General features: G+C 42.2%; 3 protein-coding genes across 4 annotated transcripts in view; 1 reads left to right on the top strand and 2 right to left on the bottom strand.

Moving 5' to 3' along the window:
- Slc22a7 (solute carrier family 22 member 7) overlaps nucleotides 1-3020 on the top strand; it is a 6000-nt gene extending 2980 nt beyond the window's left edge. For both annotated transcript variants that reach the window (XM_048445298.3, XM_085679307.2), the window contains 6 exons: nucleotides 57-180; nucleotides 458-567; nucleotides 937-1151; nucleotides 1267-1375; nucleotides 1821-2027; nucleotides 2355-3020. In XM_048445298.3, coding sequence (XP_048301255.1) covers nucleotides 57-180; nucleotides 458-567; nucleotides 937-1151; nucleotides 1267-1375; nucleotides 1821-2027; nucleotides 2355-2388 — 799 coding nt within the window. In that variant the 3' untranslated portion in view covers nucleotides 2389-3020. The remainder of the gene's footprint in view (nucleotides 1-56; nucleotides 181-457; nucleotides 568-936; nucleotides 1152-1266; nucleotides 1376-1820; nucleotides 2028-2354) is intronic.
- Nucleotides 2955-5447, bottom strand: Crip3 (cysteine rich protein 3; the record flags this gene model as incomplete). Its single annotated transcript, XM_087897961.1, has 7 exons — nucleotides 2955-3325; nucleotides 3473-3530; nucleotides 3618-3712; nucleotides 3830-3901; nucleotides 4607-4738; nucleotides 4833-4890; nucleotides 5283-5447. Coding segments are annotated over 7 exons (642 nt in total), but the record flags the coding sequence as incomplete, so codon positions are not given.
- Nucleotides 5448-20388: 14941 nt separating this feature from the next.
- On the bottom strand, nucleotides 20389-53777 carry Znf318 (zinc finger protein 318). Its single transcript, XM_048445295.3, has 10 exons — nucleotides 53230-53777; nucleotides 50811-50962; nucleotides 40765-41404; nucleotides 37794-39257; nucleotides 34650-34749; nucleotides 32215-32519; nucleotides 26016-26216; nucleotides 25473-25572; nucleotides 24880-24998; nucleotides 20389-24602 (listed from the first exon to the last, which is right to left on the bottom strand). The coding sequence occupies exons 1-10, from the start codon at nucleotides 53716-53718 to the stop codon at nucleotides 21423-21425; spliced, it is 6750 nt and encodes a 2249-aa protein (XP_048301252.3). The 5' UTR covers nucleotides 53719-53777; the 3' UTR covers nucleotides 20389-21422.
- Between the last annotated feature and the right edge of the window lie 14915 nt (nucleotides 53778-68692).

The raw sequence follows: 68692 nt of genomic DNA on the forward strand, positions 1-68692 counted from the left end.
AGAGGTGGCTTGTAAGGCTGGTTTCTGACTGAAGGGCTCTCTGGCTTCTCCCCTAGGTGGGTACCTGAGTCTGCACGATGGCTTCTAACCCAGGGCCGTGTGAAGGAGGCCCAGACATACTTGTTCCGTTGTGCCAAGCTCAATGGGCAGCCTGTGGGTGAGGACAGCCTGAGCCAGGAGGTAAGGGTGACAATGGGTATGAGTGAGTGCCCAGGGGTGGGTGTCTAAGTGCCCCTTTTCCTGGACCCACCATGTATGACTACAAAAGCCTTTGTCTTCCAGAGGAGAGCACCTAGCTTCAGAATAGCCTGCCTTGCTCTGGGGGGCCATCTCCTTTACTATGGGTCCTCCATGTGTACTCCACATCCCCAATACTGCTGGGGAGAGAGAGACGCAGAGAGCACACAGGCTTCTGAGACAAGCTCTGATGGCACAGCCTTGCTCCCTCTCTCACCAGGTCCTGAACAAAGTGGTCACTGTGGAACGGGTGCTGCAAAGACCCTCATACCTAGACCTGTTCCGAACCCCGCAGCTCCTACGTATCTCACTGTGCTGCATGATGGTGTGGTAAGAGGGGCTGAGCTGGGGCTGGGTGTGAAAAAGGTGAGAGCCAACAGTAACTGGGGAGGGTAGGAAGATCATCCCTGCTCTTGGGGCAGGGAGGGGACTCTGACAGAGGCAGGTCCAGTGGAGTAGGCAGCTCTGGGACTGTGTGACCATTCTGATCCTTGACATCTATTTTTGTGAAATGAACACGTTGCTGTCAGTTCCTGTGTCACAGGGTTGCTACTAAGATTGGGGAAAAGGCATTTTGGCCACTGGTAACCTACTTGGGGATTATGGGTGTCTGGGAGTGAAGGGGGACCTCTAAACTGCCAAGAGGCAGGAGGGTCGGGGCAGGAAAGGGCTCTGGAGGAGCATTGTGATTCTGTTCAGGTTTGGAGTGAACTTTGCCTACTATGGCTTGATCCTGGACGTGTCAGAGCTGGGGCTGAACGTGTACCAGACGCAGCTGCTGTTGGGGGCTATGGAAGTGCCCTCCAAAGTCATGGTCTACTTCCTCGTGCGTCATGTGGGACGCCGCCTCACAGAGGCTGGAACGCTGCTGGGTGCCACTCTGACCTTTGGCATCAGCCTGCTGGTGTCCCCAGGTGAGCTGAGGTCTTGAGGCCTGGCAGTTCGGCCCTGCTCTGGGCAGAGAGTCTGGCTTGCACCCAGGGAGTTCCTAGAATCATTACTCCACTGCGAGAATCCCTTTCCCTCCAGGGACCAAGGAATGGGTCATAGCTCTGTTGTTGTTGGGAAAAGGGTTTTCTGAAGCTGCCTTCACTACAGCCTACCTGTTCACATCTGAGTTGTACCCTACTGTGCTCAGGTAAGTTGTGGCCCCAGGCGACTGACTTGCCTTAACAAGTCACACTGCCCTATTCGTTCTTTAGCTACAGCCAGGTACATCGTGGTTGTTTGCCCAAGTCTTGGAGAGCACAGGGAATTTTATCTTTTGTACTACATAACCTTGGGCCACGTTAACCTTATGGGGCTCCTTTGAAGAAAACAGTTCCAAGAATACCCATTCTACCCACGGTGTTGCAGAGCCCTTGGGGATTGTCTCTGGTTTCTGAGATCTGTGTAAGCTACAGATCTCCCTTCCACACTACCATCTTGTAGCTTCTCGTAGTAGTCCCTGAGCAGCACTCTGTCAGAATGGGGGTTCCATCCTCTGGTGGGTACTGGGTAGGGAGTGAGAAGACAGTATTAGGGGCTGCCAGCCGAGGAGGGGAGTCTTGTGATGCATGGTCCTCTCATCCTCTCTTGGACAGACAGACAGGATTGGGACTCACTGCACTTACTGGCCGGCTAGGGGCCTCTTTAGCCCCACTGGCGGCCTTGCTGGATGGAGTATGGCTGATGCTGCCCAAACTTGCTTATGGGGGAATTGCCCTGCTGGCTGCCTGCACTGCACTCCTGTTGCCCGAGACAAAGGTGGCACAGCTGCCAGAAACCATCCAGGATGTAGAAAGAAAGAGGTATATGTGCACATGTGTTCAAATCATGGGTTCAAATGCCTAAGCCCAACACTTGGGTGCAAAGGGGAAGACAGTTGCACAGCTACATTTGACATCTGTACATGTGTACACAGGTGTTTTGAGGTGTATGCCCTGTGTGTGTAAATTGTATACTTAAAATCATACATAAGTCCATACCTTTATGTATATACTGACATCCATGAAGAGATACACCAGAATATGTCCAGACACATATGGGAATGTGTGTGCTTGTATGCAAGGAGCCCTGAGACAGTCCTTGAAGGTTCCAGGACTAAACCCCATCATGTTCCTCCTTGTCTTGTCCAGGGTTCAGGAAGAAGATCTGCAGGTCCGGAACTGAGTAAGACTAGAGATAGCCCTGCACAGGAGCTCTGCGGGACCAGAAGCAGAAGGCAGGCTCCTGAGACTGGGACATCACAGCCCTGTGCCTAAGGACGAAGTTGCCACTGGTACCTTCTGTATTCTTTCAGTCTCCAGCAACAGGACAGCCTCCCAGAATGCACTGGGCTACTAGAGATTCTGGGCACCCCTCATACCTGGGGGATTCTGTAAATTAAGATGTCTCCTGGGTTAGGGCAGCATTGAGGTTTGAAGAGATTCCCCCATTACCTTGATCTTCAGCTCTGATTCCAGCTTTGCCACTGTTCATCTCCCAAGTGAAAACTGAAACTTCCTAGCAGACAAGACTTTATTGTCACACTCAAACTGAACAAGGTGATTCTAGGAATGTTGCTGAAGGACAGTTCTCTGCTTATCTCTAGTACATCTCTAGTACATGAGACTGATGGGTGTGCTGTCTCTGGTGCAGGGATAGGATCTGCCCAAGGACGGGACCAACAGATGGAGCTGCTTGTGCCCCTGCTCCCCCATCACAGTCTAGGCTTCATACCTACAAAGTTAAAGGTATGAGAGTCAATATTTTATTAGAGAAGCCAGAGAGCTGAGACTCAATAAATGACCTCAATGAGTATACATTGAAACTCCAGCATTGCTGGGAGAAGGAACTGGGAAGCCAGGAGATCACCATTCCAGACAGGAATTGGGAAGCAAAAAATTGGCAGAGCAAGTCCAGACTCAGGTCTACCACAGGGCCTAGGCCCAGACCCCTGGGATTTCACTGTTTTCCTCCAAAAAGGACTAGGGAATTCCAGAGCTTCCAGTGGACCGAAGAGAGGGTGGGAGGCCTGAGTTAGGATGATGAGTCCCGTGAATGGCTCATTTGGATCTTATCTCCACTGGGTCATAGATATAGCAGCCCACATTGCCAATGTTCACACCTGAAGGAGAAAGTCCTGTCACCATGGGCTTTGGTGGAATGAGTGTTGAGGGCTAAAGGGAGAGGGGAGGAGCTTGGGATGTCTGACTACAAAGGAAGTTCTTCACACATTCTCATAGGCCCCAGTGTCTGGGGTCTGGCTGCCCACCTTTGGGGCCAAACAGGTATCCATAACAGGGGATGTGGCAGTAGGGTATGCCATCATGCTGGAAGACAGAAAAAGAATCTCCTCAGCCTGTCTCTTCCTACTGGACTCCTTCCCCCAGTATAACTTCCATTTCTGCCCTGCTCACCTCCGCATGACTCCCAGCAGTCAAGGTCTTCCTACAACGTTGGCACCTCAGGCAGGGTCGGTGCCAATTTCTGCCCAAAGACATCACCTTCTCAGCTGGTGGTGGAGAGAAGTGGCAGCTCTTCCATCCTAGGGACAGGGCAAGGCCAACTCCCTGCCTCAAGTCACTACCCTACCCTCTGCTACCTAAGCAAGCTTTCTGTTGTCACTTACCAAAATAGACAGGATCTCCACATCCAGGGCACAGTGAGGTCTCCCCAGTAAATGTCTTCATGTAGGAAGGGCCTTTAATGGGAAGAGGCCCCAGAGAGGGCTGTGGTGGGGACCAGGCCCTAAGCAGAGCCCTTCAGCCCCAGCCAGTATATGGCACTGTCCACTTTCCAAACCCATTCTTCCCCACCACACCATAACCCAGGCAGCCACGAATCCGCCTTCCTTGAGCTCAGGACTCATTCCACCCTATTGGTCATCTTCATTAGGGATTACCTGTCTTGTCACCCTCCCAGGGCCCCAGGAGCCCACTAGCTCAACGTTTCAGTGCTGGCAGTAACTCAATCAGCAGGAAACCTGAGCTGATACAGGAGTTGCCCAGGGCAGTGGTGTCAGGTGTTGGGGAGCATGGTGTCACTGCCCACTGTGGGAAGTATAAGGAACAGGGATAGAGAAGAATCTGAGGAACTGGCCCATCCTAGTGAGTCCTAACTTTAGGCCTTTCCTTCTACTGCTCCGGCTGGGGAAGGGGCCCAGACTCCAGGTCACCTGTCTTCTCTGGGTGAGAGTGATCATGCTATCATGATCATGCTATCATGCCAGTTCACTTTTTAAAGTCAACTCACATGAGAGAACAGAAAAAAAAAAAAACAAAACAGGGCCACTGACAGGACTGCCAAGAGCAGTCACAGGCCTGTGGCACAGAGGGCAGGAGACGCAGAGTCTACTGCAGTCTGAAAGGTCGAGGGAACAGGACAGTTGAAGCCCACCTTCACTTACTTTTCTTGGCCTGGGGGAGGCCAGCCTTTGGCCTTGGGGGGCTAAAGTTCCTGGGGCTGAGGGAAATGCTGCTGGTAGGGGAGGGAGCGTGGGGACTGTTGGGATAGAAACCCACACCACCAATGTTGACCCCTGCAGAGAGAAGACCCAATAAGGGAAATCAGGCTCTAATTGCTAGCCACAGGGAGAGTTCTGAGGCCCCGGCCCCTTCTAGACTGGAACTTACCTCTAGGTCCAAAGAGAGCCCCATAGCAAGGCTTGTGGCAGTATGGCCTCCCGTTGTGCTGGGCACAAGCACAGGCAGAGGAAGGGGTCATTCAGGGCCAAGGGACATGCTCACCGGCCTTTTCATTACTGGCCTCAGGTGCAAATGTGCACTGTAACTACTCTGATGGGTTTGATAGCAATGGGTGAGAGCTAGTATGTCAGATTACCACTGTGGGCTAGGGATTGAGGGTATGGGTGGGAGACAAGAGCAGTCGCTTACCCCTCCCTCAAAGCCATGGACCAACAGCATCACTGAGACTCCCAAATTTTGGCTGGCATGAGGCCCATCAGGTGAATAGCCCCTGACTTTTGTCTGCTGAGGTTACCTTTGGCAGGTTTCCAAGGCTGAAATTGTGGTCTATCAGGGTGGGGGGTGTGATAGAGGGCTGTCACCCTGGTCAGGCCTCACCTCTGCATGCCCGCCAGGGGACAAGATGCTGTGGCAGCGCTCACATTTCAGGCAGAAACGGTGCCAGTTCTTGCCTAAGGAACTCACTTTCTCGGCTGTGGGGAACAAGGTGGATCCGGGCTGTAAGGAGTCCAGCTTAGCTCCAGATGCCCTTCTTTTGCCCTTTCAGCTTTCTAGGGGAACCAGCCCAGCCAGTCTCGCCTTCTGGAGACAATGAATAGTATCTCCAGGAGAAAGTTTCAGCCCACCCTGGTGCCTCTTTCCTTAGGCTCTTGGTGGCAGACAAACACACACACACACACACACACACACACACACACTCACTCACTCAAATGATATAGGGACCCTGGGAGCTCACACTTATCTTTACTCCTTGGTTCTAGCCTCACCGAAGTAAACTGGTTGCTGGCAACGCGGACAAGTCCAGCTCATGGTTCTTCATAGGACAGCCTAGTCCAAACAGCAATTCTAGGCACCGGCAGCTAAGTCCCGCCCCTCTGCCAGCCCCACCCACTGTCCAGCTTTGGTCTCATCGAGTTGGGGCCGCCCATTGGACACCAAAAACTTTGAGCTGAGGGACTGAAGCGATTTATCAATTTATTTTAAAGAACTTCAAAGAATGAGTGGAACCCAGACTTGGGAGAGAAAGAGCCCTGAGTTCAATGGCTCGTTTTCTAGGTCAAAACAAACAAGCAAGCATCAGGCAGGCATTCTAATTCCTCCTTAGTGGAGCAAGGCTGAGAGCAAGGTGATGTGAAGTCCATCAAGTAAATATCTCTCTCTCTCTCTCTCTCTCTCTCTCTATCTCTCTCTCTCTCTCTCTCACACACACACACACACACACACACACACACACACACATACACACGCACACACACCTTCATTTTTTTGTTTGTACAAAGAGTAGCATGGTAGCAGTCTCCATGGCACGGGGTTGTAAGAGATAAATTAATCTCAACAGTGCCTGGCACATGACTGCAATGAAAGCAATATGAAGAGTCCCTTAAACGAATTCATAACCCAGTCTGTAAATTCCAAAATGTGGTCCTGCTTACAATCTATGGCTTATGCATAAGATTATCAGACTTGTTAAATTTAGAAGTTTAAGTTAAACACCAGCCATATATTTCTAACTCCAAGACTTTAAAATGTTGTGTAGTGACCGATCACCATACAAAAATACAATGGTCACACAATTGGCCCTAGTTAAACTAAATGGGTCACAAATAAAACCCCAACCTGAAAACCACGAACCTGGGAAGGGACTAGTAGGAACCAGGGTGGTGAAGGTGGTGAGAGAAGAGATGATAAGGTGTGTGGGATGGCAGTAATCAGAATATATTATACATGTGTATGAAATATTAGATAACTAAATAAATCTAAAAACAAAAAACCCTTAGCAATTACTACCCCAAAAGCCTGACAGAATATATTTAACTTGTAGAACACATCTTAACTTTGTTTGTTTGTTTGTTTTTGTTTTTTTGAGGCACGGTTTCTCTGTGTAACAGCCCTAGCTGTCCTGGAACTAGTTCCTGTAGACCAGGTTGGCCTTAAACTTACAGAGAGCACCTGCCTCTGCCTCCTGAGTGCTGGGATGGATTAAAGGCATGTGCCACCACTGCTGGGCTCTACATCTTAACTTTTAAACCAGATTTTATTATAAATATTAAATTTGTTATCAGTTATACAGCTACTCAGACGAGTCTTTTTTAGATTTTTACTTTAGGTGTTTAGGTGTTTTGCCTGTGTGTACACATATGTGCATGCAGAACCCAGAGATCAGGAGAGAGTAGGACCCCTGGATCTGGAGTTACAGGTGGCTGTGCTCTGCCATGTGGACTCTGAGCAGTGAGTGTTCTTAACTGCTGAGCCATCTCTTTAGCCCCATTCAGATGGGATTTTTTAAAATGACATTTAACAAAGTAAATAGAAACACAGATATAAAAAGATTTTAAAATATGGCAAAAATAGCCCAAGGCTGGGGAGTGGTCTTGCTTAGTGAAGTGCCTACTATTCAATCCTGAGAACCTGAATGTGGATCTCCAGAACCTAGGTTCTGTGGCATATGCCTATAATCTCCACATAGAAGCAGAAACATGGGGATCTCTGAGGCTTGCTGGCTAGTCAATTGAGCATGTGAGCTCTGAGTTTAGTGAGTGATCTTTATTTCTCCCCCCACCCCCGGCCCTTATTTTGTTTTTGTTTTGTTTTTTGTTTTTTAGTTTTTTTAAAGCAGGGTTTCTCTGTGTAGCCCTAGTTTTCTGGAACTAGTTCTTTAGACCAGGCAGGTCTTGAGCTCAGAGATCTCCTGCCTCTGCCTCCTGAGTGCTGGGATTAAAGGGTGCGCCACCACCGCCCGACTATTTGCAACTTTTAAAGATTTATTTATTCATGTATTTTATGTATATGAGTGCTCTGTCTTCATTAATGCACACCAGAAGAAGGAATCTCATCGCATTACATATAGTTATGAACCACCATGTTGTTGCTGGGAATTGAACTCAGGTCCTCTGGAAGAGCAGTCAAGTGCTCTTAACCACTGAGTCATCTCTCCAACCCTATTTGCAACTTTTAAAATTAGAAAATTTAAAACATTTAAAAAGAAATATGTTCACATAAAAACTTACATTTGAATGTTCATACCACAACTGGTAGCAAAAGGGGAAGGTGGGGAAAAAAATCTAAAGTTCATCAACTGATAAGTGGATGAGCAACACTGTAGCACAATTAATAAAAACCCAGAGACTGATATTGGGGTTCAATCTGAAGGTCAGAAAAGCAAAACAGCCACTAGCTCTTACCAGAGGCTGAAGACTAGATAGTTATAGTTTTCCTTGTTAATCAGGCACAGAAAGAAAGTTATGATAGAAAATAAATTAGGTACAAGACTTTGGACTCATCAAGTTAGGATAGATACAAAGTATTTTCTCTGAATTTGTCAAATGCAAATGGACTAGACATTGTTGCTATATTTATTGCCTGTACATATTGTATATAATTATTATACTTATTGTATATAGTTTTTCCTATATTAGTCATAGCTGTCTTTTTTATTTTAGACAAAAAGGAGAAATGTAGTGATATTTCATTTGTATTTTAATAAATAAAGCATGCCTGAAGATCAGAAAGGAAACAGCCCCACTGGTCAGCCTTACAGACCAGGCAGTGGTGACACACACCTTTCATCCCAGTAGCCACACTAGTTGCCATAGAAACCAGGCAGTAGTGGTGCATGCCTTTAATCCCAGCACTACAGAGAAATATACAACAGGAGGAGAAGACTCAGTCAGTCTCATTCTGAGGATTCCTGGAGGCAGGATTGCATTTCAGACAGAGGTAGAGGTAAGAGCCACTGTCTGGCTGTTTTGTTTTTTGACCTTCGGGTTGAACTCAATATCAGTCTCTGGGTTTTTAATTAATCATGCTACATTTGAATCAGATAGTAAAATGTCATCCATGTGACGGTAAACTATAGACTCAGGAAACTGCATACATATCACAGCATGTGTATTATATGTGCTGGTTAGTTTTCTGTGTCAACTTGACACAAAACTAGGGTGACCTGGGGAAATGAAACGTCAACTGAAGAATTGCCTCCATCAGACTAGCTTGGCAGGCATGCTAGTGGGACCTTTCCTTCACTACTGACTGCGGTGGGAGGGCCTAACCCACTCTGAGTGGTGCTACCCCTGGGCAGGTGGTCCTGGTGATAAGAAATCAGGTTGAGCAAACCCTGCCTCAAGTCCCTGCCCTGACTTCCTTTCATGAAGGACTATAAGTTGTAGAATGGAATCGACCCTTTCCTCCTCGTGTTGCTTTTGGTCTTGATGTTTATCACAACGACAGAAAACAAACTAGACTAGTAGGTATATTATATAACAGTATTCAGTGGTAAAAAGGCAGGCAGTACTGATGCGTGCTACAGCAGGGGCGAACCATGAAAACATTAACAAAGGAAGTGTGATTCTATTTCTAGACCACCTTATCAATTCCTGCCCAACCGACTCCTCTCCACGTATCCAGTACCAGGCTATGGAGCACTAGTGATTCCTACAGCACCACCCTCTGCTGAAGGGTAGACAGAGCCCAACCCAGAACAGATGAACCTGATTAAAAATTAAAAAGGCAAATATAGTCTAGTAATAAAATTGGCCTGCCAACTTCCTGTTCTTACCCCTCCACACAGTCAACTATGAGCTGTCTGCTCCCTTAGTCAGTGAACGCTGTCAGGCACTGTATCTTGCTCAATCTCTCGCACACAATGTGCAATAATCCATGTCTGTTGGTAAGTGAACAGAGACTACTCACAAAAGTCCCGGTTGTGAACACTGTTGCTAATGAAAGGGATGTGGAGAAAAGGGTCCAGGAGGACTCAAGACTTGGTAACCAAGATCCAGGAAGGCCTGGATCTGGGGAAGCTCAGTTGCTTAGGTACAAGGTCTCTTTCTTTTCTTGTTTCTTTTTTCCATAGAAATTGGGATTGAATTTAGGGATTGATCAAGCTAGGCAAGTGCTCTACCACTGAGTTATATTCCTAACCATGCAGTTCATTTCTTAAAACACGTAACTATTAACATGTATGATACAAAACAATATGATTATACTAAGCCCAATTATAAATATCAGGTAACTAACCTGGGCATGGTGGCACATGCTTTTATTCCAACACTCATGAGGCAGAGACAGGCAGATCTCTGAATTCAAGGCCAGCCTAGTCTATAGAGTGAATTCCACGACAGCCAGGACTACACAGAGAAACCTCATCTCGAAAAAAACCAAAAACCAAATCAAAACAAAACAACCAAACAAAAAATATCAGGTAACAAATTAAAAAAACGTGAAAATTTGCTTTGGCAGCAAACCATCCCTACTATTTATAGTCATTCACAAGACCTACTAATTAAGCTTAATTAGCATGAAGCACAAATTATATGTATCATTGACTATGTGGCAAATGAGAGAATGTGGGAAAGTGTGATGTAAACTATACGCTCCATATGTATATCACTGTTGGTGTTTGGTTCACTTTGCAGTGAGTTTGATTACAAGTATAAACTCTACTAATTGTATGTTTCTCTAGACTGGCTCATGTATATGATCACATGCTTGTGACATGTAAGGCAATACTAAGAACTATGGGCTAGACATGTGGCAAATGCCTGCCATCCCCTCCGGCAAAAGGATGGCAGACTGAGGCCAGCTGGGCGATACCAAGAGACCTATCCCAACAGCATGTCATCCTAATGAAAAAAAAAAAAAACAACCCCACAAAAAAACCAAAACCCCTTTGTTCTAGATAACTATTTAAAACTTGAATTGACTAGAAGGCTGGAGAGGTGACTCAAGACTAAGAACACTTGGTTTTGAAGAGGACTGAGGGTCTGAGGGACATGGCAGCTCACTACCATTACTAACTTTGGTTCCAGGGTACCCAGTGCCCTCTTTTAGTCTCTGCAGGAAACAGACATGTACACAGACATATATACAAACAAAACATTCATATCCATGAATATTAAATAAATATAAAACCAACATGTATATTATCAAGGTATCTTGACTTCAAAATTTGGGTCTAAGAACATGTTGCTTGGGAAGAGTTTCTTCTTTTGTTTTCACAGAAGATGAGAACCTGTAAATTGCCTCCAGGCAAATATGGTTTCATGGACCAAGACCTCCTAAAAGGTTGCCATAAACACCCTCAAAAAATTTCTTTGCCCAACTGCTGACTAAAATGAACCTAGCACACAGGACACACCATAAAAAGACTGATTAACAGTGCCCCCAAACAGCAGGAAGCAGTATGGACAAAACTATGTCCACATTCCCAAATATTGTTTATAAATGTTCTTTTACATTAGACTGATTAACAGCGCCCCCAAACAGCAGGAAGCAGTATGGACAAAACTACGTCTACATTCCCAAATATTGTTTATAAATGTTCTTTTACATTTAAAGGTGGGGGGATATGATATAGATGTGAATAATTTACACTGGTATTGATCTTGGTTTATTGATACAAATTTAAGGTCAATCTTGTTATATGTATATGTATTTCTGATCTTGATTATGGTATTGTTTGTGTAGCTCATTTAAAAAAATGTAATGTATAATTAATAAATATAGGTTAATAGTCATCTATAATAATTAAGCTTGTATTCATGTTAGTTGGATTTTCTAGATGTATAGAGATATATTTCAGTTAGATAGGTATTCTTCAAATCTTTTAGAAACCTTCAGAATATGGTATTTAAAATGTTTTAAGAACTTAAAACTTTTCATGACAGTGAGATACACCTGTTCCTGGCAGCACCAAGTTACTTCAAAAGGATGATGGGCATTGAAGAGACTCCTTATGGAGTTGGTTAGCCATTTGGGTAAGAAACTGCTCTTGCCTGGACTGCTTCACTCGATATGCATGACCTGCAGAGAAATGACTGCTGAATTTGCCTAAAGGTAAAATGATCCTTCAGGGTTCCTGTTTCATGAAAGAGTCTAATGGTACAGAAAAATTTTGGGTGACTGTCCAGGCAGCGAGATGTCTCTGCCAATTCTAGAGTTTTCGAAATTGCTTACAATGTATCTCCTGTTTACTTAGGTAATATTGTATCCTTCTGGAGTCTTTAATGGAGTTAAAGAATTTATAGTTATAGTTTTCCTTAGTTATTATAAAAGATAAAGTAGATATAAGTATTGTAACTACAATTCTTGCTTGATAACTGTTTTGTTATATGTAATTTTACTATGTTAAAGTAAAAGCCTTCCTTTTTGTTTAAACAGAAAAGGGGAAATGGTGTAGGAGGTCCTTCTGTCCATGTGTTGCTTTTATTGGTTAATGAATAAAGAAACTGCCTTGGCCTAGTTGATAGGGCAGAACTTAGGTAGGCAGAGAAGACAGAACTGAATACTGGGAGAAAAAAAGGTAGAGTAGGAGAGAGACATTATGGAGCCGCCAGAGACAGACATGCCGAATCTTTCCCAGTAAGCCACTGCCACGTGGCAATATACAGATTAATAAAAATGGGTTAAATCAAGATGTAAAAGTTAGCCAATAAGAAGTTAGAGATAACGTGCCAAGCAGTGATTTAATTAATATAATTTCTGTGTGGTTATTTTGAGGCTAAGCTAGCCGGGAAAAACAAGTGGGCCCTCTCCCTACAACTTTAGTGGTTTTTTTTTCTTCTTCTTCTTTGAGCTAGGGTTTCCTCTGTGTAGCCCCCCTTGTTGTCCTAGAACTCACTCTCTAGGCCAGGCTGGCTTCTGGCTGCCTCTGCATCTTGAGTGCTGAGATTTAAGGCATGTACTAATACTGTTCAACTAACAGTTTATCATCTTAATATCTGTGGATTCCAGCATGATAATAATAAAAAAAATAACTTCATGGAAAAGCAGTGTTTAGAAATGTTCTCTTCCCCAGTATATCGCAGCTGCAGGCTCTGGATGCCACTGGAGAAATGGTGTGTGAGTAGCCAAGGAACTGGCAGGTAACAAGAAAATTTGAAATGAGAGCTCAGGACCTAAACCTCTGCCCGCCTCTGGGAAGAAGACTGTGACAGGCAATGAAAACTGACTTGGAGCTAGAGAAAGTAGTGACAAAAGCCTGGCACCAAGTCATTCCCTACTGGGTCCTGAGAGATTCCACGGAGCCACTGCATCTGGCTTGAATTCCCCAGTGATAGCACCTGGGCTCTGAAGTTTTGTTTAAACTAGTTGATTATTATTTGAGTTGCTTTTTTGAAGGAATTAAGAATCTTTGCATAATTTGGTCTTCAGAGTACCTGGCAAACTAAAAGGTCTCATGGCTGAGAATTGCTTAGGCAAATGGTTCCTTTGAAGGACTCCAGGTAAGAGGTTTTGGAAATTGAATTACTAAGAGGTGTAGTCTGTAACAATAAAGCCAAGATATGTCAGTTCATAAGAAACTGGAACCCCTGCTGCTGTTGCTAAGCCTGAATTATATTTTGGGGGTGGCTCTCTCTCTTTCACCCCACCTCCACCACAACACAAAACAAACAGATTTGCCTGCAGGGTCCTGCTTTAGAAACCTCTCTGTAGCAAGAGGCCCTGAGACACTTCTCATTAGCTTCAGTCATAATTGTTTTTTAGATTAGTATTTATAGTATTATGAATATTCTTGAAAGCTACCAAAGCCACAGTTTTGGACAGTAAACTACATGTCCATGACTGTAAAAGTGACTGAATTTACAAATCAGGAGAAAAATTAGGCTAACAGTTTTCTGCATAGATCTGTAACTGTGGTAGATGACATTTAAATGATCACAGGCTAAATTAAGCTAAGTTTTGTTGGGTCCTGGTTCTTCCTTCCACTATGGTACTGAGCCCACAATATCTCAGTCACAGAGGTTTGTAAGTGTACCACCTTACCAGAATTTTAGATGAGCAGAATAAGGAGTTTCCTTGGTAATTGTAAGAATGTTTGTTTGCCCCTATGTGCCAATCACATGTTTCACGGTGTAAAGAGGCAGTAAGACTGGAAAAGCTGCTTTTCCACAGGACCTGGGTTCAGTATCTAGGACCTACAGAGTGGCCCACAATTGTCTGTAACTCCAGTTGCAGGGGATCTTATACCTTCTTCTGGTCGCCATAGGCCTGTGTGCATAAGGTCTCTCTCTTTCATCTTTCTTGTTTAAGACAGGGTCTCATCGTGTATCCCTGGCTGGCCTAGAACTCTATGTAGACCAGGCTGGCACTGAACTCCAAGAGATCTGCCTGCCTCTCCTCATGCTCGCTGGGACTAAAGGCATGTGCGCCACCACACCCAACCTAGTACTTCTTAAGCGTCCTCTTTGTGACTGTCCCTCCTTCCTGATCCTTCTCTGAACATCTGTATCCTGTTCCTCTAAAACCATATCCAATTTTACCTTTATTCTTACATGAACTAGAAAATGAGGCTAAAACAAGACAGAGCCCACCTGCTGAAGATACTGGGATGCACAGCTCAGAAAGAATAGCAAAGCTTAAAGTCCAGTTTTCTCAAAACAACATTTTATTTATTTGTTTGTTTATTTATGTGTGTGCCATGCATGTGTGTGGAGGTAGGAGTTGGTTCTGTCCTTCCACTGTGAGTCCCAGGGATTAAAGTCAGGATACCAGCTTGGGAGCAAGCACTTTTACTGACTGAAACATCTTACCAGTTCCTAGTTTTAACATGAGAGGTGGAGTTTAGTAAATTATTCAATGATAGGTAAGGTGTACAGTGGTAAAAGTCTAAAATACACACCCATTATGCCTGTTCTTAGCGTGTTCTTCCTCTAGATATAAAGGCACAAATGCACATATTTACTCACCAACTGTTTCCTGGTAGCTAAAATGAAAAGGCTTTCTCCATATATCTGCAAACAGCCATACTCACCTTCTGCAAGTTAGGCCTAAGGGTGAGTGTCTACTGGCCACAAGACGCTCATTATTTCCATGACCTCTGTGTTTTCTATCCCCTGCATTCCTGGAGCAGAAATGTCCACTTCAGTCCCTCCTCTTGAAAATCTGGAAACTTCTGGGACTTCCCCTTGAAAGAAAAAGAGATAGATGGTTAAGAGTCAATAACAATGTGATCCTAATTACTGAAATACTGTAAGGTACAGAAAAGCTATATGACACCCTAGCAGAGCATCAGAGGGAAAATGCAATAATGCTTCTATATGGTTGACTCTCATGTCTTTGCTGTCTCCACATTTTTAAAAAAATCTTTTAAACATTCCTAATTATTTTGAGCTTGTGGTGGTGGTGGTGGGTGCACATTTGTGAAGGTGCTTACAGAAGAAGCCAGAAGAGAGTGCCAGCTCTCCTGAAGTTGGAATTACAGGCAGTTGTGAGCTATTCATGTGAGTTCTGGGAAGCCAACTGGAGTACAGTCCTTTGTTTGATGGTTAATCTTTTTTTTTCAGTTTTCTCCCCTAGACTTATTATTTATACAGTGTTCTGCCTGCATGCCAGATTTCATTATAGATGGTTGTGAGCCACCATGTGGTTGTTAGGGAACTGAACTTAGGACCTCCAGAAGAGCAGGCAGTGTTGTTAACCTCTGAGCCATCTCTCCAGCCCCCAACTTGATGTAAGCAGTATGTGTTCTTATCCTGAGAACTCAATCTTTTATTCTTTCATAATATAATTGTTTTTATTTTTTCCTACTTGTTCACTTATCTTAAGCATACTTATTTTCTGCAAAATTTCTTAATTTAGTTTTGTGTGTGTGTGTATGTATAGGCACAGACATGTGGAAGTCAGAGGACAACTTACAGGAGTCAGTACTTTTCTTCTACCCAGTGGGTGGGATTGAATTCAGGTCACCAGGCTTGGCAGTCAGTACCTTTACTTGCTGAGCCACCTCACCAAACAGAAACCTACATTTAGTTATTTATTGACCTGGATCATTCATGAATGGAAGTAACACAAGCCTGTAAAGCTTTGTTCTTACATCTAGAGTGTATTACCTTGCAATCTATTGTCTGTAGTAATTACTCTGACATGTGTTGTGGGCCTGCACTAAAGTTAGCTTTGTGGAGACAAATGTCTTGATAATATTTAATGTCCAAGTGTTTGTACATTAATAGAATAAAAAGTGATTGGGGATTCTTGAAGAAAATATGTTTCCTTAGTAGCAGTGGTAGTAATTTACTAAGTCTTGAGGGGAAAAAAAATCAGGACCTATTTGTACTGATGGGAAGAAAACAAACGGCAGGAGCTTTTAAGTCAAGGTGTACTGAACAGAAAGATACAGCCTGGAAAAAATTGGTTTTTTAGCATACAGATGTATACAGAAAAAAAAACCTGACCTATAGATTTTTTAGTACAACTCTAACATAAATCTTGTCTTGTGTATGTGAATACATACATGTGCATAAAATATTTATTTTATATAAAATGCATTTTCATTATCAGAAAGTTGAAGCACAACAGATAATACAAGATAATCTTGAACGTTTTTGTGTGTTTGTTTCTATTTAGAAACGAAATTTTCATTTTGATGAAATACCAAGAAAATGTTAGAACATAAAGCACTGAATTATTCCTTTAGCCAAATCATACAAATTCTGGAGTTTGACTGGCTGACATCAACATACTTGTTTGGCTGGAGGGAAAAAAGAGGTCAACTGAAAACCAGAGTTCTCAAAATGCCTCCAGCCCTTTTCTTGCTAAGCTTAGCTTAGCCGTTTGTCTCCTTTCCATCTCAGCTTCTTTTCTAGGAGCTGTAAGGGCAGTGACCCCTCCTAACAGGGTACCACTACTCCAGAATGTGGTTGAGAAGAGGGGACCACGTGCAGCCTTGATACATATTAACTGTCACAGAGCTCTGTATGCAAAGAACCAGAAGAACAAAAGGACAGTTGGCTTCTAGAATGTTAAGCACTCAGCAAACATAGGCAGCAACTGAGACCTTCAAATCCATGGACAAACTGTTAAGCACTAACAGTTAAAGAAAACGGCTATTACCACACTGATTTTTCCAACAACATTTTTATTGAGTATTCTCTATGTACTAGGCAGTTCTTCACTATGAATACAATGGGGTAAAAGCACAGTAAGCAAAAATGACTTCTCTTATATTGCAGTTAGTGGGCATATATTAGTCAAAGGGACACATAAAAATAAAATTATAACCATGTTAAATGCTTCCACATAAACACACACTTTTATGTATGTTTTCTTCCAAGTGTATATGGGTAAGAATATTTGGATACTGGTGCTTTTTTAAAATTATAAACTAAAAATTTCACTATCAGTGAAAGTATTACTTGTATACATAATTAAAATTATATAGGCAAGCCAGATATGTTGGCACACACCTGTAATCCTGGCCCTTGGGATGTTAGGATAAGAAAACTGCTCCAAATTTAGATCTATTCTACAGTTAATTCTAGGCCAGCCTGGGCTAGTGTGAGAAGCTCTCTTAAAGAAAATAACCCACAATACCAAAATGAAATTAAATAAACATAACTGCAAAACTAAACTCTACCCAGTCCTAATGGGTACATCTATACAATACTCCTGTAACTAAGACTTAGGGTACATGTGGGAGAAGGGGTAGAAAGTATTTTAAGAGCCAGAGGAGCAGGGAGCTTGCTGCAAGACTGTGTCCCCTAGCAATGTCAGAAGCCACAGCCATAAAGTCTCACCAACATGACTGCCTAACATGAGCAAACTTAGCATGCCTAACATGATGACACCAATAGACATGCCCACAAGACCTCAACCTACACCTACAGGACACAGTCTTCTCCAGAGAAGAGCACAACAGTTGATTATCCAATACAAACTGTCAGTCCTGAAAACATACATACACATAAAAACATTATACAGACTGATCAGGTTATATTTAGGCATATATATGTACATATATATGCATGTGATAACAAATAATGAAAAAAGAGGCCATGAATTGGAAAGAGAGCAAGGAGGGTTTAATGGGAGGCTTAGAGGGAGAAAAGGGAAGGAAAAACGTTGAAAAGGAAGAAATTCTGTCAAAGAACTAAAAGAGGTGTTTGTGCTGCACTGGGCTAAACAGCAATTAATTATACTGTTAATAAATACAAATGTATAAAAACTTAAACTATAAATAAAGACAAATGTGTTTATAATCCCAAACTTCACATTTCTATTGTTTTCAAATAAATTGTCAATGAATGAAGACTTAGGTAAACTTTAGTGAAGAGATACAATTATTTGAAGTACATGAAAACAAAACCACCTCAATTCTGCTACAGGCTCTCTCTTCTCTGAGGCCTCCTCCACTTACCCCCCAATGCACGCACGCGCGCGCGCGCACACACACACACACACCACTGTTCTTCTATGTCCACTCTTTTTTTCTTCAGTCCCAGAAGCTGGGGATCTGATAAGACATATATTTTTGCAAGCTTTATACCAAAACACTTTTTTCATTTTTCAGAGACGAAGCAGAATGGTTAGGTCTAAGTATTTTATTGTATTGCTCACCAGTGTTAGCAGAAAGATCTCTTGAGTATTGCATGCTCTGTGAGACCAGTTATGACTAGAAAGGTGGGGTATAAGGCAGAAAAAGGCATTCACAAAGCAAAGGGGCTTCCAAGGAGTAACGTAAACAAACTGAGTAGAAGTGGGCATTTGTCCATATTTAAACATTAGTGCTAATTTCTCACTGCTTAAGTCACCCAGTAAGAATTGAACCTGGTGGGCTGGAGATGGCTCAGCAGTTAAAACACTTGCTGCTCTTCCATAGGACCTGGGTTCAACTGCCAGTTTCAGAACTTCTGATGCCCTCACAGACATACATACAGGCAAAATACCAATGAACATAAAGTAAAAATAAATTTAAAAATTGTTCTTGACTTATAATTCTATTACAACACAAGCTCATGTCAAAGATCTGAGCCCATTTCTCATCTTCAAGATCAAACTTTTAGTGCTGTGGTAACAAGTGTTACAGAGTCTAAGTGCCAGCTACTGGGCTAGAGTTCTGCACTCACTGACTTCTTGGGATGGGCTCCAAAGCTAGATGTCACTCATCACAGGGTGAAGCCAGCAGCACTGCCTGCGAATTACAGTACTCAAAGCTCTGTTCCCTCTGCTGGCTTAGGGTGGATATAAAGAATGCCATTCCTTCCACTCTTAGAAGGGAATATTCTAGAAGAAACCCTAGGTAATAGACAACATTGGAATAGACTGTGAAGCAGTTCTGAAATTTTTTAAAGTTAAGGTTCAAAATTCTTTATGTAGTTTAAGGTAGCTTGGGCAGCCTAAACCAGGTCTGCCCTTACACATTGCCTCTTCCTTCCTAGCCCTCTTTGGCCCCTACTAGAGGGCAAGATTCTTACTCTGAAAGGGAGTGAAGTTCAATCTAGGTATGATTAATGATCTGAGGTCTCAAAGTCAGTACAAGCTGGCGTTTTAATTTATCTTTCCCTAAACTCCTGTATTACTTCCTCCAACAGGAGAGAAGATAGATCTCTTCTGAAACCCACTGAAACTTTACAAGTGTCAACTTTTCTAAAGTGCCCTTTTTGGAGTCACACTACAGTTTCGAAGCCAAGAGTACATTCAACTCAAGTTTAAAAAGACCCTGGAGGACCACTGTGTAAATGTGCTCACCACATAAACCTGATGCCCCAAGTTCCAGCCCGGCAGGCAACTCCAGAAAGCCGTCTTCTGAGGCCCACGCACATGCCTTCCCACACCACTCTCCAGAAAGCCGTCTTCTGAGGCCCACGCACGTGCCTTCTCACACCATACTCCAGAAAGCCGTCTTCTAAGGCCCACGCACATGCCTTCCCACACCACAGTCCAGAAAGCTGTCTTCTGACGCCCACGCATGTGCCTTCCCACACTATACTCCAGAAAGCCGTCTTCTGAGACACACACACACGCACACGCACACACACACACACGCACACACACACACACTCATACTTTACTCTGAAAAAGTAGGTCAATGGTTACTCAGGTAAATATCTGTTCTGAGATGAGGCAATAACACACAGATGAGGAACAAACACAACATGCCAACTCTAGAGATGTACAGTAACTTATCCAAAACCATGGTAAAGCAAATGGCTGAGCATAGTCAAGGACCTAGGTCTCTCACATCCATGCCTTTTCACAAAAGAAGCCATGACCTGTAAATTGGAATTAACTTAGGCTCTGGAAAAACTAAGTATTCTCATTAGACACAATCTAGGGAGCATATAAATAAGGAAAAAGGGAAGGAATCCTGAAGAAACTGGTAAGGCTGATTCTCTCAAGTCTCTGTTGAGCCAGGTTACAAACTGCTGACAAAGGAATGGCAGACGGAAATTGGAACAGAGTGTAGAAAACCCAAGGCCTGAGCCCCCTGATTCCCAAGGGTATCCTGGTCAAGCACCTGGATGTCCTGCTGAAGTTCCATTTCCAGAAGTACCCAAGGAAAGCCAAGGAGACCCCAATCCCAGACTAGTGCTGTCATTTTTTCATACTCAGGCAGCACAGGGTGCAACCGCACAACCTCCTATTCTGACAAGGAAGTGGCGCTGGAGGACAGTGCAGGCTGGGGTGGACAGCAGGGTAGCAGTTCACTATTCTAGCTTCTTTTGAAGCTCAAATGTGTACGGTGTCAAGACAAACATCCAGAAAGAAGCAGGAGATGAATACATTTATTCCAAAAAATTAACACATTAAAAATAGTTAAACTTGTCCAAGCCAACTTCATAAATTCTTTAACCTTTTATTAAACAAAATGTACAACCCAAAACAACACACTACGGCGGTATTAACATGGGTAAGGGAAAGGGTTACATCTATGCTTGTAAAACAGAAAACAGGTCCAATCCCAATTTCAGATTTTCTAGAGTTTACAACAGAAATGGTTGATAATTTAACATAAAATGTTACTGGACCACAGTATAATGAGCAAAGGCCATTTCAAAACTAAAAGTGACCCTAGAAACACAAACATTCCTGGTATTGAGCCAGGAATAAGCCTTACCGGTGTGTCGTCTTCCGAATCTGAGCCTCCCAGTTTTTCTTTCGTTTACTGAGGCCATTTTCAAACAAGTCTGTAAGTGACCAGGATCATTTGAAGCAAAGGCAACAAAGTACGGAAGGATGGAGCTAACATGCCAATAAGGGAAGTTAAACAGCAAGCAAAGAGGCTACTCACGTTGCACTTCTAACAATGTTAAGGCAGTCTCATCCAAATGAATGTAGACCTAGGGGAGGAACAATTCTTTCTTCAGTATTTTCCCATTTCGGCAAGCTTTTAGGTGTTTCTCCCAGAGAGTCATCAATTGCGCAGAAAAGTAGGTAGGAATACAACACAGTAACTGAATTCAGCTGTTCCCTTCCCCCCTCACATTCCAGAAATGGCGGCCTCAAAGCCAAAATCAAAGCACACTTTGCGGTGAACCAGATAGACATTTGACTTTAATGACAAAGAAATAATTTGGCCAAAAATCTTAAAAAATTAACAAAATATTTTTAACAGATAAGTAGAGAAGTTGTTAAGACCGATTTATCTAATATTTTAAAGGACAAGGAGTGGGGGAAATAAGTAAATTTTTTTTAGCTCCCATGAATGTTTACTGTGAAGGTTCCAGATGAGATTGCCAACCAGTCCTGGATCAGCTGAGGTCCAATTTTTAACACCGATATGATTCATCCATTCAGGTAGTCCTAGCTGTTGTAGTCATGGACATTGGCTCTTGTGTGATCTGGGATGACATCAACTGCTGCTTCTTGTTCAGGCATTTCCTGAGGGCCCATATTGCCTCCAACTACCTGATCCCTAGAGGGGGACCCTGAGGTTGGAGTTTTCACCAAATTCAAAGCACTGTCATTGTCTTCACTTACTTGAGAAACTACATCTGAGACAGATACATTCAGAATTTCTAGTGGTGGTGATCCCATCTCCAAGGAATTGCACTTAAAGTCATCTGGCTCAGACAGCGGAGAACACAGTTTCTCTTTTGGAACTCCAGATGTCCGTGTGACAAAATCGACAAGGTCTGGAAGGCAAGGAGATGGTCCAAAGCCTGAAGGACTGACTGTTGTGGATTCCATTCTGAGTAAATCTTTCGGCAATTGTGCAGCTTCTTTTACCTCCTCAGACAACATTCCTCCAGCCAATAGGTCAAGGGCCTGGTGTGTTCTCTCACCTCCCAAGTCATGGTCAACATTCTCTACAATGTGTCCTGTTTCTGGGCAGCTAGAGGTGATTCTTCCATTGCTGGAATTAGATGAACTATGTTCACCCTCTGTTTCAAAATTAAGCACCATAGTCTTGGGAGATTCTAATGGAAACCCAGAAAAAGATGGTATTGGTTCAAAGTCACTGGGACCAGAGGGATCACATACTACAGCTAATACAGAATTTTCTTCAGACATTCTCTGTGACAAGGCAGCTGGTGAGCTACACGCTTGCTCTGTCTGAGCACTGCAGATCTCAGCATGCACATCCCCCAGATTCCTCAGGGCAGCAAGTCCCTCTGCTTTTGCGTGCATAGCTTCAAGGTTTTCCAAGGCTTTTCTTTCTACTGTCACTATTAGTTCTGGACAGGTATCTTGTAGCTCCACAGCTTCCACCCCTAATTTCTCTGGATTCCTTTCTGGTTTTTTTGGGCTCTCCCAAGTCTCTGGTTTCTTTAAACACATATTTGATCTAGGTGGGGACAACATAAGTAATTCAGGGACACCTTTTGAATTCTGGAGCAATGATGAAAACGAGTCTATTTTTGCCCTTTTGGAAGAGAGGGACTGACTCAATTCAATTACTACTTTACTTGGACTTTCATGTCCTGTCAATTTCCTAGACTGTCCCAGCTCTTTGTCAATTGTTGATAATTTGGGTTGTCCTATGTTTTCTTCCCATGTGTTTCTATTGCCGTGGTTCAAACTGGAATCTTCTATGCTGTGGAGTCCAATGCTGGCCCCTGATTCCTTTTCTTTGTCTTCTTCTTCTTCTTTTTTTTTTTTTAAGGTTAGTTCCCCTGATTCTTTTTCAACTGTTACCTTTCCTTTTAATTCAGTATTTCTCTTCACTTCTCTTTCTCTACAATCCTCTAACTGGTTCAACTCTTGGTTCTTGTTTCGATTATCCATGAAGTTCATTTCTACCATCTCCTGAGATCCCTTGGTATGACAGTGTGTATCTGATAGATGAGAAGCCGAAGGTGAGTCTGTATCAGGTGGTTCTGGTTCTCCCAGATCAAATTTGACATTCCCCTCTGGAGGTCTATCCTTATCACTATCACACTGGAAGGAAGCAGAAGTCCACGTGGTCGAAGTGTCTGTCTTTGGGGTAACCATTTCATAAGGCCTGCTTTGGTACAACCTTGTCAGAGGCTGTAGGAAGCTATAGCTGCTGTCTCTACTTTTGGGGTCTATATGTTCTACAACTGACCATTTCTCTATGGACACCAGACCTTTTGAAATGGGATCTTCAAGTTTGCTGATTACAGGAGCAGTGACCAAACCATTATCTTGAGGCAGGTCCTCTGGGGATACACTACTGTTCAAAGCAGAAGTGGAAGAGATATCTGAAATTTCAGTTCTAGGAAGGTTGCCATTTTCCAATGAACTACTACTCAGCTTAGTCTCATGGCCCCCCTTCCCACCACTGCTGTAGAATATGTCATACAGGTCCTTAGCATTGGCTGTTGCTAAGCACAAATTTCGCTTTTCTAATTTTTTGGCCTGCTCACTGAATACACTTGAAAGGGGTGGTGGAGGTCGCACTAACATAGAGATTAGGGTCTGATCCCGGTCACTCTCACTCACCCCAGGAGCTGTCTCATCAGAAGGAATGGCAGTTGATTGTTCTGAGGCCGTGAAGGCTACAGGCAACCCTTGGTTCAAAATCTTAGGACCTTGGAAGCCAAGCCCGAGAGTCTGAGATACAACTGAATTAGATTTCACAGAAGTTAAGACAGCATCTGTTTGAGCAGGAGATGGGGCAGACAGATGAGGTATAGCCAGGGGTGGTGGTGGTGGAGGTGGAGGTGGAGGTGGAGGTGGTGGCGGCAGAGCCAACATTTGCTCAGGTACTTGGGGTGGCTCATTCTTTGCAGCCAGTTCCATTTTTTCCTCTGCAGAGCCTTTTAGAATCACCTCTTCCCCTCCAAAAGCTTTGGAGATGATATCTGGAGGCAAGAGTAGATCAGATGAAGACTCTTTAACCACTGGAAGAGGTCTGGCAGAGGTCCCAGAGGACTTGATGGACAGAAAGGTGTTAAGAGGGGCAGGCTTGCTCACTGTGGCTGAACCTGATTTGCGGAGTACCGTGGATGGGATAGGCAGGTTAGGTCGGATCTTTGTCTGTGTTGAAGTTGTAACAACAGGTGTCCAGGGGCTAGTATGTGCAACAACAGTTTTGCCAGAAAGCTTGATTTTGATGGGCTTTGCCTTCCCGGTTTCAGCTTTTCCATCGTCTTTGTCCTTACTGTTTTCCACAATGTCTTCCTTAGGGGCACTTGGGGCTATCACTGAACTTTTTTCTTCGTCTTTCTCTGGCTTCTTCCAACTGAACTTTCCAAAAGAAGATGCTACTGCTGATTCCTTTTTTACCTCTTCTCTTACTAGGAGTTTGAGGCTAGCATTCCTTTTAACTTCACCCTTTTCAGGGGAATTTCCACCCTCAGAGGGCTGGTCCTCTAATTCTACTGAGGCTTTCTCATCTTCCTTTGCTTCTTTCACAACTTTTGCCTTTTTTTCTATCTTCTCCTCCTTTGGTTTCTCACTAAGTTTGCGCTTTAGCTCACTTTGCCGTCTTCGCTCTGTTTCTAGGACCACAGCCAAGCCAGCTTGGCGGTCCAGATTTCTTCGTTCTTCATACAATGGGTTTTCTTCCACATATTGCTGAAAAGAGAAAAGATAAAGATAAAATTTGATAAATTATCAAATTGCTCTAAGAGAGAGTCATGGCCCTTGCCACTGCTACAACTCATTTAAGAATAAATCACTGGAAAAATCTTTTCAAGAACTACAGATAATTCAATTAGCTTCTCTCACTAGGACTGAGAACTTCCTAGTGAGAAGGGGTGTGAAATCAGTGACTTTCTAACTCTGATATTTGACAAAGTCAAAGGAATTAGTACAGAGAAGTGGAGAATTCCACAAGGACACAAAGACCAACCTTGTATTTTTCATTGTGCTGGTGACCCTTCACATGCTGCTCTCCAGAAATTGGATCCCCCAAAAATTCCTCACAAAGTTGGCAGTAGAATCCAGTGGTGGGAATCAGAAACTCAGAGCCTGAAAGAAATAGAAAATAAGAAGCAAGCCTTTTCCATCAAGGATGAACAGGCAAATCCCATCACTCTACTGCAGTAAGATGACTGTGCCAACTTTGGGGTCAGAAGTGGCATTTAGATGAATCTCAAGAGCATGCTCTGTCTGGCCTAAGGCTTTACTCTCTATCTAGTCTTTCTACCTCTTAGGTACATTACTAGCCAGTAGTACCCTACGCCAGATCCATTCCTTAAGCTCTAACATGTACCAAGCATCTTAGAGGAGATTTAAAAACCATTTTCCCAAATAGTTAATTCACTCATTTGCATGAGGGGCTCTCATGAAGTACTAAGTCCTCAGGGGTCATCTCTAAGCATACTGACTACTTGAAAAGGCAAGAAACAAAACTTTAAAGACATTTGATTTCTCAAACTTCTAAATAAAAACACTTCAAAATATTTTATGGATTTTAGTTGAAAAGGCAGGGAGGAAACTTACCTTTTGCAGGAACAGTTATCTTGTCAGTTCGCTTTACAGTGTCTTGCTTAGCCTCACTCTGAGTCTTTGAAGCCCAAGGTCTGTTGTAGGGATCCAGTGTCTATTTGCAAGAGGCAGAGGTGCTCATACAACAGCACTAAAATCTCAATGACCCTTTTCTTCCCCTAAGTATCAGACCAGGGAACCAGCAGTCCTTAGCTACCCACCCCCACCCACCAACTCTGCCAACTGTTTAAACGGAATCACCTGTGGAAAAGGTAAAAATATGTTAGCTCAGGTACTAGAAACAGAGAAATAAAAATTCAGGTACTGAAGGAATCAAGAGACAGAAGCCTCACTTACACTTGTGCGGTGTTTAGTTATGGTAGCCCCTGAGCTGAGCCCTGGGGATGGCATCCTTTGTTCTTATCTCTTGACTCTTCAGACTGGGGCTCCTGCCCATCTGAGAATGTTTTATCTTCCAGCTTTGTAATGCAGATGGGCGCACAGAAAATGAAGGGGAATGAGGGTGATAGTAGAAACAACTGTGGTCAGGATACCTACCTGTGTGTGCTTCTTAGTGTGCATATGGGTGAAGAAGTCAAACATGGTCCCACATATGGTGTTACAGTCTTTGCACCAGTGATTGCCAGCATCATAATACTCATAAGCAGCAACAGGCTGGTCAGATTGCTTAGAGTTTGGCTGGAGGCTTTCAGTAGAATTAGGGCTCTTGATACAGGAATTTTCATTTACTGCTGATTCCTAGAGAGAAAAACTTACACTTATAAAGAATTTAAGGCAGAGTAGATTTATATACTCTGAAAAACCAGATGGTAATCATAGGAAATATGACCATATATGTCTAGTGTCTAAAATAAAAAGCTATATAAGATGGGGAGAATCTTAATAGAACCTGTATTCAAAGTTCAAGAACCAGGCAGTGGTGGTGTACACCTTCAATCCCAGCACTCAGGAGGCAGAGGTGGATCTCTGTGAGTTCAAGGTCAGCCTGGTCTACAAGAGCTAGTTTCAGGACAGGCTCCAAAGCTACAGAGGAACCCTGTCTTGAAAAACAAAAACAAAACAACAACAACAACAACAACAAAAAAACCCAAAAGAATTAGGCCCTACAGTTCTTTCATATCAAGAACAAAAACTACTGGGGCTGGAAAGACGGTTTTTAAGAGCACTGGCTGCTCTTGCAGAGGACCAGGAATCAGTTCCAAGTACCCACACGATGGCTCACAACTGCCTGTAACTTCAGTTCCAGGGGATCTAACACTCTCTTCTGGCTTCTGAGGGCACTACACAGATGTGATACACATACATACATGCAGGCAAATTACTCACATACACAGAAATAATAGAATCTTAAAAAAACCACATATGCTTATACATCCTAAAGTTTTTTCTAAAAGAATACCAAGATCTCTGGGCAGTAGGGATGCATGCCTTTAATCCCAGCACTCAGAAAGCAGAGGCAGGCTGTGAGTTCGAGGCCAGCCTGGTCTATAGAGTGAGTTCCAGGACAGCCAGGGCTACACAGAGAAATCCTGTCTTGAAAAACCAGAACCAAAACCAAATAATAATGATGATGATGTAATAATAATAATAATAATAATAATAAAAATAAAAATACCAAGATCCAAGATCCTATGGGACAAGTGAGATGGCTCAGCAGGTAAAAACCTGATGATCTGAGTTTGATTTCCAGAATTCATGTAAAACACTAGATCTGGTGTTATACATTTGTGATACTAGCCCTCCTAGGGAGAGACAGGAGGTAGAGACAGGAGGAATGCCTGAAAGCTCATGGCCAGCTGGCTTGCAACTTGAAGCACAGCAGAGACATCAAAAACAAAGTGGAAGGAGAGAAGTAACTCCTAAAAGTTGTCTTCTCACATGCTCTCTCTCTCTCTCTCTCTCTCTCTCACACACACACCCCTAAATAAAATGTAATTATATATACATATACACACACATGTATATGTGCATATAAATAAAATATAATTTTATATGTATGTATGTGTATATATGTGTGTGTTTAAAATATATATGTTACATATATATATATTATATGTTTAAAATATATATATTTTAAAGAGACTATCCAAGATTGTGAAAAGATTTGACTGCATCTGATGAAGGGAACTAGAGAACACCAGTGGAGTCAGGTGGCGGCAGCGCATGCCTTTAATCCCAGTACTTGGGAGGCAGAAGCAGGTGGATCTCTGTGAGTTTGAAGCCAGTACACAGCAAGTTCCAAAACAGGTCCAAAGCAACAGAGAAACCCTGACTTGTAAAACATGAAACAGAGAGAGAGAGAGAGAGAGAGAGAGAGAGAGAGAGAGAGAGAGAGAGAGAGAGAATACAAGAGTGGAAAGGAGTCATTTCATTTCACTATACCCTTCAGTAGACACTGCAAGTAGTACCTATGGAAATAGATATGCTGAATTAAAATCAAAGTAACTAGAAAGGGCTGGAGAGATGGCTCAGAGGTTAAGAGCATTGCCTGCTCTTCCAAAGGTCCTGAGTTCAATTCCCAGCAACCACACGGTGGCTCACAACCATTTGTAATGAGGTCTAGTGCCCTCTTCTGGCCTGCAGGCATACATGCAGACAGAACATTGTATACATAATAAATAAATTTTTAAAAAAAGAAAAAAAAAGTAACCAGAAAGAAATAGGTGGCTAGCAAGTTAAGAATATGACGAAACTAAGTAACAAGTAAAATCACTGTTCTTATGTGTCCTGGTACATATGGAAAGCCAATGCTGCACACAAATAAAGCAGCAGTAATTTCCATGGATGACCTAAAGGAATCAGATCAAATATTCCTAAATTGCCTATAAGCCACCAAGAGAAGTTAATAACACCTTTGAGTTAACAATTAATTCTATTCACTTTGTGTGTGTACATGCAGGTTCATTATGTGACATGGCATGTGTTTGGAGATCAGAGAACAACTTTTGGAGTCAGTTCCTGCCTTCTGCCTTATTGAGGAAAGGTATCTTTCATTTATAATGCTATGATGTATTTTCTAAGCTAAGTGGCTGTAGTAGTTTGAATAAAAATGGCACCCACAGGACCACAGGGAGTGGCACTATTAGGAGATGTGGCCTTGTTGGATGAGGTATGGCTTTATTGGAGGAGGTATGTCACTAGGGGGTGGGCTCTTAGGTCTCAGAAGCTCCTAGGTAAACTGGGAGCAAAGGGAGGTGGTAAAGGGGAGGATTTTGGAGATGAGAACATGAGGGAATGGGATGGTTGGTGGGGGGGATGGAGTGGGAGAGCAATGAAAGACAGCTCTTGATACAGAGAGTCACTATGGGGTTAGGAAGAAACCTGGTACTAGGGAAGTTCCCAAGAATCTTCAAGGATCACCCCAGCTAAGATTCCTAGCAACAGTAGAGAGGGTGGTGTGAACTGGCCTTCCCCTGTAATCAGACTGGTGAATACCCCAACTATCACCATAGTCTTCATCTAGCAACAGATGGAACCAGATGCAGAGATCCGCAACAAAGTACCAGGCCAAGCTCCAGGAATCCAATCAAAGAGGGGGAGGAGGAAATATATGAGAAAGGGAGGTCAAGATCATGATGGACAGAGAAACCCTGTCTCAAAAATAAAAAAAAAATCATGATGGAGAAATCTATAGAGACAATTGAACCACGCTCATGGAAACTTATGAACTCTATTCAGACAGCTGTGGAGCCTCCATGGGACCTAACTAGGCCCTCTATCTGTGGAATACAGTGGAGAAGCTTGGACTATCTGAGAAGTCCATGGCAATAGGACCAGGATCTAACCCTGGTGCATGAGTTAGCTTGTTGGAGCCCATTTCCTATGGTGGGATGCCATGTTAAGCTTTAACGAACGGGGGAGGGGCTTGATCCTTAATGTGCTAGACTTTGTTGACTCCCCATAGGAGACCTTACCCATTGGGAGGAGTAGGGGGTGTTGAGGACGAGAGGAGGCTGGAGAAGGGGTGGCGGGGAGGAGAGAACTGTGGTTGGAATGTAAAAGAAAATTTATAAAAAAAAAGAGTTGCTGTGGTCATGATATCTCTTCACAGCAACAGAAATCCTAAGACAGAAGTTGGTACTAGGGACTGGGATATTATTATGATAAGCCAAACTATGCTTTTGTTTGGAAGAATGTGAACTTTGGGTTAGGAAAGCAGTAGAATGCTTTAAGCTAAGCTTACTGGGCCATACTAGTAGGAACATGGAAGACAGTGGTGCTGAGGGTAATTTAAACTGTATGGGCCTGCCTCAAGAGGTTTCTGAAGAGACTATTAATATGTGACCTACAGATTGTTCTTATAATATTTTGGCAAAGAATGTAGCTACTTTTTGAAGAGTTTTATATTAATGCAGAGGAAATTCCAAAACAGCCTAGTATTGACTGTTGTGTGGTTATTAGTAGTCACTCTTATGAAGATCTATAATGAAAAGGAGCAAGCCCGCATGCCTTTAATCCCAGCACTCAGGAGGCAGAGGCAGGCGGATCTCTGTGAGTTTGAGGCCAGCCTGGTCTACAAGAGCCAGTTCTAGTACAGGCTCCAAAGCTACAGAGAAACCCTGTCTCGAAAAACAAAAACAAACAAACAAAAAAAAAAAACAAAAAACAAAAAAAAAAGAAGAAAGAAAGAAAGGAAAGGAAAAAAAGAAAAAGAAAAGGAACAAGCTGAGCAGAAAATAGATTTTAAAAAGCCTGATGTTAGATAGAATAAAGGGAGTGATAACCTCAGGGCAACATTCCATCCAGCTAAGCTTCCAACTTGTATAAAGGAATTAAAGGAAAGTTTAGGGCCAAATGTGGTAGGGCATACCTTTAATGCCAGCACTCCAAAGGCAGAGGCAAGTGGACCTCTGAGTTTTAGGCCAGTCTGGCCTACAGAGCAAGTTCCAGAACAACCAAGTTTAGGCAGTAAAGGAAACCATCAAAAAACAGAAAGCTGGTGAAGATGTAATATTCTAATCCCAGCAAACAGCAGAACTTGTGACTTTGGTCACATGGTTCTGGCTTTAAAGAAGAAAAAAGAGCTATGGAAATTACCTTCATGACTAAGGAAAGCTGCTGAGGCCAGGTATATGTTAGAGATGTCCCTGCATGGAGGTCTAAAGAGGCCATTGTGTGAAGCTATGAAGGCGAAGCCTAGATTGATTGCTTTGAAGACCCCAAAATGTTAGAGATGCTAGAGCCATAGGATACTAGTCACAAAGAGCTGCTAACATGGAATGGAACCAGTCTAAAGAGAGAGAAGTGTGCAGCATCAACAAAGCTGAAAGGAGTTGGAGATCTGAAGAGAGTTTTGACATCATACATGGAACTGCAGAGTTTGGAGTTTGCCCAGCTGGGTTTTGGCCTTGCTTTGGCCCAGTATTTCCTTACTATGCACCTTTCTGTAATAGTAATGTATATCCTGTGCTATTATATGCTGAAAGTATGTGATCTGCTTTTTCATTTTGATTTGTTTTGCAGGTGATTACAGTTAAGAGATTGCATAAATCTCAGATGAGACCTCAAACTTTTAAACAAGTTTGAGACTGTTACAGATTATGAGGACTAAATGTATTTTGCATTATGATATGGCTACAAGTCTATGAGGGCCAGGGAGTAGAATGTGGTGGCTTAAAAGTGGCCCCTACAGGACCATCGGGAGTGGCACTATTAGGAGGTGTGGCCTTGTTGGAGTGATTTTGTTGGAGGAGGTGTGTCACTAGGGGTGGGTTTTGAGGTCTCAGAAGCTCAAGCTAGGTCTAGAGTGACATTCACTTCCAGCTGCCTGTTGATCAGATGTAGAACCCTCAGATATCTCTCCAGCTCAACATCTGCCCGCATGCCACCATGTTTCCTGTCATGACTATAATGGACTAAACCTTTGAAACTGTAAGTTAGCCCCAATTAAGTGTTTTCCTTTCTAAGAGTTTCTGTGGTTGGGGGCTGGAGAGATGGCTCAGTGGTTAAGAGCACTGACTGTTCTTCCGGGGGATCCTGGTTCGATTCCCAGCAACCACATGGCAGCTCACAACTGTCTCTAACTCCAAGATGCAACACCCTCACACAGAAATACATCCCAATAAAATAAAAAAATTTAAAAAAAAAGAGTTTCTGTGGTCATGGTGTCTCTTCACAGCAATAAAAACCCTAAGACAGTGGCCCTTGAGTTTCTGGCTCATTCTTCTGCTTCTACTGGCCATCATCTTAGAACAAGTGGATCTATAGACAAAAATGACACTGAATCCCACTTTTTACAGGTTCTGAGAATTGAACTCAAGTTATCCAGCTTGTCTAGTAAGTGCTTCTACCTGCTGAGCCAGCTACCCAGCCTGAATTCTCTTTTAAAATGTAACTCTCCAATCCTATCAATAAAAAATGTTTTTATGTATATGAATTAGTCACTAGGTTAGGAAAAGGCACTTAGGAAATGAGAATCTTGGCTAGATGAATAATGGTAAGGAAGAGAGACGAGAGGCATGCAGTGGAGCTGAGAGGTAGGAAGGGAGTGTCGTAACCACTAGCTCTGTGTGAGGAGACGACTGAGAATTCAGCAGCACTGACTGTGCTGGCGCAGGCCTTTAATCCCAGCATTCTAGAGCCAAGGGGGTATCTGTGAGTTCAGGGCTAGCATGGTCTACACAGTGAGTTTCAGGCCAGCCAAGACTACATAGTAAGACCCTGTTACAAAAACATATTTGCAAGCTTCTATAGGAATTCCTAGGGGAAAAAAGTAACAGCAAAGTTATATTATTACCTTGTTGTTAGAGGAAGAGTTTGAGGGTGACAACTCTTTTTCTGGGCTCTTAGATTTTTCTCCTTTTTCAGGCTTCTCTGTAGACTCTTTACTGTCATTTGAGGATTTTAGGGATTTATCAAAGATGTCAATTCCCAAGATTTGTGCCACTTTGTCCAGTTCAGATTGCTTCTTTTCTGCTTCTTCTGTCTCTTTATGTAGCTCTGTGATGTCCTTCATAATGCTATCCTGGAGTCGACTCACCTCCATCAGAAGTGGGTCTTTATGACCATCCTTCTCCCTTCGCTTCTTGCGCAGCATCTCCCCTGAATGGTCAGATGTTTATCAGAAGAAATCCATGGAAGGGAAACTATGAGAACTCATTCCCTAGGTTTCTAAGTACATATAGCTCTGTAAGCTATATGATTACAAAATCGTTTTCCACCAAAAAATAAAGCAAGAAAGATTCTGTTTCCATAGAGGGTTGAAGGGCAAGTGATCACATTCGCTTTTGGTAAGGATAAGTTAAAGTTCTAGAGATAGGGCTTCAGGAGCTCCACCAACACTCCAAATGATATATGCAGGTTTGTATTTATGTGCCTCCTAAAAAGATTATGTGACTTTATCTGATTTAAGAACACTGCCAATTTCTATAATGGTTTATGCCTAATGTCATTTCTTGTTCATAACTGTAGGTCAGTCCTTACAGGACAAAATAAGTTATTTCATCTTAAACATTACAAATTCAGACAGAAACAATTATACTTTTCTGTCCTCTTTCATACTAATATCCAGTTGCAGTATTTAGAAGCATTGTTATTTTTCCCTCATGCAAATGAATATTTAAAAGCACAGATGAAGAAATGGAAGGCAGTGCATATCTGGAATCCCATCACTTTGAAGGTAGAGACAGGAGGATCAGGAGTTCAAGTTCCTCCTGAGCTACACAGTGAATCTGAGACGTATAGGCTACAAAAAATACAAAATGCAAAACAAAAATAAGAGGAAATGAAAACAGAATAAAAAAATTACAGAATATTTTGGGCTAAAAAGAGAGATCTTAAAGTGATGAGCAGATATCAAAAGGACACTACCAACAACTCAAAGTGGTCCCCACTAACTAAATATGGAAAAAATTTAGCATGGAAATAAATAATGACAATGACAGATGATAACATAATTATCACTGAATGAATATATACTCATACAATGACTAAACAAATTGGGGTAGGGGTTAGAAGTCCCTTCTTAAAACAGAAACCACACTACATAGAAGGAATAACAAAATTAGAAAAAAATCACTATTTAACAACCATCAAAACAAGTTTCTCAGGGTAGAAACAGTAATTAAAACTGGTGGGAAGAAGCTTCAAGAATAATTTTTACTATAGTTACAAAGATTTCCCCTGAAAGACACTATCGATGTAAACTTGACATTGTTTTTGCCAGTCTTGCCAAGATGTATAATCCAAACTTAATCATAAAGAAACATCAGATAAATTAAGGATAAATTAAGAAACATTCTATAAAACACATGACCTTTTCTAAAATATCAAATTATGAATAGAAAGGCTCAGGATCTATTATTAAATGGTAAAGGACTAAAAGACTGACAACTGAATGTGATAAGTCTTTGTGATAAAACAAATGGTAAAATATAAATAACATTGGTAGATTAGCTATTACAATTAATTTCCTAATTTTAAAAATCTTTTTGCATGTGTGTGTGTATGACTCTCTGTGTGTGCACAAGTTCACACATATCCTTATGAAAGTCAAAGGGCAAGCTTGGGTATCTGTCCTCACCTTCTATCATGCTTATGAAGAATTTGATCTGCTGCTGCATACACCAGGCTTGTGGGGATTCTCTTGTTTTTGCGTGCCATCTTGCCACAGAAATGCTGAGATTGTAGATGCATGCTATTGTATCTGACCTTCTGTGGGTTCTGAGAATCTAAACTCAGGTCCTCATGCTTGTATAGCAAGCCATCAGCCTATTCCTAATTCCCTAATTTTGATTAGTGTATTGTATACTTGAATTCCTGTTAGGAAATACATACTGAAGTTCTAAAGGATATCCTATCTACAACGTATTCTAAAAGAGTTCAGGAAAAATTACACATTAAATGCCAGGCATGGTGGCACACACCTTTAACCCCAGCACTCAAAAGGCAGAGGCAGGCGAATGTCTGAGTTGAGGCCAGCCTGGTCTACAGAGTGAGTTCCAGGATAGACAGAGCTACACAGAGAAACCCTGTCTCAAAACAAACAACAAACAACAAACTGCATACTTAAATACAAAGAGAGGAAGAGAGAGTGGGTAGAAAGAGAAGGAGAACAGAAGTATATGCCCACACTGCTCTTGCTGACCGCATCTGAGCACCAGCACCTCTGCACTGGTCTCCTACAGTTACTATCTACACGACAAGGAGGTCAGGCAAGGGGTTGCCTGATACCTTGCTGTTTATGAAGCCGCTCCAGCTCAGTCCTGAGATAAAACATTTTCTTCTGTCGGGCTTCCTGGTCAGTCTTCAGTTTTTCTCTCTCTTCAATAACCTACAGAGTACAAAACAGTAAAAGAGTGTATCTGAAGTTCCCAGAAAAGATCAAGAGGGTATGTAGAGGAGGCAGAGGTGACATCTGTGTTAAGGATTCTATATGGTGATGTGACTGTGGAGAGTTAAATTGTTGAAGACCAGAGCCAAACTATTTTGACTCCCTTTAAAATCACCCACAGCACACACCTGTGGACTGTCTGACCTAACATCCTGTGACTACCAAAACCAAAACAAAACCAGACAATTTTTTTTTTTAAAACAGGATTTCTGTGTAGCTTTGGAGCCTAACCTGGAACTTTCTCTGTAGAACTCACAAAGATCTGCCTGCCTCTGGGATTAAAGGCATGCGTTACCACTGCCCAACATATTCTGTAAATACTTTTATAACTTATTTTGTTCTGTAACTAATAAAAATCTCACATAACTTAGCCAGGTGGTAGTGGCGCACACCTTTAATCTCAGCACTCAGAAGACAGAGGCAGGCAGATCTCTGTGAGTTTAGGCCAGCCTGGTCTACAAAGCTAGTTCCAAGACAGCCAGGACTAGAGAGGGAAACCTGTTTTGAAAACAAAAACCCTCCACAGTGAAACATGGTATTTGTGTTCACGGGTCATGGTCACTCACTTTTTTTTTTTTTTTGGTTTTTCAAGACACAGTTTCTCTGTGCAGCCCTGGCTATCTAGAATTCACTCTGTAAACCAGGCTGGTCTGGAACTGTCTGCCTCTAACTCCCGAGTCCTGGGATTAAAGGTGTGCGTGGGCCACCACTGCTCAGCCAGAATGAATTTATACCCTTTACAAACTGTTTTTGTATTTTTAGGAGTCCCTGTTTCCAACATCCTCCTTTTCTATTTAGCTCTTACACTGGTATCTTAAAGTCTAGTGCAGTGGCACTTACCTCTAAATCTTAGCACTTACATGCTTTTGCAAAAGGATTGCTGTAAATTCCAGGTCAGCCTGGTCTATATAGTATGCTCCAGGAAAGCCAGGGTCACAGAGCAAGACCCAGTCTCAAAATAACCAACCCTTCAGCCAGAGTTCAAATGCCTGGACATAGAAGCTTTGTTTGTAGTCAAAGTAACGTTTTATTCAGATCCAAGTTCAAAACCAGGATTTTATCCTTTTATTCAGAACTATACTACCAAGAAAGTTTTCAAGCAGGAAGTAAAGCCACTGACAACACCACTGCATAGTGACTCTGAACCCAGGGATAAAGATAAAGAAAAGGAGTGAAATGTGGTTATGATTCATTATATCAGCTGTATTATGTATTTTGTATTATTTAAGCTTCACATTTTCTCCATTTTACATTAGGAAAAGTAAGGTCATATAGGATTAAGTATCTCAGGGCTAGAATGCTCAGCAGTTAAGAGCATGTACTGATCATGTAGAGGACCTGAATTCAGTTCCCAATACCCACATCAGGTGGCTTACAACTGCCTGTAACTCTAGTTCCAGGGCATCCTATATCCTCTTCTGGACTTCCTGACTACCTACACTCACATGTGCACAAACCCGTGTGTGTGTGTCCCTGTGTGTATATCTATAAAATTAAAAGTAGATCTTGGAGCTGGAGTGGTAGCTCAGTGATTATGAACACCGATTGTTCTAGAAAACCTAGGTCCTATATATCCCCTGCACCTCCACAGTGAATCAAAACTGCCTGTAATTCTGTAGTCTCAGGAGATCTGAAGCCCTCTTCTGGTCTCTAAAACACCAGCCATATATATAGTGCACAGACATATATGTAGACATAACACATACAAAATACTCATACACATAAACTAAGTAAATTCTTAATTTTAAAATAAAAAGAATCTTAAAAAAGAAAAAGAAAGAAAAACAACTCACCAGGTGGTGGCAGCACACACCTTTTATTCTAGCACTCAGGAGGCAAAGTGGATCTCTGAGTTCAAGGTCAGTCTGGTCTACAAAGCTACTTACAAGGCAGCCTGGGCTACACTTAGAAACCGTCTATAAAAAATAGATAAATAAAATAAAAAACCAACAACGACAACAAAAAACCCCAAATCAAAACAAAACAAACAAAAAAGAAGCTCACCCAAGGTCACACAAGTCAAACTAAATTTAAAATTCAGATACAGATTGGGCATGGTGGCATATGCATTTAATCCCAACACTCTGAAGGCAGAGGCAGGTGGATCCTTTGAGTTTGAGGCTAGTCTGGTCTACAGAGTAAGTTCTAAGCCAGTCAGGGCTACATAGCAAGACCATGGTTTGAAAACAAACCAACAAACAGATATAGCTATCCTGAATTTATTATCTCTTAATCAGTTACTACCAGCTAACAGAAAAAAAGAATATGACTTGTCTTTAATAGACAAATGAGAAAAACCATTAAGTCCTTAGTGTTAGGGTATTAAAGAGAAAGAGCTCTATCTCCAAAACACTTTTTGTTTTGTTTTGTTGAGACAAGGTTTCTCTGTGTAACAGTTCTGGCTGTCCAGGAACTCACTCTGTAAACTAGGCTGGCCTTGAATTTGCAGAGATCAGCCTGCCTCTGCCTCCTGAGTGCTGGGATTACTGACGCGCACCACCACCAACTGTCTTTTTTTTTTGCCTTCCAAACATTTTCTTGAAGTTTACATTTTTTTCTTTACTGAAACTTAAGATTATCAATGAAACTTACAGCTAAAGTTCAAAGCATTTGAATACCACATAAAATTAAAATTTTATCTTCCAGAGATTAAATTCTTTAAATGAAAAAAGATAAGACTTTCTGATACTTCAAGGTTCCTAGCTTCTACCCTCAGTATCTTCAGATTATTCATTTGACAGAAAAATAAACTTAAAAAGGCTAGCCATCACAGTGGAACCTATAAAAACAAAATATTAGAAGCTCAAAGGGGCTATTATGTACATTACTTGGGTAATGATGTAAACCTCCAAGAAACTTAAAGTACCAAAGGTCTTACAAATTTTCACCCCCTCTAAAAAAACATGTACAAACTATCTGTTTTTTGCTAAACAGAAATAGAAAATAAAAAACTCAGGCATGAGATGCCCAAAGCTAATATTCACCTTCTGCTTCTGGGAGGCGCGGTTCTTTTCATCAGAGATCTTCTCTGGATTATATCTTATAAGTGATGGAATGGACACCTGAACAGGAACTTGCTTAACAGAAATTGAGCCTAGCACTGATACCTCTTGTTTGGACTTTTCAGGAGTCACAGTGGGGATCACACGGAGATTGGGACGACTACTATGAGTAGCTTGTTTGGTTGTTGGTATTAGCCTATGTGGTTCAGGTAAAGGGTGGCTAGATGGTTGAGAAGTGGGATACATGGGCCACCTTGAGGCTGTGTATGCCATATAGTGCCTATAAGCATCAAAAGAGGCAGAAGGAATGACAGATCCCTGGTAGTTTGGAGGTATCCGAGGTGCAGCAAACTGAGAGGCTCTTGGTATATAGAACTGGGATAAAGAAGCCGAGTGTGGAAGCCTAATTGGGGTAGATGGGGCTGATGGCAACAAGCACCTAACGGCAACAGGTGACTGAAACCCACTGCCAACTATCTCTGGTCCTGTAACATGACCCATCGGATGGTCAGACTTTAGGAAAGGAGAGCTATTTTTTGTGAGCAGGTAAGGATCTACTGGGGAGGCTGGGTGTGGGCGGGATACTTCTGGGGACTGAGTGTTGCTGTGATGTGCCTCCCTGCTCTCCAGTCTGTGATGATCTGATGAGCGCCGATCAGTTGTGAAACTGTGGTCAACTGAGGAACAGCGGTCAGCTGAAAAGTGCCGGTCAGCAGATGAACGTCGGTCAGCAGACAAACGTCGGTCAGCTAAGGAGCGTGATGATGGCTTCTTGCCGTGAAGTCGTTCCTGGGTTCGTGCAGCCAACTTACTAATTTCTGCTACTCCAATATCCAGTCCTATGGTCTTAAGCAAGTCATGAATCTTGGCATATTCTGGATTGTTCTCTTCTAGTGATTCTAGCTTTACGGCTGGAGTTGAGGGCAGAGAGCTTGTTTTCTTTTTCAAACTTTTACTCTCAGAGTCCCCAAGGGACTTAGGTGGAGATTCTGCTTTTATATCCTCCTCTTCATCCCCATAGAGAAATTTCTCCTCATCCTCAATATCAGGGAAACTACGTCTTCTTTTTTCCTGTGTACTGGTAGGATCAGCCAACATGCCCAGAATTCGGGAAAAGCCACTGCCATCCTGGCTAGCTCTCTCATGGGGCAGTAAGAAGTCTGTATGTCGTTCAAGTCCCTCAGCTTTCAAATTCAATTTTTCCTTATAGCACAGAACATTGTCAAATTTTTCACTGAGAGGATTGTTGTCTTTAGATATCTCATGGAGGGGACCCCACTGGAATATCTTACTCTGAGGTTCCTTCAGGTCAGCCGCCACTGCAGTCCCCTTATTTTCCATCTCTGAAGCAAAAGCAGCAATAGCACCACTTAGTGGAAGAGGTGAATGTTCAGAATAGAGAGGACGATCCTGATTGGAGCTGGCACTGCTGGAAAAGCTCTCAAGCTGCAAACACAAACACAAGCACACTGATTGAGCAGCTATGAGGAATCACAGAACACTGAGATGTTTCTTGAATAGGAGAGATTTAAGTATAAAAGGAAAGTCATCTAAGTTCAAGAAACAAGTTCCCCATCTCTTCAACTGTCTCCACCATAGCAAGGAGAAAAGGAGAAAAGGAACTGAAGTAGACAGAGTGGCTGTGACCTTTACCTGTGTGTTCTACTCTTTATCAAGGAATTTGAATTCAAAAGGATTTTAGATATTTTCTCTTGCTTGATTCCCTATTTTGTTTTCTTTTAAGAACTGTATTATTGTTGTTGGGGTAGGTGGTGTGTAACTATATGGGCACACATGAGTACAGTGTATATGTAAGGAGGTATATGACTATATGAGGACACATAAGCATAGTGTGTTGTGTGTAGTGTGAATATAAGGGCACACATGAGCATAGTGTGTGTATGCATGTGTGAGAGCAGGTAAGAGGTGTGTGAATATACAGACATGAGCACAGTGTGTTGTGGTGGGGGGAGGAGTTGTGTGAATATACAGGCACACATGAGCAGTGTGCTCTGTGAGAGAGAGGAGAAGGAGGTGTGTGAATATACAGGCACACATGAACACAGTGTGTTGTGTGAGAGAGGGGAGGAGGGGAGGTGTGTGAATATATGGGCACACATGAGCACTATATATATATGGATTTTCAGGAGTTAGAATCTGGGAATCAAACTGAGCCATCAGGCTTGTTTCCAGCCATGTCTAACTTTGTAGCTCAGGCTGGCCTTAACTAGCAATGTGCCCTAATAGACTTGAACCTGGAATCCTCTTGTACTGGTCTCTCAGCTGCTGGGATTATGGGTGTGTACCATTTCACCCAACTTATTTTCATACCTATTGATGACCAAAAGAAGGATTACTCTGGAAACAGGAAACACGAGAACTCTAACCTATCAATCTCCCCTTGCTTCTCTAAGTACTTCAGTACTGGCTCAGAAGCCTCTAGTCACATTAGAAGTCTTGCCTGACCATCTTTTCATAGAAAGAAAAAGCAATGTTAAGGCCAGAAAAGTTGTGATTCATCTAAAATTTACACAGGAAGTTGATAGTTCCTAAACCAGAATCACTTGATTTCTAGTCTTATGTTCTACAACTCATACACTGTCTTCTTCTAAAAAGATAAGAAATCAGGATTATCTTCTCCTTTTGTCCTTAAGCTTCATTTCCAAGAATCCATATTCAAAGATTCCCATCGGGCTATTCAATTTAAGGAGGGAAAAAACCAAGGCAGATACTCTTCTAAATCTATTTAGAAAAGTAAGGTAGCAACAGAAGCCCTTGTTGGTGCATTATGAGCCTACAGTTTAATCTGGAGAATCCTAGAAGGGGTCGCTCACAGTTAGGCATAAAATGTCAGCACAGCACAAGTTACACAGACACCATTAGGGAACACAGCCCCAGGAAAGTATCAGAATTTAGGACAGCAGAGGACCATCAAGAGAAATACAACAGAGACCTGCACAGATGGCTTCACGTCCACTTCAGTTCTCTTCTTCAGAATGGACTTCTTGGGCATCACAGGAACTTCCTCAGGCCGATGCAAAGAATATTCTGGCTCTGATGTTGTTAGGACACTCGACAACCCAGGGATGGAACAGCTAGTTCCATCATCAACTCCCACAAGCTCCTGACTCAAGCTCCTATTTTGTTCCTCCTCTTCCTCTCGCTTTCGCCTGGCAAGGTCCAGTTCTCGAAACTCAGGGTCTAGAAACCTTGGGCTTGGGCTTCTTCTTCGCTGTCGGTAGTTGCGAGTCCCAGATGTAAAACTCGAGTGATCCCCTCCTATGCCATGTACCTTTTCCATGTCATCATAACGAGGCCTTTTGGTCTCCCGACTTCTTTCCTCAGATCGTATGGAGTAAGAGGAGCTTTTGAGTTTGTCTCTACTTCGTTCTGCTCCCCTCAACAGTTCATCATGACAACTGATATGGGAACTATACTCAGCTCTAGGCAAAAAAGGTTCTCTTGCTTGGTAGTCCTCATCAAGTTGTCCCAAGAAGGGACTAAGTTGCCCCTCTTCCCGAGAAATGTATCGTTCAAGGCCCCGAGAGCACTGGGAGCTTCGTGTGAAGACAGAATCATCAGTCAGATCATCCCTGAGAAGAAAGACAAGCATTACTGAATATGCTGGACTTGGAGAGAGAAAGGACAGACAATGCTAAAATAATATTATTTAGGAAGGGGACAAAAGAAGACTTAAGGCAAAAGTAAATGATCTGAAATCCAAAGATACATTACACATGGAATATTTCCTCTCCCTTTCCCAGTGTCATCAGCAGCTTTAGCTTCTAGTCAAGAGGTCTTATTACTAATATATCAACAGAACACTTACATTAAGTATTTAGTCTAAGGATGTAGTGTATCACACTGGTACTCAGGAAATACAAAATACCACAAAGAGACCAAAGAACGAGAGAAATGATTCAGCAATTAAGACTGCATACTATCTTCTAGATGACCCAAGTTCAGTTCCCAGTACCCATGTTCAATTGCTTACTCCAATTTCAGGGGATTAGACATCCTCTTCTGGATTATAAGGACACCTGCATTCACATGTGCATACTCACAAAGAAGCACACATATATACATAATTGAAAAATAAAAATAAATCTTAAAAAAAAATCAGAGTCCTAATTTATTCAACTGGACTAGCGAGACCAGATACAGCCTTTAATCCCAGCACCAGGGAGGTAGGTAGCTCTGAGTTCCGGGGCTACATACTAAAACACTTTCTTGGAAAAAGAAAAAACATAACAGGGACTGGAGAGATGACTCTTTTGTTAAAAGCACTACATGTTCTTCTAGAGAACATGGGTTTGATTCCCAGCACCGACATGATGGGCTCACAACTATTTATCTATTACTCCAAATCCAGGGAATCCAATGCCTTCTTCAGGTGTCTTCCTCAGGTACCATACATGAACACAGTGCAGAGACATACATGCAGGAAAAACACCCAAACTTATAAAAATAAATAAATCTTAAAAACAAAATAGTAACAATAATAAAAATTTGCCTAGCTAAATTTAAGCTCTTTATCAGGACTGGCATCCCTAGCATTAACTAAGAATTTATTTTAAAAAATGATTCTAAGCAGATATGATGGTTCATAACTGTAATACCAGTGAGGATACTGAGTTCAGAGACAACCTGAACTTCAGTAACTTTGAGGACAGAATGGCTATAGGATCTTATCTCAAAAACAAAACAGAAAAACAACAAACAAGAAATACAGAACCTTTGGAGGCATCACAATCCCTGACTTCAAACTCTACTACAGAGGTACAGTCCTGGAAACAGCCTGGTATTGGCATAAGAACAGACAGGAGGAACAATGGAACCAAATAGAAGACCCGAATATCAAGCCACACATCTTTAAACACCTGATTTTTGACAAAAAAACAAAAAAATATCAAATGGAAAAAAGAAAGCATATTTAGCAAGTGGTGCTGGCATAACTGGATATCAACATGTAGAAGAATGAAAATAGACCCATATCTATCACCATGCACAAAACTCAAGTCCAAATGGATCAAAGACCTCAACACAAAGTCAGCCACACTAAACCTTATAGAAGAGAAAGTGGGAAGTACACTTGAACGCATTGGCACAGGGAACCACTTCCTAAATAGAACCACAGCAGCACAGACACTGAGAGAAACAATTAATAAATGGGACCTCCTGAAACTGAAAAGCTTCTGTAAAGCAAAGGACACAGTCAACAAGACAAAACGACAGCCTACGGAATGGAAAAAGATCTTCACTAACCCCACATCAGACAGAGGTCTGATCTCCAAAATATACAAAGAACTCAAGAAATTGGACACCAAAAGATCACATAATCCAATAAAAAATGGAGTAGAGACCTAAACAGAGAGCCCTCAACAGAGGAATCTAAAATGGCTGACAGACACTTAAGGAAATGTTCAACATCCTTAGCCATCAGAGAAATGCAAATCAAAACAAATCTGAGATTCCATCTTACACCTGTAAAAATGGCCAAAATCAAAAACACTGATGACAACTTATGCTGGAGAGGTTGTGGGGTAAAGGAAACACTCCTGCATTGCTGGTGGGAATGCAAGCTGGTACAACCCCTTTGGATGTCAGTGTGGTGATTTCTCAGAAAATTAGGAAACAACCTTCCTCAAGACCCAGTAATACCACTTTTGGGTATATAGCCAAAGGATGCTCAATCATGCCACTAGGACATGTGCTCAACTATGTTCATAGCAGCTTTATTTGTTATAGCCAGAACCTGGAAACAAACTAAATGTCCCTCTATCGAAGAATGGATAAGAAAAATGTGGTACATTTACACAATGGAATACTACACAGCAAAAAAATAAATAAATAAAGTAACGACTGCTTGAATTTTGCAGGAAAATGGATGGAGCTAGAAAACATTATTTTGAGTGAGGTAACCCAGACACAGAAAGACAATTATCACATGAACTCACTCATAGGTGGTTTTTAAACATAAAGCAAAGAAAGCCAGTCTACAAACCACAATCCCAGAGAACTTAGACAACAATGTGGACACTAAGAGAGATTTACATAGATCTAATCTACATGGGAAGTAGAAAGTAGAAAAAGACAAGATCTCCTGCGTAAATTGGGAGAATGGGGATCTTGGGGGAGGATTGAAGTGGGGAGAGGAGAGGAAGAGAGAGGAGCAGAGAAAAATGTAGAGCTCAATAAACAACAATTAAAAAAATTGTTTGGTCATGCTCTTTCCTGCCTTGCCTCGATATTCACAAGCAGTCTATTACCATGGGACCCAAAAATAAATGTTTTGGTTCACTGTGTATCTTTATTTTTCAGAAATACCAAGGTCTTTGTAGCATACAGGTAAAAATTCAGGAGAAGATGGTTCTTTTTTAAGTTCAGAAGTAGATAATAAACCTAGCTATTTCAGGACACTATGGTCACAGAGTTCTATGACCCAAAAGACAAGGGTTTTGATTTAAATCACAGATGGAAATAAAGATCCTCTAGGATTTTTTAAAACTACATTTAAAATTTTTTTGTGTGTGTACATGTCTATATGTATGTGGGCACATGTGATTCATGGCCCATATATAGATGTCAGAAGAGAACTTGTGGGAGATGATTCTCTCCTGCTATATGTGTGCTAGGTATCAAACTCATGTCTTCAGGCAAGTGCTTTTACTTGCTGAGACACCTTGCTGGCCCAGACATCCTCTATGCCAGGAGACCCTTTAGAATATTTATTTATTTATTTATTTATTTATTTATTTATTTATTTTGTATACAATATTCTGTGTGTGCCTGAAGGCCAGGAGAGGGCACCAGACCTCATTACAGATGGTTGTGAGTCACCATGTGGTTGCTGGGAATTGAACTCAGGACCTTTGGAAGAGCAGGCAATGCTCTTAACCGCTGAGCCATCTCTCCAGCCCGATCCTTTAGAATTTTAAAATCTAATTTCATCTAAATAACAAAATAACAATAATGAACCAGTAATCTTAGGACTTAGGAGGCTGAGGCCGGACAATCACCATGAGTTTGAGACCAGATGTTTGTGAGGGGTCATATGGGTGCTGGAAATCAAACGGGAGTTCTCTGGAAGAGCAGCCAGTGCTCTTAACCAATGAGCTATATCTGCAGTTCCATAGAAATAACCTTAAAAAAAAAATCTGGATAATTTTGAGGTCTTAATGTATTATGAAATAGGACTAGGAATAAACTAAGAATGACCTCTGAAATCAAACATCATTGAAACACAAAAATTTTGCTCTGTCCATCAACTATAAATACACCTATTTAAGAAGGAATACTCGAGTTGACTCACTATCACCAAACCACCAACTATATACCAACAAGTTTCATATCAGTGTAGGAGAAAACCCTCCTAGACTATATGTATAGTAGCGAGGTTACCTATCTTCCTTTCCCCACTAGAACTAGGACATGGCACCACCAAATGAAACATTAACTCAATATCTAATATGACAGTAAGGATCAACAAGCTACAAATAAGGAGGCTCTCGGAAAGCCTCAGTAGACTTAGAATTGCCAGGAAAAAGGGGGATGCAATAGAAGGAGGCACAGAACAGTTAGAAACAAAACAAAACAAAACCAGAAGCTATCATATAAATATAGTACACAGTCAGGCTGCTTATTAGAAATTTAATCCTTCTTTCTTTTTCCCAGGGGTTAAAAGAAAACTGGCTGTCATAAGAGACAGTCCTGGAGAAACAAGATAGCTCAGTGGTTAAGAGCACTAGCTATTTTTCCAGAGGACCTGGGTTTAGTACCCAGCTCACCACCATCTATAGCTCCAGTTCTAGGGCATTCAAACTGGTCATACAAGTCAGACACACACATACAACCACGTAAACACTCAAGACACACAAAATTTTAAATTAAAAAATGTGACTCCTAAAAAGAATCACCATTGTCTGTAGCCTAAAGTAGTACAGTGATAGACACTCTAAAAGCCTTGGCCAAACTGGTACATGCCTTTAATCCCAGACCCTGTTTCAAAACAACAGCAACAACAGCAGCCTTCACTAAGAGCAATTGTTTGATGCTTGGTTGGTTTTTTACAAACAGGGTTTCTCTGTGTAGCCCTGTCCTAAGACAAGGGTGACCTCGAACTCAGAGGTACGCCTACTTCTGCCTCCAGGGTGCTGGGATTACAGGATAAACCACCACCACCTGCTGACCAATTGGTTTTTTCAAACTAGATCTCTAAAAAAGAAAAAAAAGAACATGAAGGCTCCCTGTACTGTATTTTCTATTTTTTTTAAAAAAAAATATTTATTTATTTATTTATTATGTATACAATATTCTGTCTGTGTGTATGACTACAGGCCAGAAGAGGGCACCAGACCCCATTACAGATGGTTGTGAGCCACCATGTGGTTGCTGGGAATTGAACTCAGGACCTTTGGAAGAGCAGGCAATGTTCTTAACCTCTGAGCCATCTCTCCAGCCCCCTGTATTTTCTATTTTTAAAAATTATTTTTAGGGGCTAGAGAGCTGGCTGCTCTCCCCCAAAAACCTGGGTTCAATTGTATGCACCCACATAGCAACTCAGAACTGTCTGTCTCCCGTTCCAGGCGATCTGACACCCTCAGACCAATGCACATAAAATGAGTTTAAATAAATTATTTTAAAAATTGTTTTATTAACATACATTCATCGTACAAAATAACACATTATGAAATTTTCCTATATGCATATGTACTTTGATTATATCTGCCCAACTGCCCCCCCTTTTTTTTATCCTTTTCACCCTCCCTGCTGATACTTTTCTAGTACCAAATAGTATCCATTCCTTGGGGGGGGGGGGCTCAAGGCAGAGTTTCACTGTGTTGTTCTGGCTGTCCTAGAAGTTGCCCTGTAGACCAGGTTGACCTGGAATTCACAGAGATCCACCTGCTTCTGCCTCCTGAATGCTGGGATTAAAGGCATGCATCATTACTGGTCAGCTTTATTCTATTTCTATGTATTTACAAATGTCCATTAAACAAATTAAAAACATGAGCCTGGAGAATAGCTCAATGACAGGTTGTTTGCCTAGCATACACAGGCCTTGGGGTTAGTCCCTGATACCACAAAAGTAATCTGAACAATAAAATATCTGTCTATAGCAGTGGTTCTCAACCTATGGGTCATGACTCATTTGGGGGGTTGAACAAACCTTCCACAGGGGTCGAATATCAGATATTTACATTACATTTAATAACAGTAGCAGAATTATACTTATGAAGTAGCAAAGAAAATAATTTTATTGTTAGGCATCACCACAACATGAGGAACTGTATTAAAGGTTCATAGCATTAGGAAGGTTGAGAAACATTGGTCTATAGATATATAAGTCCACAAAGGCTGGGCAGTGGTGATGGTGCACACCTTTAAACCCAACACTCAGGAGGCAGAGGCAGGAGAATCTCTACGAGTTAGAGGTTAGCCTGGTCTACAAGAGCTAGTTCCAGGACAGGCTCCAAAGCTACAGAGAATACTGTCTTGAAAAATCAAATAAATAAATAAATTCAAAAGCAGCTTGTACAACAACATTCGTAACAGAATTATTTACAACAACTAAAAATAAGATAACCCAATGGTATTCATCCATTTATTAATAATGAAAAAACAGTATTTGGCATATTCATATAATGAAATATTATTGGCAATAAAAAGAAACACTATTGGGGCTAGAGAGATGGCTCAGAGGTTAAGAGCACTGACTGCTCTTCCAGAGGTCCTGAGTTCAATTCCCAGCAACCACATGGTGGCTCACAGTCATCTGTAATGAAATCTGGTGCCCTCTTCTGGCCAGCAAGCATACAGACAGACAGAACACTGTATACATAATAAATAAATAAATAAATCTTAAAAAAAAAAGAAACACTATAAACATAGATGAACCTTAATATACGTGAAAGCTAGTTGCAAAGAATCAAACAATACATGAATAGGCAAGGTCATAAAAGTAGAAAGTACAGCTGGGTGGTGGTGACACAGACCTTTAATCCCAGCACTAGGGAAGCAGAGGTAGATCTCTGTGAGTTCAAAGTCATCCTGGTCTATAGAGAGAGTTCCAAAACAGCTAGGGCTACACAGAGAAACTCTGTCTCAAGAAAAAAAATTGTTATAAAATTTATTGCAGTGGTGGATACACAACTCGGTGTATCTTAATGTCTAAGCGTCTTAGAATTTTTCACTCAGCTTGTTCACACTTCCATTTTAGAATAAGTTATAGTTCAGTATAGGGCTCCTAAGGTAAGACCATACATAAACTTGATAATTTGGTGTCCTGGCTAGTTTTATGCCATTTGACACAAGCTATAGTCATCTGAGAGGAGGGAACCCCAATTAAGAAAATTCCTCCATAAGATCGGGCTGTAGGGAAGCTTGTGGAGCATTTTCTTAATTAGTGATTAGTGACTGGCTACCACCCTAGAGTGGTGGTCCTGGGTTCTGTAAGAAGGCAGGCAGAACAAGCCATAAAGTGCACTCCTCCATGGCCTCTGCATCAGCTCCTGTCTTCATGTTCCTGCCTTGCTTGAATTCCTGTCCTGACTTCCTTCCATGATGAACTACCACGTGGAAACGTAAGCCAAATAAAGCCTTTCCTCCCCAACTTTCCTTTGGTCATGGTGTTCCATCATAGCAATAGAAACCCTAACTAAGACATTTGGTTGTTACCCAAAAATCTAAAAAAAGACTTTACAGAATCAATAAAAGGAAAAAGTATCGGGGGCAGTTGTCTCAAGAAAAAAAAAAGAATTAACATGGCCTTTTGGAAACATCCTAAAGAATTTATTTTAAAAAGTATGTTTGTGAGCCGGGCAGTGGTGGTGCACACCTTTAATCCCAGCACTCAGAAGTCAGAGACAGGTGGATTTCTGTGAGTTTGATGCCAGCCTGGTCTACAGAGCAAGTTCCAGGACAGTTAGGACTGTTAAACAAAGATCCTGTCTCAAAAAAAGAAAAAAAAAAAACCCACACACATATATAAACCAGACCCACAGCTCCCATTTAGATCTTTATCCTCACTTTCTGTAAAGCATATTTCTCTAAAACACATGATTCTGGAATATTACAGTTCTAGACACCTTATGAAGGAAATTAAATGTTTATAACTTGAAGAGATAGTTTGTTATCAGGAGCATATATGCATAACAAAGAGGAAATGTCAGTTTAGACCCTACAGAAGGAAATGTTGAGGTTACCTAAAAACCCAGCAAGGAAGGAAGAGAATCACACCCTGTACCACCACCACTGTAGTCCACCTACTCAATCACCTCCCAAAATAGAAGCAGACTGAAGGGCAAGAGCTGTTGACTCAATTAGCGCTCCAGTCACATACCTTGAAGCCCTATCTTCAGAAGCTTCAATGTTATATAAGACTGTCCTGCCTTGCTTCACTGCATCCATAGTCATTGGAGCTTTGAAGTAAATAGCACCAGTAGTACCTCTGTCCTCAGATTTCCTGCCCAGCTGCCTTCATCTGCCTACCTATATTCTATACAAGATTCATTACCTGTAATAAACAATGTTCCCTTGGTTAATCACTAATGAATCATTTATTAAACCCCAATGTGCTAGAGACTATAAAAGATAAGCTCTAAGATGAATAAAATGTTATCCTATATGCCTATCCTTACCTTTTTACTATTGTGAAGTAATAAAATTATTTAATCCCCATATATAACTTTTAGTAATTGAGGTCTATATTCAACACAGTATAGTTTATTTGTCCTTCCTTAGCACTCAACAATTTTGTTTTATTTTTCGAAACAGAGTTTCTCTGTGTAAACCTGACTCACTCTGTAGACCAGGCTGGCCTCCAGATCACAGAGATCCACCTGTTTCTGCCTTCCAAGTGCTGGGATTAAAGGTGTGAACCACCACATGACAGCACTCAACAATTTTAAGATCTCTAACTTTTTATTACTGCTTCATACATTTAATATATGTATATGCATTATCCACTAGTTTATTTAAATGCTTTAGTATCTATAGTCTAACCTGGCCAAGCAAAAAAAATTATTAAAAAAAATAATTTTCAGGCAGGGTGTTGGGCTCATGCTTGTAATCTCAGCACTCAGGAAGGAGGAGGAAGATCTCTGTGAGTTCCAGACCAGCCAGGACTTTTACATAGACTGTCCCATGGCCCTCAAAAAAGTCAAGTGTAGTACCACAGGCCTTTAATTCTAGCACTAGGAGGCAGAGGTAGGTCAATCTCCAGGGCTTCAGAGTGAGACTCTATCTCAGATAAATTCTCCATCATTAAGAAAACAAACGTCAGGCATAGTGGCACACATCTTTAATCCCAGCACTTAAGAGGCAGAGGCAGGCAGATCTCTGAGTTTGAGTCCAGCCTCATCCACAAAATAAGTTCCAAGACAGCAAAGGCTACACAAAGAAATCCTGTCCTGGAAAAAAAAAAAGCAAGCAAACAAACAAACAAAACCAAGCAAACAAACAAACAAAAAAAAGACTTCCCATTTTGCTCAAAACCTTTATTGGTCAGGCAGTGGTGGCGCACACCTTTAATCCCAGCACTTGCCTTTAATCCTAGCACTCAGGAGACAGAGGCAGAAGGATCTCTGTGAATTCAAGGCCAGCCTGGTCTATAAGAGCTAGTTTCAGAACAGGCTCCAAAGCTACACTAAGAAACCCTGTCTCGAAAAACCAAAAAAAAAAACCAAGCAAACAAACAAAAAAACCCACAAAAACAAAAAAACCTTCATTGTATAAAGGACTCTTTTTATTTTGGTCTAGTATTTGATTACGTTCCCTCAGCCTTCTCTTCTAATTGTACCAAATGTTCTTTTCCTGGTACACATTTCATCAGAAACAGAAAACTATGTCAATACACTTTCCCAGTGTTTATCTTCTATTGGACACAGATATAGGGGATAACTTTGTGCTGGCACCACACTTCAAACACATCACTCAGAAAATAACAATATTCTGCTATCCAGAATTAGTATGGTACACCCTGCCATATTTGAAGCCTACCTGTCCATATCCTCCAGATTATCAACTGGTGATCCCAACCGGTCACTAAGTCGATGCCATTCTGGTGTGTTAACACAGAAGTGGTCATTGCCAACAGTGATTCTTAAACTCTGCTCCAGAGAAGAATCAGAACACAGACCAGGAGAACGTCTCTACAAAAGTTAAAAAGAAAAAAGAATAACTACATGGTAATCAACATGAAGACATCTTTGCCCCAAAATGTATTCCCCACTCATGAAATTGTTTCTCATGGTAAGGAACCATTCAGCAACAGAAAAAGGAATTTTATAAATATCCATAGAGATAAAAGCTTATATTCTTCACTCCTCCTAAAATATGACCGCCTATTCTTATGGAACATGGGAATAGCCAAGTAAACAAAATCCCTGCTCTCAGGACCAATATAATCTAGCTAAACGAGGAAAGCCAAAACCAATTTTAAGTACTTCTGAAGGTAGCAATAAGTAGCACTGTCACTAAAAAACGAACCATAAAAGACTAAGAAAAAGGAGGAATCAATTCAGGTAGGGTGGCTAAAGGCAGCATTGCTGAGATGTTGTCATTCAACTTAAGTAACTGGGAAGCTTATAGGTCTTTCAAAGAAAATAGATGTTTCAGGCCAAGGGAAGCAACATCTCAACATCTCAAGAATGAACTGGCATTCTTTGGGTAACAAAAAAAAGAGGGCAATGTGACAGAGTACAGCTGGAGCAATGTGACAGATAGAAGGGAAACAAAACTAATTAGGAAATTTGGATTTGATTCTTAGTGTGATAAGAGCATAAGAGGGTTTTAAGTATCAAAGTCATGTGACCCAACTATACTCTTCCTCCAGGTGCTTGCATTACTCTAAGGTCTTAATTCAAAGCTCACTTCTCAGGAGGCTCTTTCCCTTGAAGTCCTATCAAACACTATATAACTCACGGTTTAATTTCACATTTAACACACTACAGACCACTGCCAAGACCACAGATGCCCATTAAATGCTTATTAAATGTATAAAGTGAAGGTTTAAAATCAGTTTGGTGGCTCCAGTTGAGAGTGAGTATTGTTCTTGCAAAGGACCGGAGTTTGGTTCACAACACCCACATCAGGCAGCTAACTAGCTCCAAGGGATCCAAAGTCTCCACCAGCATCTGCACTCCTAAGTACATACCCACACACAGGTACATATGAATACAATTAATTAAAAATATTTTAAAAATCAGTTTGATTGCTGAACACACACACACACACACACACACACAAAAAAAACCACTGGTGAGTAGCAAGACTAAATTGTAAAGAAGGTAAATGTAAGAATCCAAGGAAGAGGTAACAGGGTAGTCAGAGTGCTAGAAGGTGACAGGACATCCCCTAAAGGTACACCTAACAGGTTAGATGAGATAAATGTTCAGATTAGAGAAAGGAGATAACAATTTCCTATAGGACAGAGAACTGGAGCAAATACAGTATCCTGAAGAGGAGGGAAGCAGTAGTACAGTGTTCTACTTTTGATTCCTCTGTAGTGAGGGCTTTGAAAAATCTTCACAATGTGACTAATCAGTTTATCTATGACCAGTGTCCTAGCATACATGTTATATATAGCTCTCTCCAAAAGAAAATCTTCACTAACAAAGATATGTGAACTGAGAACAAACAAACAAAACCCTCCACCACATCAGGTCATGGGCAGAAACTGCTAGAACTGTAGTGCTACCTGAGGCCCCAAGTCGGGTTTCAGACTTGCAAGCCCCTCCACTTGGGACCTACACCCACCACCATCAATTCTTCTCATGCAGCACATTTTAACACTTAACATCGCGGGCTGAGAGAACCAAGCATGAGAACTGAACCACAGTCCCCTCACTTGTAGCTGTGTCACCTCCATCAAGTGACTTAGACCTTTCTGAGCTGAATCCTCAGCTGTGCGACAAGGAGTGACAACAGTCATTGCTTTACCTCACGGGGCTGTGAGCACTAAAAGGACGCTGGTAGCTGCTGTCACATCGCTAGTTGGTGGGCAGCAATCACAATAATTGATTATGCACACCCCGCTTCTGACAACAGCTCCAAGTGAGAGCCCCATGACAGCTAAAGCATCCAGCTTGCTTTGGTTCAAGCTTTCCAAACTGGCCATCAGGCGTTCACATGCTTCTCTAAACTCGGGCCTTAAGGTGAATGAATCTCACCAAACCCCAGGGAAGCCTCAAGGCGCCAATAAGTAAGGAGGAAATTCTCCTCGCTTTGATTAACTTTTCCACTTAGCGAGAGCGAAAGCCTCTTCCCAAGAAACCGGGCACTGAGTCCCAAATCCGTTATTGTGTAAACGAGGCGCCCAGGGCTGTCAGGGAGCGGGGCAGACTTGAACATTTGGGTTCCTGCGTGGAGGCCCCGGGGCTCGGGATCCAGGGGTGACCCAGGCGAAGGGTGGGATTACCCGACTGCCGCCGTCGCCTGGATGGTCTCCGCGGCCGTCCCGAGCGAAATCGGCGCGGGACTCGCCTCGAACGCTGCCTCGGAAGCCAGCCAGGCCCGGCGGGTAGAGTCGCCGGCTCCGCGGGGGCGATGGGGAGCCGCGACGGGCGCGCGGCGGGGACGGGGAGCCACGACGACCCCGAGTAGGGGACGGCGAGGCCCGGCGGCCACGGGGCGGAGACGGTGAGGCCCGGCGGCCACGGGGCGGGGACGGGGAGCCGCGACGACCCCGAGACGGGGACGGCGAGGCCCGGCGGCCGCGGTGGCCTGAGGGCGAGCGGTGCCGGCGGGAGGAGAGCCGCAGCGACGACGAGCTAGAGGGCGGCGGCGAGGAGGGGCGGCGCGCCAGGCCTGAGGAGGAGCCCCCTGAGCGGCCGGGTCGCGAGCCGCTCACGCCGCCGTCCTTCGTCCGGTGCGAAGAGACCGAGGAGCGGGACCCGCTGCGGTACATGGCTCCCGGGAGCGCCGCGGCCACGGGCCCCGAGCGCGCCGCCACAGCTGCAGCCGCCGCCGCCGAGCTCTCAGCGCGCCGCCCTCGCGGACGGAGCAGCCCCCTCCCCGCCTCCGAGGCCAAGCAGAGCGCGCCCCGGAGGCCCAGCGGTTGGAGGGCGCGGGCACGCGCCGACACACCCCCGCCCTCCCAGGCTCCCCGCGGCCGCGCGAGTTGAGGAAAAAGTGGGGAGGAGCGCGGAAGCCGCTCGGGCCCCGAGGACGCGCGCCCTCAGATCCGCAGGCCCCGCCTCTCGGCTCTCAAGATGGCGGTCGGCGAGCCGCCCACTTCCCCTCCCCCGAGGGGCACGTGACTCAGAGCGGGCTGGCGCGGTGGGCGGGGCACTCGGTGTGCCCGAGCGCTCGGTATCTGTAAGGTGGGTCTCAGGCTGCTGGAGCGTGTCAGCCCTTTTCCTGCCCACTGCCAGCCCATCTAGTTTACAGTAAATGCTTATCGTGAGAATAGCAGTGACAGCCTCACCTAAGCCCCCTCAGAGGCTATGAACCTCAACAAGAGCACCCACGGACATCCTCCCGCCTGCAGAGGAAGCCTGCCATTGTCGACTTTCCAGTCCGATAATTTATAGAGGTTTAAATTGAGGATGAGAAAGTTCAAGGAGGTGAAACGCCCTGAACTGGTATCAGTAAAATTTCCGAAGTTTTGACCAAGCACGACGGTAAAATGTTGACGCTCACCATCAGAGCAACCCATACCTTGACAGGAAGAAGCCCGCCAAGGGTTTCAGACATTCAGAATTTCGTCCCCAGACTAGAAGCATAATTTCCCCACATGTCAGTCTCTTAAAAAAGAAAAGAAAAGAAAAGAAAAGAAAAGAAAAGAGAAGAGAAGAGAAGAGAAGAGAAGAGAAGAGAAGAGAAGAGAAGAGAAGAGAAGAGAAGAGAAGAGAAGAGAAGAGAAAAGAAAAGAAAAGAAAAGAAAAAAGAAAAGAAAAAGGAGGCTCACAACCATTCCTAACTCCCGTTCAGGAGGATCTAACACCCTCTTCTGCCCTAGGAGGAATGCACAGACATACATGGAGGCAAATACTCATACACAGAAAATATAAATAAATCTTTAAAAAGTGGGAAGGAGAACAAATAGGGGGTCAGCCAAAACAGAAAAATAGGGACTGGTAGGATAGCTCAGGAATTCTTTTCCCAGGACCCACGTGGTAGCTCCCAACCATCCGGACCCCAATTCAGGGGATCCCACACCCTTCTCTGGACACTAGGCACCCCCATGGTGTACAGACATTCATGCAAGCAAAACATTCATATACATAAAGTAGAAAAATAAGAAAATAAGTTGACTTTAAACAACAGCCTCTTCATATTTTTCACCAGCTAAATACAAATCTGAAGCTTGTATAAATTTGTATTAAAAATTAGATTTCTGATTGCAAAACAAAGAAAACATAAATTATAAAATATTTCTACTTACTAATTTATGGTTTTTGTTTTTGTTTCTCGACACAGGGTTTAACTGTATAGCCTTTGTTATCCTGGAACTCGCTCTGTAGACCAGGCTGGTCTTGAACTCACAGAGATTTGCCTGCTTCTGCATCCTGAGTGCTAGAATCAAAGGCATGTAAGGCATGTGCCACCATTGCCCAGCTAATTTATATCTTCATGTTTAAAATAGAACCAATTTACATATTTATAAAGACATATGCTTACTTCATATTTCAGTATAAAATTTGATTTGTTTATTTTTTGGATTTTTTTGAGACAAGGTCTCACTATGCAACCTTGAATGGTCTGGAATTTGTTTTATAGACCAGGATGACCTTGAACTCACCGAGATCTGCCAACCTCTGCCTCTACCTGGCCCCCGTATAAAAATTTTACCAGCTGGATTTCCTTACATACAGCTCACTTTATCCTATATAATTAATATAATTTTTTAAGATAAAATTTATTTTAATGAAAAAGTTAATCCACCAGAGAGGTATGTGCCCCTTCTTCATCATACTATCTAGGTATTTAGTTATCTACACTCTCATAGAATTTAAGTAAAGGTGAGAAAAGATAAATTACGGTGTATAGTTATTTGAAGTCAGTGCTTATTGTGTGTACTAGGGTCTCAGTTACTGGAGGTGTAGTAATATTGTTCATGTTTTAACAAATAAAGCTTAGCCAGAGCAATAAGACAATAAAAGGAGATCAAGAAGATACAAATTGGAAAAGAAGTCAAACTCTCACTATTTGCTGATTTGATAGTTTACATAAGCGACCCCAAAAATTCAACCAAAAGAATTTCTACAACTCATAAACACCTTCAGTAATGTAGCAGGATACAAGATTAGCCCTCCTTTACACAGATGATAAATGGTCTGAGAAAGAAATAAGAGAAACATCACCCTTCACAATAGCCACAAATAGCATCAAATATCTCAGAGTAACTCTAATCAAACAAGTGGAAGACCTGTATGACAAGAACTTTAAATATTTGAAGAAAGAAATTGAAGAAGACACCAGAAAATGAAAAGATCTCCCATGCTCTTTGGTAGGTAGAATTAACATAGTAAAAATGACAATCTTACCAAAAGCAATCTAGAGAGTCAGTGCAATATCCATCAAAATCCCAGCAAAATTCTTCACAGACCTCAAAAGAACAATAATCAATTTCATATGAAAAAGCAAAAAAAAAAAAACAACCCAGGATAGTCAAAACAATTCTGTACAATAAAGAACTTCTGGAGGTATCATAATCCCTGACTTCAAACTCTACTACAGAGCTACAGTACTGAAAACAGCCTGGTAGTGTCACAAAAATAGACAGAAGGACCAATGGAACTGAATAGAAGACCCAGATATCAACCCACACACCTGCAAACACCTGATTTTTGACAAAGAAGCAAAAAATATCAAATGGAAAAAATAAAGCATATTCAACAAATGGTGCTGGCATAACTAGATATTAACATGTAGAAGAATGAAAATAGACCCATATCTATCACCATGCACAAAACTTAAGTCCAAATTGGTCAAAGACCTCAACATAAAGCCAGCCACACTGAACCTTATAGAAGAGGAAGTGGAAAATATACTTGAATGCATTGGCACAGGAGACCACTTCCTAAATATAACCCCAGCAGCACATACACTGAGAAAAATAATTAATAAATGGGACCTCCTGAAACTGAGAAGCTTCTGTAAAGCAAAGACATAGTCAACAAGACAAAAATGGTAGCCTACAGAATGGGAAAAGATCTTCACCAACCCCACATCAGATAGAGGGCTGATCTCCAAAATATACAAAGTGGTGTGGAAAGTTCTTCTGTATATGTGTTGCTTTTATTGGTTAATGAATAAATAAGCTGGCTTGGCCTGTGATAGGGCAGAGTAGAGCTAGGTGGGGAAAACTAAACTGAATGCTGGGATAAAGAAGGCAGAGTTGCAAGACGCCATGTAGCCACCTGAGGGCAAAGATATGAGCTGTTAGTTGGAACTTGCTGGTAGGCCACGAGCCTCGTGGTATGTTGGGAGCCACCTGGAGGCACAGGTGGTCCTGCAGTTTGGAGGTAGCCATGTGGGGCTGAGCACCCTTGCCTGCACCCTTGCCTGCACATGCTCAGAACAGCAGAATGGCATTAACCAATCAGGACAGCGTTCAAGCCGCTCCACCGTTTAAAAGCAGCTGCCTCGGGGCCCAACGCTCTCTCTAAGCTTTCTCTCGTCCCTGCTCTATCTTCCCTTCCCCCAATTTTCCTCAAGGGAATGCTCCAAATAAAGATGTGACCAGAGAAGGAATTCTCGTTTTTGGTGGCGTTCATTCCTGCAGGCCAGGATGGCCCCCCGCAGTGGTAAAATATAAAATAATGGAAATGGGCTAATTCTAGATGAAAGAGCTAGCTAGAAATACATTTAAACCATTGACCAAACAATATTGCAAATAATATAGTTTCTATGTGATTATTCTGTGGTCTGGGCAGCCAGGAACAAACAAACAAACAGCCTCTCTGACTACAAATTGGTGCCCAATGTGGGGCTTGAACCCATGGTCCTGAGATTAAGAGTCTCATGCTCTACCAACTGAGCTAACTGGGCTCTACTTGCTGGTGGTAAGCTGCAGCTCCTTTAAGAGAGGTCTTACTGATTCAGCAGTAGCAAAAACAACAACAAAACAGAGGTTTTCTGGTTTGCCAGCATGAACGGCTCTGATTCTTTTGGGAGCTCTGGCTATGGAGCATTTAAATGGGGTCTGTGAGTAGAGTGCTATAACTTCTTAATGGCAATATAGACCACTGTGTGCCTAAAAATGGGGCAATATACATGGCTCTCAGAGGTAGCGAACATGCGTTTGCCATATTGGACTGGGCAAGCCAACAGGCAGGACTGCAGAGTTGGTCCTAGCCATGCCCACTTAGCATTTTAAAAAAAAAGCAATCCTGGTCAGAAAAGGATTACAGATATGCAATAAAAACAGATTCAGGGGCTGGAGAGACGGCTCAGAGGTTAAGAGCACTGACTGCTCTTCCAGAGGTCCTGAGTTCAATTCCCAGCAACCACATGGTGGCTCACAACCATCTGTAATGAGATTTGGTGCCCTCTTCTGATCTGCAGCATATATGTAAGGAATACGCTGTATACATAATTAATAAATAAATTAAAAAAAACAGATTCAGATGAAAAAGACCTCTAAATGGGTCACAGTGTTGAATAAATATAGTGTAGGATAAATATACTCTGTCAAAGAGACAGAGTACAGACAGTCATAAATGAAAAGGAATAAAGAAAAATAAATCATGTAAAGATAGAATATATACAGAGAATCTAGATTATGTACATTATTGTGTTTCTTTGAGTTTTTTGACTGTGAAGGAGCTAAGAACAGAAAGACATTTCATTGTATGGGCTGCTAAGCTAAACCAACATATGTGTTTTAAAGGCATCATGACTTCAGAATTTGGGTCTAAGGATTTATTACTTTGGAAAGAGGTTCTTTTTTTGTTTCCTCAGAAGATGAGAACCTGCGGATTCCTTCCAGACTAATGCGGTTTGATGGACTAACCCCCCCCCCGAAAGGTCTTCATGAACACCCTCAAAAATTACTTCAATAAACAGCAGGAAGTAGTTTGGAGAGAACTACGCCCAAATTCCCAAATATTGTTTATAAATGTTTGTTTACATTTAAAGAGGGATATGCTAAGATATGAATACTTTGCATTGGTGTGGATCTTGGTCTATTGATGCAAATTTAAGGTCAGTTTTGTTATATGTATATTTCTGCCCTTGATTAAGTTACTGTGTTTGTGCAGCTCATATAAAAATTTAGTGTATAATTAATAAATACAGGTTAATAGATAGTCATCTATAAGAGTCAAGCTTGTAGTAATATTAGTCAGGTTTTCTAAATATACAGAGATATATTTCACATGGATAAATATTCTTTAAATCTTTCAAAGATCCTCAGAATATGGCATTTAAATTGTTTTAAGAACTTAGGATTTTTCATGACAGTGAGATACATCTGCTCCTGGCAGCACCAATCTACTTCAAGAGAATGACAGGCATTGAAGAAGCTCCTTATGGAGTTTGTCAGCTATTTGGGCAAGAAACTGCTCTTGCCTGGACTGCTTGATGTTATGCTGTATGAACTGAACATGCAGGACCTACAGAAAAATGACTGCTGAAGTTACCTAAAGAAAGTGAAAGGGTCCTTTAGGGTTCCTGTTTCATGAAAGAGTCTGTAAGACATTCTACAGTACACAGAAAAAAGTGACTGACAAACTGCCAATATAGGCAGAACTCGCTTTGAAATTTCCTGTTTCATGGAAAATCTGGTGGATACTAGGGGCCTGTAGCTGAAGATGAATGTCCCAGTGTTACAGAAGAACTTTGGCAGTGAGATGTCTCTTTTAATTCTAGAGTTTTGGAACTTGCTTTCAATGCACTTCTTTGCTTAGGTAATATTATATTTTTCTGGGGTCTTTGATGGAATTTAAGAATAGATAGTTATAATTATAGTTTTCCTTAGTTATGGTAAAAGACAACGTAGATATAAATATTGTAACTGTAATTCTTGCTTTATACCTGTTTTGTTATATGTAACTTTGCTATGTTAAAGTTAAAACCTTCCTTTTTATTTAGACAGAAAAGGGGAGGTGATGTGTAACTCTTCTCTGTATGCTGTAAATACCATTGTTAAATAAAGAAGCTGCTTTGGGCCTATAGATACGGCAGAATAGAGCTAGGTGGAAAAACTAAATGAATGCTGGGAGAAAGAAGGCAGATCAGGAGGAAGAATTCATATAGCCCACTGGAGACAGGCTTGCCGGAACCTTGCCAGTAAGCCACAACCATGTGGCGATACACAAATTAGTAGAAATGGGCTAATTTAAGATATATGAGTTGGTCAGAAATACGCTTAAGCTATTCCAAAAAGTATTACAAATGATATAGTTTCTGTGTGGTTATTTCAAGTCTGGGCAGCTGGGAATAAACTAGAGGTCTCTGCCTACAACAAAGAACTCAGGAAATTGGTCATCAAAAGAATAAATAATCCAGGGGCTGGAGACATGGCTCAGGTTAAGAGCACTGGCTCCTCTTCCAGAGGTCCTGAGTTCAATTCCCAGCAATCACATGGTGGCTCACAATCATCCATAAAGGATCCGCCTTCTGGCCTGTAAGCATACATGCAGGCAGAACACTGTGAAAGTACTAAATAAATAAATCTTTTTAAAAAAAAAAAGAATAAATAATCCAATAAAATTGGGGTACAGACCTAGACAGAGAACTCTCAACAGAGAATCTAAAACAGCTGAAAGACACTTAAGGAAATGCTCAACATCCTTAGCCATCAAAGAAATGCAAATCAAAACAACTCTGAGATTCCATCTTACACCTGTAAGAATGGCCAAAATCAAAAACACTGATGACAACTTATGCTGGAGAGGTTGTGGGGTAAAGGGAACACTCCTGCATTACTGGTGGGAATGCAAGCTGGTACAGCCCCTTTGGATGTTAGTGTGGCAATTTCTCAGAAAATTAGAAAACAACCTACCTCGAGACCCAGTAATACCACTTTTGGGTATATAGCCAAAGAAAGCTCAATCGTACCACAAGGGCATGTGCTCATCTATGTTCATAGCAGCTTTGTTTGTCATAGCCAGAACCTAGAAACAGCCTAAAAGCCCCTCAGTCAAAGAATGGATAAGAAAAATGTGGTACCTTTACATAATGGAGCACTACACAGCAGAAAAAAACAATGACATCTTGAAATTTGTGAGTAAATGGATCTAGAAAACAGCATATTGAGTGAGGTAACCCAGACCAAGAAAGACAAATATCATATGTACTCACTCATAAGTGGTTTTTAGACATAACGCAAAGAAAAAAACAGCCTACAAATTACAATCCCAGAGAACCTAGACAACAATGAGGACCCTAAGAGAGACATACATGTATCTATTCTACATGGGAGGTAGAAAAAGGCAGGATCTCCTGAGTAAATTGGGAGCATGGGGACTATGGGAGAGGGTAGAAGGGGAGGGGAGAAGGGAGGGAAGCACAGAAAAATATATAGCTCAATAAAAACAATAAAAGCCTAAAAAAAGAAAGCATGTACCACCAAAAAAAAAAACACAAACAAAACAAAAAACAAACAAATAAAGCTTGCCTGAAGATCAAAGTCCAGAGCTGAGCCACTAGAGGCCAGCAGTGGTGGCTCACACCTTTAATCCCAATTATATGTAATTTTTACTATGTTAAAGTTAAAACCTTGCTTTTATTTTAGACAGAAAAGAGGAGGTGATGTGGGATTCCCCTCTGTATGCTGTGAATGCCATTGGGTAATAAAGAAGGTGGAGGCAGGAGGGATATGACTGGGCAGAGAGAGGATTATAAGGCAGAAGGGGACAGGAGCTCAGTGCAGTCTGAAGTTTGGTGAAGACAGTTGCAGTTTGAGGTGCAGTCTAAGAATAGGATCGCCCCTTCATCTGGGCAGTGATAGAGGTGAAAGGTCTCTCTAGTGGCTGACCGCACTGCTTCTCTGATCTCTCAGCTTTCACCCCCTAATATCTGACTCTGGGTTTTATTTATTAAAACCAGTTAGAGTTTGTGCTACAATGAAGGCCTGTGTTAAATTTGATCTGTGTCAGAGGATGACCTTGAACTCCTGCTCCCCCTGCTTCTACTTCCCAGATGCTGGGAACATAAACATGAACTAGTACTATTTAAAATCAGAATTACATTCTAATTAGGGTTTGCTATACTAGTATTAGCATTGTCTTCTCTCCAACAATAAAACATTTTTTTTTATCAGAAAAGCAAGTCTCTATAGTATATAATCAGAGAAACTCTCTTCCTCCATTCCTGCCCTATGCAGAATTGTTCCTGCGTCCTGTATGAAAGTTTTTGCAGAGCCCTTCACTTTCCAAAGACCTTTTGGTATCAAGAGCAGTGTTACTGCTGCTGTGCACATGTCTAGTCCAGGGTCACAAAGCCTCCAGCAGGCAGGAAGCACACACTTGGGAGACAGCAGCAGGAAGACCAGACACACAAGGTCATCCTCATGGCCTTCCAGAGGTCCAGTCTCAGAAACTCTAAACCAAACCAAACAAACCTTTAAACTTCATTTTGAGTAATAGCTCTAGCTTTGAAGTCTGGCAGGTTCAGGGGTCTGCTGACTTCTCCACAGCCCTGCCTTTACTCCCCGGAGTTCACTCTCTCTGCCTGGTGGCCATTTCTGACAGCCAAGTTTGAAAGAAAGAGCTCAAAAGAACAAGGCCTTTCCTGGGTGGTGCAGGTTGCTGTTGTCTTCCAAAATAGTTTCCCCAAAATGCATATATATAGCTGTCTTACAAATGATGGCTCTTTTCTCGGCTGTCACCTTGGTAGGTTTTTTTTTTTTTTTTTTTTGGCAATACTTTCTTTTAATCCCAGTACTACAGAGGTAGGAACAGACAGATCTCTGAGTTTGAGACCAGTCTGACCTGCATATAAGTTCCAGATTAGCCAGGAATAATAATATATAATGAAATACTATCTTTAAAAAATGGAATGATCGGACTGAAGAGATGGCTCAGAGGTTAAGGATGCTGACTGTTCTTCCAGAGGTCCTGAGTTCAATTCCCAGCAACCACATGGTGGCTCACAGCTATCTGTAATGAGATCTGGTGCCCTCTTCTGACCTGCAGACATACATGGAGGCAGCACACTGTATTGTATACATAATAAATAAAATATCTTTTAAAAAATGCAATGATCCTTTTCCAGTTGACGGCCCATGACTCTCCCTTTCCATCCTTGGCCTTCTGAATGCTCCCCCATTAAAACTCGGGTGTCCGTACTGATGGTAATAGCCCTGCAACTATCTCCCTAGACCACGCCTGTGGTTTGCCATCCTTACATATCCCCTTGAAGCTCTAAAGTCTCTGTCTAACTTGGCTCTGGGCAAAGGGGAAAAACCATCTCCCATCCCATAGCAGAGTGATGGGAGAGGAAATGCAGAGCCCACAGGTAACTCTCCCACACTCTCTTACACAGACTGTATTAGGAACGCTGACAGACCACAGCACTGTTTCTCACCATGTCCCTTTGAGATTAAAGAATGGAGCACCCTAGCATCTACTAGACTGCTTTCTCCCTTTGAGGCCTCTGTTGAAAGGCCATAGACAATAGGAAGAATCTAACTGAAAACCGCTTTCTCTGTTGTCTGTTGTCAGTTTAATAAACCCTCACTGGACTTTGGATGAAAATGGTTAAAAAGCCTTCCCATGCTGTGAGCAGCCTAGTTCATCTGCAGACACTCCCATTTCTACTGTGATGATTCGGAGATGGTGCTTAGGGTTAGAGGAGGTGGTGAGGCAGGGCTCCCTCAATGGGATTGTGCCCTCAGAAGAAGAAAAGGCACAGAAGCTTTCTTCTCTGCCATGTGAGATCGCAGAGAGAAGATAACCAACTACACATTTCTAAGGAGTTGAATTGCTAGCACCTTGATGTCAGACTTTGCAGAATCTAAAACTATGAGAAATAACTCCATTATTGTTATTTTGAGAGAGAGTCAATAAGTTCATTATTGTTATTTTGAGAGAGGGTCTTACATAGCTCTGGTTGGCTTCAAACCCACTATGTAGCTGAAGATGCCCTTGGACTCCTGATCTTCCTGCCTCCCGAGTGCTTAGGGTTACAGGCATATGCAACCACACAAGGCTCTGTTTTTGTTCTGGAGACAACATCATTCAGTAGCCCGAACTCATCGTAGGGCTGCCCTCCTGCTTAGTATCCTACATACTAAGGATCACAGGTGTGTAGTTCAAGAAATCCATGGATGTTTGAGAAGAAAACTTATTTATTAAAGGATGAAATAGGGAACATACACACTCACAGATAGAATGGGAAGTGACGCCATTGCCTCTTTGCCCACCAAGGAATGATGGAGAAAGCTCCGGACCAGGTCACGGAACAGTGCATCAGAAGCCTTCCACATCCAAGTGAGTGAGTGCGGGACACGCCCCCCCCCACTTCAATTCTTATCCAGTCACATAGCAAACCACGCCCATGGCAAGTCACCTCCAAATGTCATTGGCTAACCGGATCAAGCTCCCACAACAGGTGTGAGATGCTGTGCCCTGCTAAATGTCTACTATTTAAGTCATTCAGTCTAGGGAACTTTGTAATAGCATTCTGTTGTGGTCGGAATAGAAGCTGCCCCCACAGCATTTCCTTGAAGGCTAGCACTTATCCTGGCCCCTCCCTGTATTCCAGTCTTCTACTTCCTGGCAACCATGATAGCAATCGCTTTGCTCTACCACATTGCTCTGCTATCATACAATAAGTTTTGTAAAACTGAGCCAAAATGAATAATTCCTTGCTTAAGCTTTCTTCTCTCAGGTATTTGTCAATGTTTGGAACCTCCAGTTCATAGTGGGAACTTCCCTGCTTGATCTGAAGGCCCCATTCCCTCTCCCCACACCCCTCCCCACACCCCACGTTGTACCCTTTCAGAGAATCTCTAAACAAAGGGAAGGCACCAAAAAGCCCAGTTCCACACTCCTGGTGGCTACAGTATCTCAAGTCCCCACCCAAGCATTCCAGCTTGTGGCCATACTTGGACACAAACCCAGCTTGTGGCAGACCCTTGCCTACAGGGTAGTTAAACTCCCAGCTTTGTTCAGACGCCTGCCTTCTTCTGCCTCTTCTACCGCCTCGATCTCTGGGGTTGGAGGGCTCACCCGGGAGTTGCTTTGCTTGAATAAATCTGTTCTTTTGCTTTTTCAGTTCTGCTTGATCTGGCTTACTGCTTCAGCAGAGAAACCCATTATGTGGTTACAGAAAACCTGTTAGTCATGGCTAGAAGAGACTGCCCAATACTGAAAATGGTACCAGAGCAAGAGAGTTAACGATGGGGTTTGTTAATGCACCTTCAGAACTGACTTTCTGGAAGAATTTGGAAGAGTTTGGGAAGTCAGACTAGATAAAGCCTAGACTATTTTACTTTGTTTCATTTATCATATGTTCATGTATGCCCCGGCAATGCTAAGCATGCACGGACAGCCCGTTTATGGCAGTTCACCAGTTGTTCCTGTCCTGGGCAGCCCTAGATGCTTGTGTCATTGCTATAGCCAGCATTCCACAGTTTTCCTCTATGCTGTCTACCCAGCATCTTCTGTGCCTTCCTCTTGGCCTTAATTCATGCACGCCTCCAAGTGCTATCTTCAGGTATCTGTCGTCATTCATTCTCGTGACCATGGCCAAAGTATCTCAAGTGTCGTTGCATCCTGTTGTTTACTTCCTTCTGTAGATGGAGATGTTTCTTTTTTTATTGATTTTTATTGAGCTCTACATTTTTCTCTGCTCCCCTCCCTGCCTCTCCCCTCCCCCTTTCAACCCTCCTCCAAGGTCCCCATGCACCCAATTTACTCAGGAGATCTTGTCTTTTACTACTTCCCATGTACATTAGAGCTATGTAAGTCTCTCTTAGTGTCCTTATTGGTGTCTAAGTTCTCTGGGATTGTGGTTTGTAGGCTGACTTTCTTTGCTTTATGTTTAAAAACAACTTATAAGTAAGTACATGTGATAATTGTCTTTCTGGGTCTGGGTTGCCACACTCAAAATAATGTTTTCTAGCTCCATCCATTTTCCTACAAAATTCAAGCTGTCATTATTTTTTTCTGCTATGTAGTACTCCATTGTGTAAATGTACCACATTTTCCTTACCCATTCTTCAGTTGAGGGGCATTTAGATTGTTTCCAGGTTCTGGCTATGACAAACAATGCTGCTATGAACATAGTTGAGCACATGTCATTGTGGTATGATTGAGCGTCCTTTGGGTATATACCCAAAAGTGGTATTACTGGGTCTTGAGGAAGGTTGTTTCCTAATTTTCTGAGAAATCGTCACACTGACATCCAAAGGGGCTGTACCAGCTTGCATTCCACCAGCAATACAGGAGTGTTCTCTTTACCCCCACAGCCTCTCCAGCATAAGTTGTCATCAATATTTTTGATTTTGGCCATTCTTACAGGTGTAAGATGGAATCTCAGAGTTGTTTTGATTTGCATTTCTCTGATGGCTAAGGATGTTGAGCATTTCCTTAAGTGTCTTTCAGCTGTTTTAGATTCCTCTGTTGAGAGTTCTCTGTTTATATCTGTACTCCATTCTTTTTTATTGGATTATTTGTTCTTTTGATAACCAATTTCTTGAGTTCTTTGTACAATTTGGAGATTAGTCCTCTATCCAATGTGGGGTTAGTGAAGATCTTTTCCCATTCTGTAGGCTGTCATTTTGTCTTGTTGACCATGTTCTTTGCTTTACAGAAGCTTTTCAGTTTCAGGAGGTCCCATTTATTAATTGTTTCTCTCAGTGTCTGTGCTGCTGGGGTTATATTTAGGAAGTGGTCTCCTGTGCCAATGCATTCAAGTGTACTTCCCACTTTCTCTTCTATAAGGTTCAGTGTGGTTGGATTTATGTTGAGGTCTTTGATCGATTTGGACTTGAGTTTTGAGCATGGTGATAGATATGGGTCTACTTTCATTCTTCTACATGTTGATATCCAGTTATGCCAGCACCACTTGTTGAATATGCTTTATTTTTTCCATTTGATATTTTTTGCTTCTTTGTCAAAAATCAGGTGTTTGAAGATGTGTGGATTGATATCTGAGTCTTCTGTTTGGTTCCATTGGTCCTCCTGTCTGTTCTTATGTCAATACCAGGCTGTTTCCAGGACTGTAGCTCTGCAGTAGAGTTTGAAGTCAGGGATTATGATGCCTCCAGAAGTTCTTTATTGTACAGGATTGTTTTGGCTATTTTGGGCTTTTAGCTTTTCCATATTGAATACCGTTCTTTTGAGGTCTGTGAAAAATTTTGCTGGGATTTTGCTGGGCATTGCATTGGAGATGTTTCTTAATGTCATCATTGTGCAGCCTATCTCTTTGTGTGATGCCTAGAATCCTCCTGAGACATGCCATCTCAAACACACTCAGCCGCTGTTCTGAGGAGTGTTTCACTGTCCAGGTTCTGAGTTGGAAAGAAGGCAGCTCAAGACAAGTGTCTCATATACCTACCATTTTGTTGTTGTCATTAAGTCTCTTGCTGCCCCAACCTTTCCTAGTGCCTGGAATGCAGCCCTCTCTGTCTCTATCTGTCTCTTGATGTCTGAACTAGTTTCCTCTCAGATAGACAAAGTTCACTGTTTTCTTGAGGTTCTGATTCTTTATGACAATGTTAAAATCCTTGTGTGCCCTTCCCATGTGCTATGTCTCAGTATTCTCCATGTTTACTTTCACATCAAGGCTTTCACTTATTTCCACCACTCTTCTTACCAAGACCCACACACCACCTATGTGCACGCCTGTCTCCTCCAGGGCTGCTTCTATTATTAACTCCAGGAATATATTAAAGAGTAGTGGTGAGAGGACGCATCCGTGCAACACTCCTATGACTGTCTTAAACTGATCCCTTAGTTCTCCACAGACTCTGACTGATGCAAAGGTATCTTTATATGCATTTCCTAGTATTTTTATGATTTTTTTTTCTGGGAAACTGTTTCCCAAAGTCATTTCCTCCAAATGTTATCAAATGCCTTCCTGTAGTTGATGTAACAGACACATAAGTCTTTTCCAAATTCTTCGTATTTTTCTGCCAGTTGCCTCAAAGTGGAGATCTGATTTATTGTACTCCTGTTAGCTCTGAATCTGCACGGGGCCTCTGCGAGGATTTCCTCTGTTCTGCCCTTGATCCTTTCCAGGACAATGGAGGAGGAGATCTTGTTGCTATAGCACAACAGACTAATGCCCCTGTAACCTGAGCAGTCCAGCTTGTCATTCTTCTTGTGTATGGGAATTGTGACTGAGTTCTTCCACTCTGTGGGAATCACTTCATGTTCCCATGTCTCTCTGAAGAGTCTGAGAAGCTCCTCGGCCCCTGAGTCTATTGTAGTTGCCTCCAGCTCCTCCACCATGATGTCATCCACTCCTGGAGCCTTCCTGTGTTTCGTTCTTTTGATAGCTTCCTCTATCTCACTCCTGTCAATATTTAATATTTCCTTATCATCTCTGGTATATGAGTGGCTGCTGAAGTGTTTCTCATTGTAGTCTACGTTGACAGTATTAGTGTCATTGTATAGGGTGTCAAAGTACTGTCTCTGCTTTTGCTTTGCTTCCCCTGATTCTGTTAATAAATGGCCTTGCCCATCTTTAATCACCCGAATCTGAGGAGCATATCTGGCAGTTATCTATCTGATAGCTTCATAGACAAGACAAGATATGCTTTATTATGGAGATATGTCTTATTATTACACGTTTGAAAGGAACACAAGTACTGTGTAAATGGCTGCAAGATTATAAACTCAGGTGGAGGGGAAAGCACACAGCAGGGGTAGCCTTAGTGCTATACAGTTTGGCCCAAAAACGCATGTTCAGGTACAGACCTGTAAATGACCAAATTATATCAGCCAGATTTCAGACAATGGCACATCCAGTAACTCTCATAC

Source organism: Myodes glareolus, chromosome 18, assembly GCF_982192425.1.
Source record: "Myodes glareolus chromosome 18, mMyoGla1.1, whole genome shotgun sequence".
NCBI classification, from domain to species: domain Eukaryota; kingdom Metazoa; phylum Chordata; class Mammalia; order Rodentia; family Cricetidae; genus Myodes; species Myodes glareolus.

What these genes read in the sequence shown, in the direction of transcription:
- Znf318 (XM_048445295.3), bottom strand. Translation starts at nt 53,718, where the DNA reads ATGTACCGCAGCGGGTCCCGCTCCTCGGTCTCTTCGCACCGGACGAAG. An exon ending in AATCTGGAGGATATGGACAG is followed by an intron (nt 41,405 to 50,810) that starts GTAGGCTTCAAA and finishes CTTTCTTCTCAG; the next exon opens with GGATGATCTGACTGATGATT. An exon ending in GCGGCTTCATAAACAGCAAG is followed by an intron (nt 32,520 to 34,649) that starts GTATCAGGCAAC and finishes CTGACCATTCAG; the next exon opens with GGGAGATGCTGCGCAAGAAG.